General features: G+C 43.6%; 1 protein-coding gene across 1 annotated transcript; it reads right to left on the reverse strand.

Moving 5' to 3' along the window:
• Positions 1–25,819: 25,819 nt before the first annotated feature.
• LOC145411034 (uncharacterized) lies at positions 25,820–59,067 on the reverse strand. Its single transcript, XM_080281096.1, has 7 exons — positions 59,001–59,067; positions 35,728–35,861; positions 34,859–34,945; positions 33,929–34,058; positions 29,809–29,954; positions 28,810–29,065; positions 25,820–25,917 (listed from the first exon to the last, which is right to left on the reverse strand). Exons 1-7 carry the CDS (start codon positions 59,065–59,067, stop codon positions 25,820–25,822), a joined length of 918 nt encoding a protein of 305 aa, XP_080137222.1.
• Positions 59,068–72,089: the final 13,022 nt, after the last annotated feature.

Consider the following 72,089-nt stretch of genomic DNA (forward strand, 5'->3'; position numbering starts at 1 on the left):
ATACCATCCAATATGTGACGATTTATGTGATTCAGAGTTGTAATAATTACCAAGGACAATATTTACATTTATAATTACAGGTTGCCCAATATATCACAATGCTTCATCCATGTTTCAGAATGATACGTGTGCTATGATGGTCAATACTTTTTTAGTGAACTGTACTTAAAAATGTATGGTATCTATGGGACACAGAAGACTGCTGATGTTCTTCGCTTGGTACAACAGGTGTTTACTTCTTAATTGCCTTTTGACTTTCGTGTCTTCTTCTTCTTCTTCTCCTCTTCTGTTGACTTCAGCCTGCAACTCCAAGCCCACCAACTTCAAGTTTTGCCTCTTGGGGAGGGTTGGATCCTTCTTCTTCTCCTCTGTTGACTTTAGCTTGCAACTCCTAGCCCATCATCTACATCTGAAGTATAGCCGGTTGGGGAGGGTTCTTTCCTCTGTTGACTTCAGCCTGTAGCTACAAGCCCACCATCTGAAGTATAGCCAGTTGGGAAGGGTAGGATCTTTCTTCTTCTCTGTTGACTGCGGCCTGCAACTCGGAAGCCCATCATCTACATCTGAAGTTTAGCCTGTTGGGGAGGACAGGATGTGGTAAAAACTTATCAGCACTTGCCTGAACTTGTATGAAAATGATAAAATATCACACATTTCTTAAACCTTCCATTTTCAATGTCTAAAACACAACAGTGCCAAGTTTTGTTCCACCTAGTCTAGATGTACCCAAGGATCAGATGCTTGGCAAAACATAATGCCATATTCAAGGTGACACAGGAAGCTTTGTAGGCCTTGACCATATCCTGAATCAATTCATAATGTACCTTACTATTTATATATTTTAAAAAAAAAAATCCCTTCATTCTTATGACGTAAATAGCATTTCAATCTAACTACTACCAGACCGAAAACTTTAAGCCTACATAATGGTAGCTGGCAGTCCAGTGTGCTCCCCTCAAGCTGGATGAGTCACCCCCTACCAAGAGACGGCTAAGGCTAGTATTTTAAATGACCACCTTTGTTTGCTCAGTTCTATTAATACAGCCATGAGCAGCACACAGGAACTACAATAATTCTCGCCTTCAATACTTTCCATTAAACATCTTAAGAAAAAAAATGACAGCAGGGGTAACCTCCCTCTCTTCAGTGTTTATTGTATGACTTGTTGCAGGTATTGTACTGCCTTAAATACTTATGGTATGACTATGTTGCTGGATTGTATTGCTTTAAGTGTTTATTATATAACTTATGTTGAACAGATTGTACTGCTATTAAGTGTTTATGAGTTACGTTGCAGGTATTTTACTGCTTAAGAGTTTTTTGTATCACTTCTTGGAAGCACTTTGCTGCTTAGGGTGTTTACTCACTACATTCCAGTGTGAAAGACTGGGTAAACTCCCATTAGTAAATCTCAATGACCACTTTCACAAATTCCACAAAACCCATGTCAAAACATCGTTACTGCCCAATAAACTCATTATCTCAATACTTAACTCAACATTACTCCACATAAAGAGGGGTTCCTGTCCTGTATATCAAAGCCTACCTGGATCAGCTCTGGGATTAGCCGTGAAAGAGAGAGATTTGTATCTGTCTGCCTGTAAGTAATTTGGCATTCAGCATTTGGTTACTGGTTCCCAAACCATGATGTCCACCTTAACATTAACATCATTCACTTTTCCATATAATTTTACAGATTCAAGATTAAATATGGTGTCTACAAAGTTTTGCTTAGTTTATAAAGTTTACAGCATGTTCAGGTAAATTGTGTACTATGCTGAGTATTATAATCTCAATCTTTTCACAGCTAATCTTAACAGCGCTGCCAAAAACGACAAAAATCCTGGGGAAATTTCTCCTACTCCTCATCCCATGGGTCCGTCAGTACACACCCAGGCACCTACCACCTCTGTGCTCAAAATTATTTCAATATCCAAAGCTATGCAGTTTTTTAAGCCTGTACCTTCAATCACACAGCTACCAAACACTGCCCTGTCAAATTGGCGTGAACAGTAATGTGATAAAATGGGATAAAATTTATTTCTCATAATGTACAGTTTCAAAGGCTTAAAAAAAATTAGCTATGATCACGTATAAGGCACTTATTCCTTAAATTACCATTTAACCCGCCGCGTCCCAAAGACGTGAATTCACGTCCTCACATGATGTGCACTCACATCCCGGAGACGTGAATTAACACGGCAACATTGCAAGGTCCCTAATTTGCACTATTTTCAATTTACGCGAGTGATTTTTGGCACGTATACACGGGACACCTTCCTCTATTCCTCTACAAGATGCCAAGCAGGGACAATGCCTTACACCGCATAACCTCTCTCCCCCCCCCTGCACACCATTGTCTCGGCAATTCACCTGTTACCAGTGACCTGGCTAATAAAGACATTCAGGGCCAGAGTGATTCCCCAATCGATGACAATGTGGAGGACAAAGTTTACATAGCATTAGAGGAAGAAACAGTCAGAAATGATGATCAGGTAATGTGGGAAAACAAGGTCATGAATGGTGATGAGTTAGTGAGTGAAACAATGCTTATAATGCCTATATTACTGTTTGAAAACCAATATACTCTTGTACTACAAATAAATTCGTACCAAGTAAATAAATACTGTTTATGAGTGGATAAAATAGTTACCCTCCCATAGAACTTGTTTTCTTTGGTGCCAGCCTGTTAGAAAACCCAGTCAGGTAAGGAGGTACTCTAGATCGAGTATTTTAAACCTCAGGTGAGCGATTTCTCTATGAATTTTCGATGTTTCTCACCAAAAGCAGATGTTTGAGCCAAAAAAAAAAAAAAGGTACAAAAATGTCGGGACTGGGGCGTACCACTGCCCAGAAAATGTCGGGATAGGGCGGGTTAAGAATCCAAATGACAATCTGGAAAGATCTTTTTCCCGTGCATGGTAAATAAAAATTCAAAAGCTTTTTGAACCTAAACCATTCTGATTAGGGGTAATGGCCCTGTATCAATCTCAGTAAGTCTTTGTGGACACCTTGTATTTTGGCCTGGCAAGGGTGGCATGTGAATTCAAAATTTTTTCTTTTAATGAAATTTCAAGTTGGGAAGCCACTGCTTTATTAACATACAAATAAATTTTCATACTATAATAAGTCCTCATTTAAAGTCTACACTGTGATGGCAAAATATTAGTGAACTAATGAAGTTTTGTCTTCATGAAGAAAAATTATAAAATTAAATAATCAAGTAACATATCAGGTAAGTAGGCTCCGTAAGATCTCTTTGATAGTTATTTATTCACCTTATTGTATCTCACTGTCCTGTTAACTGTGATTGCAATGTGGAGAGGACAGACAATGGCTGACTTACGGGATGAGTATGTAAAGCAAGGTGGAGGGGGAGGGAAAGGGGGACAATGAGATGGAAGGATAGTGGGGAGATGAGAGGAGGGGAATAAATTGTGAGAGGGCAGTCACACCACAGCGGACAATGACAGGTGATTTGTCTGACCATCCCTTACAGGACTGTAGTTTGTCAATACATGGTACTGCCACTCTTCACAAATATACGAGAGGATGTTAACCAGCTGTAATAAAAAACAAACTGGTAAGGACGAGGTGCTGAGTTGCCCCCTTAACCACTAGAATATGAAGCCAGGTGACATATTTCTACTTTTAAAGAAATATATACAAAAAAAAGATTAAGTTATTAATGTGTAAATTCAACTCACCACTGAAAACTGTGAATCAACTTTAAAAAAGAACTGTGGTACAATGAACTCACTTGCTCATGTGCTGACTTGAGCCGAGTCCTGTTGAGCAGCCAGGCAACTTGGGTTGAGATGAGGAGAATTAAACTGGCTTGTTCACCACCACCAGCCCCTATGTTTGTCAGCTGTGAAAAAAAAAAAATCATTAGTTATTGCCACATACAGAATAATTATATCTACACTACTATTACTGTACTTGTTTTGCTAACAAACTTTATCTTTCTACAGCCACACTAAATCCTAGAAGCTGTGATCACGCACAAATCACCTCCACGTCACCCTGTCCCATCATCTTGCTGCCCTCCCTCCAACTCACACCACCATCACTAGTGTACATCATCCCACCCATTTCACCCAACTCACTCTCCCAGTCTAATTCTTCATTCTCGCCACATTAAGGAGGACAAAACATCAGCTATGCAAATGTGCCTCAACTTCCTCATCTCCCAGAAGGAGGATGGTGAACTAAAGATGTTAACAACTACCTCCAATCCACCACGTTCATGCTCTGCGAAGACTAGAACTACAACGATCACCTAAAAGGAGGAGAGTTTACAGATGTAACAGCAGCCTCCAGTCCACCGGGTTCACACACTGTTGAGCGTGGTGCCACAACAACAAGAACAATCTCCAGGCTAACAAGGGGTTCTGTTACTATCCCCAGCCAGCACTTTGACCTGCATTACGCATTTCTCATTCTTCCCCAAATGCCAAACACTATCCTTTCATGCTCGTGTTTTTTCATTATATTAAAACCACAAAAAAATTTCATGCCGCCTCTTCCACTGCCACTAATGGCAAAAAAATGTCAGCAAACTAAGGATTACAAAAGAACTTCCATGAAAGTGATAAAGTATGTGGCTTTAAACTTCCTAACTACAGTGCCTGCTTCACCTGATGAAATGGGCAACTCCCACAACATACAAAGTTGTGGTAGTTTTAGGCCTACTTTCATCTGGTGGAACTGGACAACTCCCCAATATTAAATATTAAGCTGAGGTTGCATGAAATCTGATTAACGTCAGATATGGAGAGGGAATGAGTCTCCATGGTTACTAGTCAGATTTATCCTCCAGTGAGACTATACCTGGCCATACACTAAAAAGAAAAGGTTAGAAATCTTTGGTAAGCAACTGGACCCTCCAAACTGACATTAGGCCATTATGATTTTAAAGAGATGAGGGATCTTCAAAGCTAGAATCCACTTGACAACACAAACCTGGGGCAACAGAAACTCCCGTACGCTAAAATTATGCATAAGTTCCCTTGTTTGTACTCATGCCTTCACTCACCTACAATACCAAACTTTTAAAAAAATAAAAAAAAGTTTAATGACAATACACACTGATCACAGTTAGCTGCTAAGGAGACAAACTTATCCTACTAACTGGTCAGGATTTTTCAATGTAGCTATTACCTGATCCACAAGTACGGGGCAAGGCAAATCCTTTCAAGAGGCTCTGAATCAGCTGCTGGAGGATCAACCCACCAGGTTGGCTGCCATGCTACCAACTAAGGACAGATAGTTAATCGGTCATCTGATATAATGCATTAAAATTATGCCATGGTTCCCCTTAAGGAATCCCCAGGGTTGGCCAAGGTACTGCATAAGTTTTCTAGGGACTGGAAGCCAAACCATTTGTCAAAACCAACTGGGGTAATTACCCTCCTTCAGCAGCTGGGAAATATATAATTTATGATTTATCAGTAACTGAAATTCTCAACCTGGAATTTTCACTATTTATTTGTGACTGATAGTGGTAGGTGGTGGCAACCGTCATCCACACACCTGATGTAGTGCTGCAAATGACTACCCCTTTCTCATTTATCTGTCCTCACTTCCTAATTCTCCCTTGCCTTCCTGTCATTTTTTATTCTTTTCGCTCCATGTGGCTCTACACTGAGTCAGGAAACCAAGTGCAACACTGGGTGGTAACCATATAACAAGATAATAGGATGATGTGGGGCCTGCTATGGTGCCCCTGTTAACTGGGTGGACATGCAAATGCAGTGTCTATCCAGGAACTACACCACTACAATATCCCCTGCACGGGACAGCCCTATTGGGGCAGTTTCTTGCCTGCAGTTGATGGGTCTGCTCAGTCACACTAGGGTCGATCAACAACTTGTGACTAATGGTGACAGATGGTGGCAACCATCCTACTGATACATACTTGTATAGTGCTGCCTACTTCTTCCTTCACCTTTATCATAGTGTGTCTTCCCTCCTCTACTCCAGTCACTTTTTTCTATAGTTTGCACTTCAGGTGGCTCTGTATTTGATAACAAGCCTAATGGTTTCCTTTAATTATAATGAACCTTTACAACACTGGGTGGTAACCACATAAAATGGGGTAATGTGGAGCCTACTGTAATGCCCCTGTTAACTAGGTGGAGCGAAATGCAGCATCCATCAGGGAACCACACCACACATTTCACCATGTGCAGCACTGTTTACTGCAGGCAAACAATGCTTCGCTGCACAGGCCGGCCCTACAGTTGATGGGTCTGCTTGGCCAGACTAGGGATGCTCAACAACATCCTGTAGATGAATGTCTCCTGCCTAAGAGTGATGGTGAGGCTCAAGGCCAATCCACTCTTTGTTGCATCTCCCAGCCTCGAAGGATGGTAGCCACCCATCTACTATTAATGACATAAACTACCTTTGAACACTTACTGCAAGTGTTGTCACCCTGACCTTTCTCTCACCTAAGCATGGAGTGAGGTAGGATCCAGAAAACTATGCTATTTTATCGCAAAATACTGTGCAAAAACTATTTATATATTGATGTATGTGTACAATACATTGCTACTGAGAAGGTATTAATAGTTCATCCAATAACAAACTGCTATCTATAAGGCAAACCTTCATTAGCTACTCTTCAAATCACAGTAATTCCTTGCTTAACACTACAGACATGTTCCTAAAACCTATCTTATGTGAAAATTGCATAAAAAGAGGGTTTATTCCAGCAAGAAATATGTTTTAAAATAATAAATCACAATCAAGACTGTTTAGTATTAAAATGTATCTGATGTGACAAGGTATATGTTTGTGTATTGATTTTCAAAAGAAATTTAATCTAAAATGAAACTAGGATGTTCTGTCCAAACCATGATATCAATTTTTTTTTTCCAATGTCAATAATAACTCACTTTACTTCCTCAACAAGTAAATATGTTTAGTAAGGGCATGAATAATAGTCGAGCTTTCACTGTTTACTTAATGCATTTATTGTTCAAGAAAATTTTGTCCAATGTTAAAAAAAACATTAAATGTGAAAATCCTGGCATATGTATGTTTTAAAATCTAAGTATGCCAAAATACATACTCATGTCTGTATTCTATCTGCATTAGTGAAGTCAAGGCAGGTTTTTCAATATTCAGTTTTTGGGGTGACAGGATCAGTCAATACATGAAATGGAACGGTAGCTGAGAAAAGTCTCCAAATGCTACCACATGATCAATTTCAAGTCATTAATAACCCCTTCGCGCCAGAGCAAAGCATGGCTATTTATTTTATTTTTTTTTTTAGAATGACTCTGAGTGATGTATGGGCAGGAGATGCATGCTGTCATTGTCAGGTTAAAGAAATAAAGAGATAAGATACAGTCATAAATATTAATGTTATTACAGTGATAAACACTAATGTCCAATCTTTCAACTCATTCTGCATAGCAGTCATGACTTTCGTAATGAACAGTAATGACTTATATGAAAAATATTCCCAAATTAAGTGTTAAAAAAAATTTAGCCTGCAATCCACTAAGTTTACATCCATACGGGCCTGAAGCCACAAGCTTCAAACATTTGTTGAAGAGGGAATTACAGTACCGTAAATACCTACACTACTATGAAAAATATCCCCAAAACAGCCTAAAATTCCCATCTCTCCATTTACAAGGTCAAGACACTAAATTAATATGATGCTAATCCTATGAGCCAAGAAAAAGATGCAGAGTTGTAGGACTGTCTATTTTTGTCACTGATCAATGTGACGCAGGCTGCAAAAAGGTGAAAATCTGGGCTTACAGTAGTTGCAGTGGGAGGTATATTATAATTTATAAATACTGGGTAATTCCATCAAACTAACCCTATGTGCCAAAATCTATTTATATCCTTAAGAGACTGATATATGGTAAGAGCAATATAGCATACCGTTCTGCAGTTTGGTAGGTACTGTATTAGCTTTATTATATGCACCATCCACTCTATGTAGTGCTGCCAACAATGAAAAATGGATGCCTGGTGGTCTGGCGGGGTTAAAGCACTAAAAACATAAGTGGCCCATAATTGGCTACATATGAGGGATGGTTTATTATAGGCACAATCCACTCTACGCAGTGCTGCCAATAATGAAAAATGGATGCCTGGTGGTCTAGTGGAATTAAAGCACTAAAAATAGAAATGGAACATAACTGGTTACATATGAGGGATGGTTGGGTTTATAGCTGCCACAAACTGCCAAGGGAATAAAGACTGATTACTCAAGAAGTGGTGACAGTGAAGACTATTTTCAAATACCTACAGCATGAATAACTTTATACAACACAGGATTAGATTATAAATGCTAAAACTCTTTCACGAAAGTTGGTGCATCATGGTATTTTGTACCAAACAAAAGGTTGAAAAAACCTGGAATCCACTATCTAGTGACAAGTCTGGGTTACTTTATTCAGGCTAATACCAGAATACTGTTAATCAATAATAATATTGAATGGCTTCAAACAATTTCCGGTACAACAGTTTATTCAAGAGATCTGTTGTTTTCAATCTTATTTTCTGTGTAGCTATATGACAATACTACAGCTGGATGTCCTTTACACAGCACTTCAAGACTACCATCATATTCTAGTGGTACGGTAACTTCTTACTAAAGCTCCACACTGAAGATGGAGAGATGACAATTTTACTTGAAAAACAGATTATAATTTTGACCTTTACTTAGCCTGGTGTAGTCTTTGGCCCAATTTCTGGGGTGCCCATAGTGTTGAGAGCAGGGACTGTTTGCCATCTTGTCAACAAATTTCTTCTATCAGCATTCTGGACCCGTGCTCTGTCCACTTCTGCCAAATGTCATGTTGTAGTGGCAACACCTGAAACAATATAGGTTTTCATTATGAGATATGTAGTGGCTTTATATGCACTATCCACACACTGTATACTGTACACTGCTACCTTCACATGAAAACACAAATGGATAGCTCAGGGTCTAACAGGTTATATGGTACCATTCTAAATGGATGTGGTCCATACCAAAAATGTGTATTATTGTCATTATCACAAAAATAGATCATGTAACACCTTCTACTGCCACAGCTGGAAGAGAATTATCTGAATATTGGTCCATATAACATCCAACTATCCAAGTGGAAAATTTTGCCAGCACCTTCCAAGAGTTAAGCACATGTCTAAATGCAGAATTTCATGAGCTTTCTCTTTGTCACTTTAAAATTTAGATCCGACCAGTAAATCTAAAGAATACTGTATTACAGTAATCCCTTTTATCCGGATGTGCAGTACCCGGACCTGTTCATTATCCGGATACTGGACTTTAGCTCTATTAAACCATTATTCAAATTCACTTGCTATTATCTGGACTTAAAAGTACCTGAGAACTTTGGCCAGCCAGCCAACATGTTCAAACATTCAGTACTGCGGCCACTGAGCTCTAGCCGTGAGTGGGAAATAGGCCGTAATCACAAATTGAGCTAAAATGTCCATCTGCCCGTGTACTGAATAGTCAAGGACGCACACTGGTCTTATCACTCCCGATGAACCTGCAGTACCCGAGTAATACCGACTGTAACCCACATGCAGTGTCAAAACGTCCGTACACATTCCCACCAAATGTCCAAAGACGCGCGGCCACGGGGATAAGTCTTTCCCAACTGCCACCATGCGTCAAACACAGACTGCAAGCCACGAGTACATGCTCGGTGACAGCGGCTAACCGCCTCTATCTTTAATGTCCAAAGTTGCAGGGTTACTGGGGGTTGTGTTCTGAATGGCTACCGCGTGTCTACCACAGACCACAAGCCACAAATAAATGTTCGGTAAAAGTGCCTGTCCACCTCTAAACTGAATGGCAGAGTCCTCCGACCACCAGGATTAGTATGAAACCCTCCGCCACACTTGCCTGTCTGCTTCTCTACTGTATGGTCAGAGTTGCCTGGCAGGCCACATTAGCCATACACTGCCTGAGGCAGTGCTGTACTGATCATCCGTTATAGTCATCACGTGATAACCCTTGCCTGGGCAAATGGAAGCGAACCTTGTATGCGGATGTCAGTTCGCCAAATTTTGCGTCCTCTGTGCTCAGAGGCAAGTGTGGGGTGCAATAAGGCAGCACTGTACTGCTTGCCTGCCTACAAGCCCACACCTCAGTTCCAGCCTCTGTCTCCCTCGTGAGAGGTAACACTTCCATGTATGACTGTGAATGCAGTTGCATTTGTGGTGGTCCCTTACCTTCTTCAGGTTGTGGCCCTCCTCAGCTGCATTCTCGTGTGTGTGATGGCGGCCCTACCACCACCTCAGAAGCAGAAGAGGAAGGTTCTGACTCTGAAGAAGCGTGAGATTTCAAGCAAGGTTGACGCAAGCTGGACCACACGACACATATTGTGGGACTATGATCTAGCCCACTGAATACTGTTTGATATCAAGAAGTCAGGGGACAAACTTATGCAGTACGGAGAGGACTATAGCGAAACCACATGTAGGGGCAACAGGAAGGCCATGGCCCAGGCCCAGCATGCCATTATCGACTGGTTGACTTTGTTGTGGTTTTGCCACCAATGTGCTACCAGTGTACAGTACTTGTGCATGGGACCGAGGTGAAGGCTGCAGCTGAAAAGTTTGCACGCCTGCACAGTACACACAACTTCAAGGCTTCCGAAGAATGGTTCTTTCGCTTCAAGCTTCGCCATGGACTTACTGGCAGTAAGGAACATGGCAAGGCCTTGGATGTGGCAGCAGAGGATGTAGACTCGTTTCGCCAGGAAGTGCAGCACCTGGTCAAGGACGAGGGCCTTCCCCTTGGTCAAGTCTATAATGCTGACAAAACTGGTTTATTCTACTGCTCATTGCCCTTGCAAAGGAGAAGACTGTGCCTGGTCACAAGTTATCCAAACAACATGTGTCTGTTTTGTGCTGTGCTAATGCTAATGGGATGCACTGCCTCAAACCCGTTATTGTTGGGCGTGCAAAACAACCACGTTGTCTCCGTGGGTTGATGGATAGCCTGCCTATTGTGTGGTACCATTCTGTGAAGGTCTAGTTTACCACCAAGATTTTCAGAGACTTTTTTTTTTTTATATAAATAACAGAACGAAGGAAGGAAAAACAAATGAGCAAAAAAAAAAAAAATAATCCATACACCAGATTACTGGTGTCCACTGTTCATAAAATACCTGTAACAGACTTGAACAGTTGTGGGTTGAAATTTGGAGGGAAACAACTCTGAGGAAGCGAGTTCCAGAGAGATGCAGTTCGGGGCATGAAAGAATTCTGACAGGCAGAAGTTCTGCAATATGGTTGAGTGACATTCCAGTCATGAGCACTACCAGATGCCCGTGTAGCACGAGGGAAGGTATGGAGAGGTGGCACCATGGACGCAACTTCGTCTGAGCATTTGCCAGAAAAATATCTGTAAAATAATGCAAAGGAGGCAACACTCCTTCTTAATTGCAGGGGAGGTAGTTTATAAGTAATGGCAGGGTTGTTAATGATTCTAACAGCTTTGTTCTGAATTTTGTCTAGTTGTCTTAATGCAACCTCTCCACAACCATTCCACAAGGGTGAGCAAAATTCAAGCTGAGAGCACACATTACTCTTATAAATTATAGCTAACTGCTCATCAGCAAAGAAGTTACGGACTCTGTACAATAATCCAAGTTTCTATGAGGGGGTTTTAGCAAGTGATCTGACATGAGAGGTCCAGCTGAGGGCATTGTTAAGTGAGACTCCAAGAATTTCAATACTTTTGGAGATGGGAATATTAGTAGCACTGAAGGTAATATATGAATCTGGCTATATCTGTCTATCAGTTAACTGTATATACAGTATTTAGTTTTACTAGCATTACAAGAGACAAGGTTGTTTTGTCCACAGACACTTTGTCAAGGAGGTTATCCGTTATCAAACAGAGGTCCTTGGTATCGCTCATGACAAAGTGAAGGCACTCCTGCTCCTGGGCAATGCTCCCGCATCTGTCTGAGAAGGATTTGGTTGCTGGCGACAGGTGTATTAGGTGCATGTTTCTGCCACCTAATACTGTTCGACTGCTCTGATTCAACCAATGGACCAGGGTGTTGACGTGGCTGCCAAGAGACTGTACTGGTGGAGGTCCCTCAACGAAATGATGGTGATGCTGGAGGACGAGGACACACATGGGGAGCAGATCTTGCAGAATCTTCAGCGTTACGACCTCAAGTCTGCAGTGTTCAACTGGGCAAACACGTGGAAGGAAGTCTCCGTGAAAACCCTTGAAAGCGGCTAGTTGTGTCTCTTCCAAGGAATTGAGGCCGAGCACGACTTTGAGGGGTTTGACGTGGATGATTTCCACTGCCATCTTTGAACAGCAGGAGAGCAGGTGGACATCGATGATGTGAGGGACTGGCTGAATGACAATGGCAGTAATCCTCGCTATTAGAACATGTCTAATGAGGAGACTGTTGCTGCTGCCTCTGTGGGTACAAAACAGGACAGTGACACTGACATGGACAAGGATGAGGACCCTGACTCGCAGCCCCCCGCAACTGCGTCACTCTTTCATCTCAGTGCCCTTCATGCCAGTCAGAAGGAAGTGCTGGAGTACGCCAAGCAACCGCACTGACATGGAGTTGGTGCCACTCAGCCTGGCGATGGAGCTGTGAGCAGTAAGGGATGCATCATCAGCTGGCAAATTGTTGGTCCTATCACCAGACCAGGACTGACTCCTTCTTCAAGTCCGCCACCCCCACGAGTGCCAGTCCATTCTCACCAACACCACCACCACCACCTTGTTTCCCATCTTCACTATAGGACCCACAACTAAGCACATCGAAAGCCACTGAGTCTCCATTAGACGTAAGTTTGCGGCTGCCATCAAAGTCTCCTGAGGTGGGTAGGCTACCATCACCAAGCCGCACATCACCACTCATTGCTCAGCTTTAGCAGGTAGAGGAGGAAGAAGAGAAGTTCTTTAACCTTTGCTAAATGCGAAGGTTAGCCACTAGACCACATGGGACAACTGTACACCTGCTGGAGGTGTGTGGGTTACGACACCTGTCTGCTGTGCACTGGGTGGTTGGTATCACAATCGAAAGTTTTTTGGCAGGGAACTTTTTTTTTTTTTATAGTTTCCTTGGTGTTTAAATTTATTTAAGGTTTTCCCATGTGTTTTGATGTCAAAATATGGCAGACTGACCTGAAAACAGTGCCAAAATTAGGAGGGGTACTGTACATAGTGTATAGGTAGGGTGTTCTTTGGTTTTTATTTTTTTTTTGCATGGTTTTCTTGGTTACAAATTTCTTTCGATAATCCTAAGGGTATCTTGATGTCTAAATATGACAATGCCTGGAAAACAGAGCCAAACTTAAGAGGGGTACTGTACATACAGTAATGTATAGGTAGGGTGTTTCTTGGTTTTAAATGTTTCTTTGCATGGTGTCCTTGGTGTTAAAAATTATTTTCGATATTCCTTGATGTGATTTGATGTCTAAATATGGCAGAATGACTGGAATATACTGCCAAAAATAGAAGGGGTGCTATATTTGCGGTTGTGTATAGACGGTGTTTTTATGGTTTTCAATGTTTTTTTTTTTTGCATGGTATTCTTGGTGTTTAAAATTATTTTCGATATTTCTATGTGTGTTTTGATGTCTAAATATGCCTGAATGACTGGAAAACACTGCCAAAGTCAGCAGAGGTACTGTGCAAATAGGTTTGGTATAGGCTGGAGGTTGGGTATAGTAGGAGGAATATTGTTCATTATCCGGACAATGCCACTGTAACCGAGCATGCCTTTGGCTCTAATATGTCGGATAATTGAGGGACTATTGTACCATCATTCGGGGACCTGAAATACACGCAAAGGCCTAGAACTCAGATGCAGCATACAGGAAATCCTGAGGAGATATGACTGAAACTTTAAAAATTGTTAATGGTATATATGACGTGCAAATCTGTAAGCATCTTTGAGAAACAAGTGAACTCAAATACAGGAGGAAACTGCAAAATCTATTAGAAGAGAGCAAGGCAGGTATTAGACAATATTCATTCAGACAGAGAGAAGTGGATGCGTGGAAGTCTACCCGATTATGTAGTCAACTCTGAAAATGTAAAATCTGAGAGGAATCTAGATGCTGGATGAAGACTGCAAGAGAGGAAATATTCTATCTATATACCTAGGCTGCATCCCCCAAGGAAAGGGAGGTAGCCGAGACAGGATGACACACTCCCAATTTACTTATCCACTCACATTCATTTGCATCTTAGCCCCAAAGGGGGGAAGGGACAGATCCTCACCGCACCACACTGCATGAGGGTCAACTGCGCAGTGCAATCAGTGACATCCGCAGCAAGGCCCGACAGCAGAGCTGATTTACCCCTACCACATCATAACAGACCCATCCCCATACCCACACCTGACCTGATCAGCTGATCAGACCAAATGCAGAATATCCCCTCAGGGCTGCGTCATCATTTATTCACAATCTCTCCATTTATTTCTGTCACGCAAAGCCGCTCTTCCTCCTCAACAGACATCCCTCTCACATCCAACGCTCTCTTCACACTGTCCAACATCCTATTCATGGTCTTCCTTTCAGCCTTACGCCTCTCACATCAGATCTACAGTAGTTATCTTTTTCACCACTCGCTCAGTATCCATTCTCCCCATATGCCCAAACCATCGCAACATCCTCTGCTCAACTCGATCAGCCATCTCCCGAACAACTCCAGTTCTCCTTAGCACTTCATCATTTCTCACTCGATCCATACGCGTCACTCCACAGACTCCTCAGACACCTAATCTCCATTACAATCAAACTTTTCCTCTCTGCTACACCCATATTCCATGTTTCAGCCCCATATAACGGTCGGTACCACAACACCCTCATACAGCCTTCTCTTTACATCCATTCTAAGTGAACGACACCTAAACAATTTTATCACTCCTCCCAGCACCATTCCTACTTCATTCATTCTAAACTTCACTTCTGCATCTATTCTTCTATCCACTGCAACATGTGACCCTAAATACTTAAAAACACTCAACCTCCTCATGCAACTCACCATTCAAAACTATATTCATCCTCCTACCATCTACCAACCTCATAACTTTACTTTTAATCTCATTTACTTTCAAATTCTTCCTTTCACACATCCTTCCAAACTCCTCTACCAACTGTCTCAAAATCTCCTCTGAATCAGCCACCAGCGCAGTATCATCTACAAACAGCAGCTGCTTCAGATTCCACTCTCTACCATCAACATTCACCAGACTCAGACCTCCACTTAACACTCTTGCATTCACATACAATTGCATATATTTACAAAGCATTGCATATAATTACAAAGCCAATATACGGTATAAATGCCTCGACCACAGTAAAAGCAATTTAAATTTGGAGATGGAGCCACAGGCTGAACAGCCTCCTCCGGAAGTAATCTGTAAGAATAATATGGGAAATAACATGAATAATAATTAGGGGTAATAGCATGTATATGGATGACAGCATGACTATGAAGGATGACATAACTGTGGAAGACAGCATGACTAAAAACAAAGTTTCCTCACCGGGTCTAACCAGCCCAGGTTAGCCCATACCTGTCAATTTGTGCTACCTACATATCACAGAAGCTTGGATGAGATATGGATATCTAGCTACGTGATATATATATATATATATATATATATATATATATATATATATATATATATATACAGTCTATATATATATATATATATATATATATATATATATATATATATATATATATATTATATATTATATATATATATATATATATATATTATATATATATATATATATATATTATATATTATATATATATATATATATTATATATATATATATATTATATATATATATATATATATATATATATATATATATATATATATACGGTATATGTAAAAGTTTAAGGAGAGATATTTAGTCAATCGACTTCGTGCTTGACCGAAAGCACAAACTGTCCCTATGGTCTTACCAAAGCCCCTATAGTGTCAACAATACCGATTAACTCACGATTTACCACAATGTTTCATTCACCTTATGACTTTTTCGAATTACTGGGGCTTGGAATATCCTGCATTAATCCAGACTGACATGGTACCCTTAAAAGATTAATATCTTTGTCCTTCAGTACAGTAAAAATGGCGACTCAAATTCGTCGAATACCTGGCTGAACAACAAAGCATTTTCGCAATTATTCACTACGCCTTTCCCTCTATTTTAGCTCCGTACAAACTACATGTTCTAATTTAACAACTACACATTAGAATAAATAAAATATATATAGAAAATACTTACCATGGTTAGCGATTCACGGCGCAAGAACCCCCACCACCCAGCGAAGAGAGAATAGTGACGTGGCAAGCTGCCTCTGTCCCGACCGAACGGCCAGACGTATGATTAAATTGCTAAACCCATTTTATTCTTATTTTATGCTACTTCTCCTGCAGTTTCTTTATAAACTAAATAATTACTCCTCATTCAAGAGCACTATGCTGATATTTAAGATACGAATATCGATACCAAATACAAGGTTTCTTCCGGCATCATTCCAACTACCCGACATATGACGAATACTTGCCAGACACACCTTATTCTCATTCTGTTCTATTTGTCGTGCATTTGAAATGTCAGTCTGATAGTTCATGATCACTCAATAGCGTCAGAGGTATATAACAAAGAATAACAAATGGACATATAGCAACGTTGCGCCGTATGAAATTTTTCCGCCATCACATCCTTTTACATTTTTCTTCCATTTCATATCAGCTCAGCTGTGTGTTGCTTGCATCTCATGCAATACTCAACAACAGAAATTTCATAACCTAATTTGGGATGGATTATAGTAACACATACTGACACTGTAAACCATGATAAACTGACTATGAAACATGAAGTAGTGAAATTCTCCAGACAGCACATAGTGTTACATCTGCCACATCTGGGTAACAAGACATAGTGCTACTTAATGTACAGGTTATTATTTTCACTTTCACAACTCCATTCAGCAATCCTACATCTCACTGCCATTGCTCTTTCATTCCTTAATACTCACAGGTTCCTCATTATTTACGTTGCCATACTGCACAATGTTTGCTTATCAGAATTCCCTTATTCCCCGAACTGCTTCTGTTTGGAACTCTCATCCCCTGATCAGTTCCCCCAAAACTTCAACCTACAGCAGTTGTTAGATTTTTTTTTTTTTCCTTAATGAATGGAGGACACCTGTTATCTAATGTATGGATTCTTTTCTTCCATCCTCTGTTCATCTGTTAAAAAAAAAAAAAAAAAAAAAAACGCATTCATGCCACTGTTCTGAACAAGGCAACTAATCCAGTTTGCAGCCTAGAAAACTTCTTATCACTAACAGTCCAAGCTTCGCTCCTGTACTTTTTTCTTTACAATAACAGAACAGAGGAAGGAAAAACTAAAGAATAAAAAAAAAAAAAAAGATAATAATCCATACATCAAATTACAGGTGTCCTGAAGTTAATGAGAGCAATCAGCAGTAAACCGCTTTCACACAAGGCTCTCTAAACCTCCAAACTAACTATCCTCGCTTCATTTCATTTCATTTATAAAGATTCTAACATGCTGACATACGTCGGCCTTGGTCACCTAATGGCAGCTCATCATGCTGCTCAATATCTGGCAACTTCCCTATTCAATCTCTTATACCTGAGGCCAAATTCCATCACCGTCCCAAGCCTTTTTTTGAACAAACCTCTCTCAAACCTCACACCTCTAACCCTTCGCATCCAGTGCTCATCTTCCATCCTCTCCACACGCCTAAACCATCTCAATCTACCCCTTCTTAACACATATTTTCATGTTCCATCCTTCCTCCCAACTCTTCATTTGCAGTCCTAAACCCCCAGGCCTCTCAAACAAGGACCCACTACACATCCATTCAATCAATATTTCTGTACCCTTCAACAATGAACATCCTCTCCCCTTATTCTCACTGTCATACAGCAATATACTCCTAACACAAGCCGCATACAATGATCCCTTAGCCCACTCACTGTCAGGAGAGGCAACAGCTCCTTGAACTTCCTCCAATCACTCGTTACCCTAGCCACAGAGCTAGCTCCAGCTTCACCTCCAGCACATAACATGTCCCCTAAATAACAAAACTCTTCCACACACTCAAAAGACTCCTTTAAGATCAATTAGCAGGGGTACCCGGCGCTGCCCGAGCCAAAAAGACAAACCCTCTAATCCTATTTGTTCTAGTTCAATCTTTCTCTCTACACCAGAATGACAATGTACCTCTTATGCTCTTGAAGAGGGATTATAAGAGGTCCAGGAACTTTCTATTTCAGCAGACTAACGCACAGTATGTGTGCGCACTTGTTTACTATTACCGGTGACTTAAAATGACTTCCGACCAGCCAGCCACCTCAAATGACCTCGGAGGTCAACCTCACATAACCTATGTCCCAAGTGGAGGACACGTGAGTCTCCCTGCCAATAACTGGGCTGCTGGGTCCAGTTGTTCGAGCGTGTATTACCAGTAACCTCAAATGACCTCCGACCGGTGGCCTCAAATGACAACGGAGGTCAACCTCACATAGCCTATGTCCGAACTGGAGGTCATGCGAGTCTCCATGCCAAAAATTGGGCTGCAAGGGTACCTGGCGTTGTCTGGGCCAAAAAGGCAAACATTCTACCGGTGACCTGAAATTTCCCAGTTCTGAATTTTGTCCCCCCCCTAAAACCATCCTTGGGTCACCCTGATTCAGAATATATAAGGGTTTGGGGGTCTCTGGGCCTTGGTTTGGGCGTGATTGAAGGACAAACAAACAACCCGGCTGTTTTATATATGCAGATACTTCCCCGAACCTCAATCAGCCGTGGGGCAAATGGAGGGCGGGGGAGGGGGGTGGCAATGGTGACGGGAGCAGGTGGGGCAGGATGGGCCGAGTGTGGGCTTGGACAGTCCACGTGCCATGCAGTGACGCTCCAACACCCACATCAAGGACACTGGAAGTTCGACGAGTGAAGGTGACGAGGGCAGGCAGTCATGGGGTCTGTAGGTGCATGAGGGGTGGGGACGTGAACAGTGGCGGTGGGTTGAACAGGAAAGGTCTGGGTCATATGGACACCACTGCACAGGCCACACCGTTGTGCAGTGTGACTGGAGGTGAGGAGCAGGTCTGGGTTATATGGGTGCCACTGCCGGCCGCTCCCACACCACAGTGGCACGGCTGAGAGTTCATGGAAGAAGGGTGTGACAGAAATGGTGTGGTTGCATATGCTCGTGATGATGGATGACACTATCATTCCTGCAAATACAAACCAAAACTTGATCAGAAACTTACTAGTATTACTGGATTATTGCACAGGTTACGGCATGAAAATTAGTAAGGGTAAAACAAAACTTCTCATAGTGAACGGGAACAAAGCTGACACAAAGGCGATACATGTAAATGGACTGGTGGTGGTGTGGTGTGAGAGTTATGTATATTTGGGCTAGGTCTTTACTTGCAATAGACATGGGGCACACTCTGTTGAACTTCATGCCATTGCTAAACTGCCACATGTACTCAAATTTGTTTCCTTTCTTAGTAAAAGTAATGATGTACCATTTATAGTTAAGAGTCGCATGCCCGATGCTGCTCTGATGTCCACTTTACGGTTGTGACTCGTGGCCTATAATTAAACTTTATCTCTGGTGTTTAAAGCAACTACTAAGTGTTAGGAAAACTGCATGCAATGACCTGTGTTGCATAGAAGCAAGATATCCGTCACAAATGTCACTGTGAAATATAAGCAACACAAGTTCATGAGAAGCATGTGGCATGAAAGATGTAAAATTCACGCTACAAAATTGTCGTAGCAAGTAACTGTGTCATTGGCCGTAAAGTAAGAGAATACGTAAGTACTAATAAGCAGACGTAAGCACAACTAGACAAGAAATGATCTAGTCAGCATTAGTAGCGTTTCATCAATACGCGGAACATCCTATCGCATCATTTATAAAGGCTCCAGCATGCTTGCCTGCATCGGTCTTCATCACCTAATGACGGCTCTCCATGCTGCTTGATCTCTGGCAATCTCTCTGTTCAGCCCCTTACCCCTGAGATCACACTTTATGTCCTCGTCCCAGGTCTTTGGTCAACCCCTCGCAATTCTACCCTCGAAGTTCACGCCTCTCACTCTCCGGATTCAGTTGTCTTCCTCCATCATCTCCACAAAACCAAGCTATCTCAGTCTACCCCTCTTTGTCACATTAACAACACACGCCAGTCCCATCCTTCCTCCCACCATCTACTCTACCCCTTCCTCATCACAGCACCAATACATTCCATTCCCATCCTTCTCAACTGCTCAATTGCAATCCTAACATCCACAGGCCTTGCACACTGGTGTGGCCATTGCAATGGCGTCCATATAACCAAAGAAATAAATCCCCAGTTCACAGTGTGTGACATACACACAAACATACAATAGGCAAGCATCACATAGTGGCCTTCACGTAGTTTCGTTTGAGCGGTTACCCTCTGTCGTGCGAATGGTTAGTAATACAACGTGCAAGATAGAGTACCGAGTATTTATTGTCACTACAGTACACCAGCGGCCCACGAGGAAATACAATGGAGAAAAATACAATAATATTACAGGTTCGGTTGAGCAATACAGCGGGAGAAATCATTAGTAACCCAGGGAAGCCGATGACGTAATAATGACGTATTAATGTCGTAAGGTATTAATTTGATGTATTAATTTTATGACATTAATTTGATGTACTGATAGGACGACGAATTATATTACCAGTACTGATTTGACGTATTATTTTGATGATGTATTTTGATGTATTAATTTACTGACAGTGACTAAGCATGTATTGATGTGATAACGTATTAATTTGATGACGTATTGATTTATTTTTGCCAACTTTCAGATAATTTTATTCGGCATTTTTCATTTTATTATTGCTGCCTCCAGACGATTTTATTCAGCATTTCAGTCAATTACTTTTGCCTCCAGACGATTCTATTGAGCTTAGGGGAGACTTTCTGATCACGAGGGGGCAGACACAACGCGCACAAACCCCTTCACAGCAAGATAGGCACTGGAGAGGGACGCCTTCATGTGGTGGCACCGATATAGCCGGATGGTGGAGCTGCCTGGTTATACAAACGCCCCTCAGTCCCTCCCTATCCCCTGAAAGGAAACTGCATGAACCCTGGGCAACAACCACCACAACAATTTCCTCCCTGCAGCTGAATAAAACTGTCGTAACACCTCATGGTGATTTATTTTGAACGTTACATCTCAGTATCCTCCTGTATAGTACTGATGGAAATGACTGACATATTACATGAGATGCTAAGATGTATAAATGAATGAATGAATTTAAAAAATAAATCGCTAAGTAACTTGTGCTACGGAGCGTCTACGGATACCGCCCTGAATGCCATAATACAGGGTGGTCCATATGTAACGCTCGTCTTCCACTTCGCCTGGCAATAACTCGTGTGTTGCGGGTAAGGCTCAGTCAGCGTTATCAATGTCCACTCTGCATCACTTATTCCCATTCCCACTGCCAGGCCCACACCAGCAAACTGAGCCGCCCCCACAACACACGATACCATTTGGCGAGGTTCAGGTTGAGCCCTTTTATGGACCAATCTGTATAGTGTGTTATACGTCATCGTTATAACTATACAGGAGAGGGACGCCTTCACGGAGTGGCACTGATACGACTGCACGATGGAGCTGCCCTGTTGCAAGAACGTTCCTCTATCCCCTTCCTATTCCCCCAAGGAAGGATGGTGGGCTGCAGAAAAAGGGTAAGTTCATTCAGATAAGCCAAAACTACTACTATACCCGGGTTGTTTTCATCTGATGGAACCTGGCCACTCTCAGAACTCCAATGTGTAGGTATGGTGGCGTGAAAGCTGAGGAGCCTTAGTTTTTAGGTACGAATGAGTCTCCTTGGTTACTAGTCAAATTTACCCTCCAATCTAACTAGCCTAAATTTGGCCTTGACTACGCTGAAATAGTATCACGATGCAGTACACAACGCCATCGAAGCTCTGTGCGTAGGAATGGGTCTCCTTGGTTACTAGTCGAATTTACCTTCCAATCTAACAACAGTTAACCATCAACTATGCTGGAAGGGGATTACAATACACTATACTACGTCACTGAACCTTGGTAGTGAAGTAGGAATGAGTCTCCATGGTTACTAGTCAAATCTGCCCTGCAATCTAGCAACTCTAGGCATCAACTAAGCTGGCAGGGATTACAACACACTACTACGTCATCGGCTTGAATGGGCTAAATAATGTACTGAATAATGAATAATACAGAAATTACCCATTGACTACAAGAACAGGATCCGCGAAATAGGATCTGCGTAGTACAGGATCCGCAACATACACAATCCATGAAATACAGGATCCACGTAGTACATGACCCATGAAATACAGGATCTGCGTAGTACATGATCCACGAAATACAGGCTCTGCGTAGTACAGGATCCAGGATCCGCATAATACGGAATCCACAAAATGCAATATCCGCGAAATACAGGATCCATTAAATACCGGATCCGTAAAATATGGGATCAACAAAATACAGGATTGCGTAATATGGGATCCGCAAGAGGATCCACAAAAAAGGATCCGCATAATACGGGATCCGCATACTACAGGATCCATGGATACAGTAGCTTAGGATCTATGGGATGTATCTTGGGTGACACAGGAGGCTTCGCAACACCTCCTTCTTAGCAACTTATCCTGCATATTATCACCTTAGCATCGTCATCTTATCAATTATTATTTTCTTATCACCTTCGTCTTCTCCTGTGTGTTATCTGTTATTGTTTTCTTATCACCTTGGCCTCATGTGCATTATCTCTTATCATTTCATTACTAACGTCGTATCAGTAATACACAAGGGGATATCTGAGGTATTAATATGCAGGATACATCGCCGACTTAGTGGTTTTACGAATCCTCCAAAGCCATAGCATACGACCCTATTTCGTACAGTGGGGAGGGGGGGGGTGACACTACACTGGCCTCTTCATTGCGATGGCGTTTATTATTATTATTATTATCATTATTATTATTATTATTACTATTATCAGTTATTGTTGTTGTGGCAGCGATATGGCCGGGCAACTCCCCCGCCTGGTTATACACACGTCCCTCAACCCCCTCGCTGTCACCCAAAAGGAGAATGTGGACTACTGGAGAAGGGCGTTTCCATTCTGCAGTTTACCGGGTTCAAGTCCAGAGAAGCCTGGGGTTGTAACTACTAACTGTACTACTATTACTACAACAACAACAACTACTACTACTACTACTACCACCACCACCACCACTACTGTTACTACAACCACCACCACCACCACTACAACTACTACTACTTAGGAAAAGCCCTCTCGTAGTGAAGGAGTTAAAAACGGCAGTGTGCTCGATCAAGATTTTCGCTAGTTTAGGAAAAGTTTCTAGAATTTCGCTACCTCTGCAGAAAATTTAAATAATACGCCAACGCAGTAAAGAGTCGAGCCCCACAAGATGCTCTGTCCTCAGTAACCTCTTCTCTGATTGGCTGAAGACTATCACGTTTGAATTCCTCCGCCAATCAGAGTCCAACTTTCAAAAAAGAAAAAGAAAAAAAAGAAGCTCCATTCCCAGTAACCTCTTTTATGATTGGCTGAGGACGATGGAGCTTGTACTCCTCTGCCAATCAGAACCGAGCTTTCATGAACCCCCAAGAAGCTCCAACGTCAGTAACCTCTCTGATTGGCTGAAGCTTCAATTTCTGCTCCTGTGCCAATCAGAATCGAGGCACAAGCGCAATCCTCAGTAACATCCTTTGTGATTGGCTGAAGGTTACAGGGCTTGAATTCCTCCGCCAATCAGAATCGAGCTTTTGTGTACTCTCCCCTCCCCCCTCAAAAGCGCTATCGTTGAAGGAAATATTACCTAGAATATTTTAATACATATTTTCTCTTGGCCTACTCTAAAAAGACAACCATGGGAGGAGAATATGGAGTAATACAGTGAGTTATATTAATACAGTGAACTATTTACACTTAGAGGAAGTTAGCAGACTATATGTACGATGGAATAAGTGTTTTGTTTGTGTTTATGTTAGGGGGAACAGGCCTACATTATGGAAGAAAATGGAAGGAAGAGGTAGGGAAGAAGAAAGTGAGAGATGGTGTGGAAGGAGGGAATGAAAGAAGAGAAAGGGGATCAAAGAGAGAAGGGATAAGGAGAGTGAAGAGAGGAATATAGAGGGAAGGCATATGAGAGAACAGAAGGGATGGGAGGGGAGGGGAAAAGGAAGGGAAAAAGAAAGGAAAGGAAGGAAAAGTATAAGGAGCGAATGAATGAGGAAAAGGGAAGGGAAAGGGAGGGGGGGAGTGAAACAGAAAAAAAGAAGGAAGAAGGAATGGAGAGATGAAATGAACAGAAGGCAAAGGAAAGGGAAGGAAGGGAAGGCAAATGAAGGAAGAAATGGGGGGGGGGAGAAAAGGGGCGAGAAATGACAAGGAGAAAGGAATAAAGAAGGAGGGAGGGTAGGAAAGAACGATGAAAGGGAAGGCAAAGGATTAGAGAGAAATGGGAGGGAAGTAAAGGGGAAAAATGGATGAAAAAAGTAAGTTAGGAAAGGGAAAGGAAAAGAAGGAAGTAATACATACGGTAGGAAGGAAGGATGAAGTCAGGGAAAGATAAGAGCCATGAAAGAAGACATACAGATATAACAAAGAAGCATTACTCTATTAAATTCTAACACTCTCAGGTCTATAGGATATCTTTTTAGCGGCATAGAAAATAAAAATAAGAGGCGTATGGCACGGTGAGAAAAAACGCTAGGATGGGCTAGGCAACTTTGACGTCTAAGCACTTCCTTGATACCGGGTGAGGATTTCTTAGTGAACGGCTGGAAAATGACTCTCTCTCTCTCTCTCTCTCTCTCTCTCTCTCTCTCTCTCTCATGATCACCATTGCTACCATGATCACCATCACTACCACCATCTCTACCATCACCACCAGCATTACCACTACCATTAACAGTTTCACTACCACCATTTCCATCGTTACTACCACAACCACCATTACCAATATCATCACCATCGATACCATCATCACCACCATCGCCTACTAACATCATTACCACAGCCTGTACCATTAACAATATTACTACTACCATCACCATCGCTACCACCACAACTACCATCGTTACCACCATCTCTACGATCACAAATAATACTACTACTATTGATAATATTACTACCACCATTCTTCGTGACTAGCATCATATTCTAGCGTTAATCTACTGTTATAACTCAGCATTCAAGATGAAGAGATGGTAATTTTAGGCCAAGTTAGAGTGAAAATGGTATATCATCACTACCACCTTCGTTACCACCATTATCATTCATCACTACCAACATCGCTAGTAACATCAATAACTGCTACCAACATTACCAGCACTGTTACCACCACTACCACCATCACCATTATCAACACTACCACCACTACCATTACATCATCATCATCATCATCACTACCACCACTACCATCATCACTACCACCACAACGATCATCATTAACAATAACAGCACCATCATCATTGTCATCATCATCATCATCACTACCACTGTCATCATCATCATTATTACCACCATCACCACTACCTTCATCATCATCATCATCATCACTCAACATTATGCATCACACAACCCTAAAATCATAACCTTTAAGGGCAAAACAGCCACTGTGTGTGTGTGTGTGTGTGTGTGTGTGTGTGTGTGTGTGTGTGTGTGTGTGTGTGTGTGTGTGTGTGTGTGTACGCTAAGTTAAGCAGGGTGAGGCAGGGCGAGGCAGGAATGTAGCAGAAGGAGAAGCAGCAGCAGGAGCAGGTGATGGTGAGGCAGGCTGGCGTTAGGGCTGCTACCTGAAAAAAATTATTATATTATTATTATTATTATTATTATTATCTTCAGTATTTTTATGATCACCATCTTCATTTTTTATCAACTTTTACTTACCTAAATAATAAACTACCTACCTACCTCTCTATATATCTGTGTCTGTCTGTCTGTTTGTGCCTAGCCATCTGTCTGTCTATTTATCTGTCTGCCTGTCTTTCTATCTATCTAACTGCCCATCTATGAAACGCCTTAATCCTGACGGGTGTGGCTGCAGACAAAGCGCCTCCATGGATCCCTGCCCTCCGAAATCAGGCTTCCCAACCTCCAGCTCACACCCACCTTATTCCTATACCTCTCTAACCCACACCCCCACCTCATCAACTACGGCATTATTACTAACATTACTGGTACGTTTATTATCTTCATCATATTTATCATCACCTTCACCACCAACAACATCAACATCATTATCACTTTATTATCTTCTTCATATTCATCTCCAGCTTCAATCATGATCAACACCCACACAATTGACTTACGAAGTTCTTGCTTAACCCCGGCCTGTATGACCCAGCGCACCTATCGACCACAAGTAAGCAACTGTTTGTGTGGGGCCGTCCTATAGATACACTACAGTACAGACACCGTGTGAGAAACCAGCGTCCCCTTGAAGATGACACTACCTCACCAGGGTCGGATCAGGGTCCTTCCCACGGCGAGGTGGAGGTAGCAGTTGTTTAGCTCCGCCCAGGGTATGTGTGGTGAAATGAAGGCGTGGGTATGGTGATGGTGATAGCTGAAATGTGTATGTGTAGGGGGGGGAGGTGATGTGTGTGGGTGTGTGAAGGGGTGTGTGGAGGGAATGGGAGGAAGGGAACCATGGGGGGTCAGCTCTAGCGGAGAATCGCGTGAGAGTTAAGCCTGAGACACACACACACACACACACACACACACACACACACACACACACACACACACACACACACACACACACACACACACACACACACACACACAAACACTCCCCCCACACACATACCATAACCTACATACAAGAATACATACACACCATCACATTATGATTCACATACATACAAGAATACATACACACCATCACATAAACATTCATATTTTAACACACACACACACACACACACACACACACACACACACACACACACACACACACACACACACACAGAGGCATATGCAAACATACATACAGTGTACATACTCAAACATATATCAACAAACATTTCGTCCCACACACAGACAAGGTAATACAACACATGAAATCACTGATGAATACACACACACACACACACACACACACACACACTAAAAAACTTCCACACGCACACATGTAATCCACACATGCAAGCAGAACCACACGTACACAACCCACACGTCATGAAGGCATTAGTAGTGACTGCTGGAAGAAAAAGTAGATAACATAATACACACACACACACACACACAATCGGTAGAGAGGTGGCCTGCAGTCCCAACGGACCCAGGTTCGAATCCCGGCTGGGGCAGGGAACAGTTTAAGGATTTGAATTTCATTAAATCAGGCTTTCCTGATCTACCAGAAGACCCGCCGACATGTCGTAAAAATACCCCCGCTAATACCAATACACCAGTCCTGTATGAGACAGCCCTAGCATGTATTCAATATGGACGGTGGGTGTTAGCGCCGAAGTGGTGACATGTAGAGGTGTATGGTATGTAGGAGGACTGCTGGACCTTGATAGCAGGCTGTGAAGCCTATCCCCAGAGTCGGACACATAAAACACACACACACACACACACACACACACACACACACTCTCTCTCTCTCTCTCTCTTTCTCTTAGACTCACCAATCCCCCCCATCTCACAAATATAAGCATGGACAGAAATAACAGTAAGAAATATATGCTTTTGAATACAGACAGACAAATGATGATGATAGTGATGGTAATATCCCTCAACAATGATCTGCTTCTTACGTGCTCACTAAATTGTCGACTTTCTTGCACAAATTTGATATCGCTCTCTCTCTCGTAATGTACTCCTTTCCTCTTCTATCTTTCTACCTATTTATATATCCTATTTAACTATCTATTTGTCTGTCGGTCTGTATGTTTCTCCACCTACCTGTCTATCTATTTATCTATCTACCTGTCTGTCTGTCTCTTTATCACCAGACGCCATAATCACGCAAGGGGTAGCCACAAACAAATCTGCCACCCTGTCCTTCGCGATCAAGCTGTCCTAACATCAACTCACAAACTCCACCCTGTATCTCCTTTTCATCCTCGGTTCCCTTCTCCACCTTCCTCCTACAACCACATATTCTAACAAATTCTCTCTCTCTCTCTCTCTCTCTCTCATACATCACCATTTACCTCGACAGCTTCCCGCCCTTCCCCCTCTGCCTGGCGGAGCTCTGAGAAATAGCTCAATTTTACACTATTTTCCCACTTTCTCACGCCCTCACGACCACGTATTTATCTCGTTTTGCCAATTTTGTCTTCATCTCTCTCTCTCTCTCTCAGAATAAGAGTGGTAGTGAGGGTTTGAGATGTAGTGTGGTGCTCCTTTTAGACCTATTTATCTATCTACCAACGTATCTATCTAACTATCTACCACCCTATCTATCTATCTATCCTACTCACCACTAATGATTCCGTCCTACAATGAGGGTAGTGGTGATAGCCCGAGATACAGTTTCTGTACCTCTCTATTATCTATATGTCCATCTATCAATCTATCTATCTACCCATCTATCTACCTTACTTTCTACTAAAGATCCTCTCGAACGTATTTAGCTATAAGTATCTGTTCATCTGTCTTTATGTCTGCTTACCTGCCTATCTATCTATTTATCTATCTACCTATCTATCTGTCTGTCTATCTATCTATTCACTCACCACTAAAGATCCTGTCCCAGAACGAGGGCGGTGGTGTCGGCTTGAGGTGTAGTGTGGCGCTCTGTCTATATCCGGCCAAGTCAGTCTGGTGGGGGAGGGGGGAGGGGGCGCCACCCCCTTGGGAGGCCACGCAGGTCACGGAGAGCGCCCCCGAGGTGACCTGGGGCCGCGAGAAGGTGAAGGTCAGCTGGGAGGTGACCCGGGCCAGGTGGCGTTGGAACACGGGCGAGGAGGAGGTTACCATCGAGGAGTCAACCTGAAACATGGTCGTCTTTAGCACTGATACATGTTGCATTTCGTTTCGTTTCGTTTATCATGGCTTCAACGTGGTTCCATGCGTCGGCCTAAGTCACCTGATGGCGGCTCTCCACTTAGCTCGATCTCTAGCAGCCTCTCTATTCAGTCCCTTATCTTTGAGGTCACACTGCATGACCTCGTCCTAAGTCATTTTTTTGGTCTGCCTCTTGCAACTCTCTCCTCAAAGATCCAATCTCTCATCCTCCGCACCCAGCTGTCATCTTCCATCCTCTCCACATGCCCAAGCCATCCCATCCACCCCTTATCATCATCATCATCGTCATCATCATCATTATTCAACCCAGTTTCCCTCACATAAACAGGAGCGTAGGGACCCTGGGCTACACTACTCATTCGCGATATTTAAGGCAACGGTGACCAGCCTCCCTTTCCCCTGAGTGGCATGGGGTGAGCAAGAAAACCAACCACCCCTCAGATGGAAACCTTACAGGCTCCATCCAGGTGTAGCGCCTTAGCCCACTAAACCACCAGGCGTCATTTGGTTACATGGTTACGACCCAGCGTAGAGAGAGAGGAAGGAATCAGGAAACATAATAAACTTATCAGAAAACTCCTGGCGATTTCCCTAAATATAATAATTCTGGCAAGATTTGTTTCCAACCCATGGGGGGGATGGCTATGCAGGTGAAATGCATGCTCTCTCTCTCTCTCTTTATCTCTCTCTCTCTCTCTCTCTCTCACCCTCCTTCCGTTGATGAACCAGGTAAGTGTGGGCGGTGGGCTGGCTGGGGGCGCTGTGCAGGTGAGGGCCACTCGCTGCCCGACGGAGATGTTGTGTAGGTTGATGCCCGGCGCTGCGTATATGCTGGGGGGGCCTTCAGGTGCGTCTGTGGGAGGCAGGGAGGAGGGTGAGGCATGGGGGGCAGTGGAAGAGTGTATGTATAAATGTATCTCTATTTATCTATCTGCATATCTATATCTATTAATCTATGTATCTGTATATCAATATTTTTTTATAAACATACCTATATTAGTCTGTATAACTGTATATCTGTATCTATCTACGAGTCTGTGTATCTATATCTTTATGTATCTATCTATCTGTCTGTGTAACTATATGTTTACTTATGTAGCTATCTATAAAAAAAAAATACATATAAAATTAGGATGTGAAAGGAGGGGGAAGGGGAAGAAGGTGGAAAAGAGAATGAGGATGAGGATGGAAAGGAAAAAGGAGAAATTGAGGGAGAGGAGAATCAGATGAGAGGAAAGGAGAGTGAGTGAGAGGGGAGGGTGAAGGAAGGTAAGGTGGGAGAGTGGGGGTGAGAGGGTGAGAAAGTGAAGGTAAGGGGAGAGAGAGAGACAGGGGTAAGGTAAGAGAGTGAAAGTGAGGGGTGAGACTGTCAGAGAAGGGGTGTGAGTGAAAGAGAGAGTGGAGTACTAGGAGTGAAAAGTGAGTGGGGGGGATAAGTGAGAAAGTGGGGTGTTGGGGATGACACAGTGAGAGGGAGGAGTGAGAGGGTAGGGTGTTAGGAGGTGAGACAGGGAGAGAGAGGGGTGAGAGAGGGGGGTGTTAGGGGGTGAGACAGTGAGAGAGAGGGGTGAATGAGTGAGACACGGGATGAAAGTGAGTGAGGGGGGTGAGAAAGTGAGAGGAGGGTGAGACACTGAGAGAGAGGGGTGTTAGGGGGTTGGGGGTGAAGGTGTGAATGAGGAGTGATGGTGTGGGGTGGCGGACCAATGGCTGGCCTCCTCCACACACATGCAAAAGACCCCACTGTCACTTAATAAAATTTGGGGTCAACGAGAGACACGGGAACATACTTCAGTCCCCCTCCTCCAACAACCCCCGTTTTCTCTCGCTCCCTCGCCCTCCTCCCGTCTTTTCTCTTTTTTCTCTCTCTTTCCTTCCTTCTCTTCTCTACCTCTTCCCCTCCTTCCTCCACTATTCTTCTTCCTCTTGCACTCCTCTACTTTCCATCTTCCTCTCTCTCTCCTTCTCCTCTCCGTCCATCTTCCCTTCTTTACTCTCTCCCCTACCCTCCCTCCTTCACTCCTCCTTCCTCTCTTTCCATCTTCGTTCATTCCTATCTCCCTCCCCTATTTCCATCTCCCTTGCTTCACCTCCCTGGTTGAGGGGGAGGGAAGGGGAAAAAGGAAGGGGTGAAGGAGAGGGAGAGAGAGGAAAAGGAAAGGAGGAGAGAAAAGAAAATATAAGCAAGGGAAGAAGAGAGGGAAGAAGGAAAAGGAGGGAAGAGAGGGGATAGGAGGGAAGAGATGGAGTGGGAGGTACGGAGGAGAAGAGGAAGGGAAAGAATTATGGGAGAGGAGAGGGAAGGAAGGGAGAAAAAGGAGGGCAGAAGGGGGGAGAGGGGGGAAAGGAGGGATGGAAGAAGAAACACAGACATGAAAACATACTTTGACCCTCTCCTCCTCCCCCTCCCCCTCCACAGGCAAGATGGGAGGGGAGGGGAAGAAATGGAGAAAATATAAATGATTGATGAAAGAGAGAAAAGGGAAAGAAGGAAGAGACTGAGGAAAGGAAGAATGTTGATAAAAATGAGGAAGAGAAGAAAAGAAAGAGGACAGGTGGAATAAAAATGAGAGAGAGAGAGAGAGAGAGAGAGAGAGAGAGAGAGAGAGAGAGAGAGAGAGAGAGAGAGAGAGGGGGGGAAATGGGAAGAGAGGTAGGGAGAGAGTGGGGGAAGACTGAGGGAAAAGGAGGAAACAGGGATGGAATGGAGGGGGGGGGGAAAAGGGAGGAGGGGAGAGAACACAGGGAGGAAGGGAGGGAGGGAGAGAAGTAAAGGATGAGATGATGAGAAGGAAGGGAAGGTGAGGGCAAAGAGAATCAGGGAGGAAGGGAGGAAAAGGAGAGAAGGGACGAAGAAGAATGAAGAGGAGGGAGGGGGGAAGGAGGAAGGGAAGTGAAGGAGGGATGTGAGGAGAAGGAAGATAGGGAGAGATGTGGGGAGAAGAATGGGGAGGGAAGAGGGAAGGGTAAGGGGAGGTGAGAGGAAGGGAGAATACTGAAAAGGAAGCTTACATGTCATCTATCACACTGATCATCACTACCACTATCATCACCATGCATATCACCATCACTACCATCATCATCACTATCGCTACCATCATCAAAATCAACAATACATTCATCACCACTATCATACCATCATCATCACCATTTACATTACCACATCAATACTATCATCACCACTTTCACAACTATCATCACCATTAATATTACCATCATCACCACTATCACAACCATCATCACTATCACTGCCATCATCATCACCATTAATATTACAGCATCAATACCATCATCACCACTATCATTATCATCATCATCACCACTAATATTACAATCATCACCATCAATACCACCATCACCACTATCACTACCATCATCATCACCATTAATATCATCATCACCGCCTCGAACACCAACACCACAACACACCACACCAAATCAAACCTCACCACACCACACCACATCAGACCAAACCACATCACATCAAACCTCACCACACTATACCACACCGCATCACACCGTAACACACCACACCAAACCACACCACACCACTACCCCCAGTTCAAGAAGTGGTCCTCTTACTCTCACGAGGTTCATTCATCACCACAAGACACGCCACATTTCCTCATCTCCATCCCCTCTCCCCCCCCTCATCTCTCTCACTCTATCCCTCTCTCTTATACACACAATTTACTCTTCATTTCCATCTTTAAATCTCTCCTTTTCTAAATCACCTTCACTTATTCGCATGCTTTCTCCTCATTTCTTTCCATTTCCATCTGCATATATCTCCTTTTTAAAATTACCTTCTTCTTATTCACTCTCCATTCTTGTCAGTCTCTGTTTTGCGTTTTAGCTTCCTTATTCTTTTTCAAAGCCCCTCCCTCTCTTTCTCTCTCACTCTCTCTCTCTCTCTCTCTCTCTCTCGACACCTAGCTACCTACCTATTACTTTACCTGTTTTTCCTAACTCTTATCCTACCTGCTAACTTGTCTTATCTACCTCTATTTTCCTCCCGTGCCTACCTACCTACCTATCTCCTAGCCCGCCTACCTTCCCATCTGCCTACTTGTCTGTCTCCCTTTTCCTAGCAACCTACATCCCTATCCTCCAACCTGTCTCTTCCTTCTCTCTCTGTTTACCTACCTACCTCCTACCTACCTACCTACGCACCCTTCGACAAACATACCCTTCTACCAGTATGCTTTTCTACTCCCTTGCTATTATCCTTCTCTCCCTTAATGCCAACTTTCCTACCTACAAACCTGCCTACCTACCCTCTCACTCACATACTTACCTATCCTCCATCCCCACCTGTCCCCACCCACACCCCCTGCCCACGTACCTACCTACCTCCCTACTTATCACTATTCCCATCTCCACATCCATCCCCTCCCCTACCCCTTACCCTGTACTAACATATGTTGATCAAGTGTGCCTACCTCCCCAACAAACCTGTATGTCTCCCCATCTCCCCACATATCTCCTCCTCCTCCCCCACCCCTTTCCCCTTACCCACATATAACGGTCCTGTTTGCCTGCCTTTATACCTACCTACCTGCTTAATCTCCCTCCTTCCCCACCTACCTACCTACCTACCTATCTCGCCACCTCCCTACTTACCTAAATACCTACCCATCTACCCATTTCCACCACCTCGTTCCCCGTTACTCACATATGTCTGTCATGTTCGCCTCTCTGAACTCCCTCTTCAAGCTAGCGTAGGCCATTACCTCACACACCAGACCTACCTACCTACCTACTTACCTGCCTACCTACCTACCTACCTACTTACACGCCTCCCCCAGCCCCTTGCCCAGTACTTACATATAACCGTCATGTTCGCCTCTCTAAACTCGGTCTGGAAGCTCGCGTCGGCCATCACCTCACACTTATACACTCCAGCGGTGTCCAGGCCAACACGTTCCAGCACCACCACCTCCTGCCCACTGTGGCCCTGGAATGCAAGAGAAGGTGAGAATCGGTCTGGAATGTGTGCTGGAATCTGGTTATGGGCTGGAATAGGTGATGGAAGGAGCCTGGAATGTGTGCTGGAATCTGGTTATGGGCTGGAATGTGATGGAATGAGCCTGGAATGTGTGCTGGAATCTGGTTATGGGCTGGAATGAGCCTGGAATATGTGATGGAATGAACCTGGAATGCGTCCTGGAATCTGGTTATGGGCTGGAATATGTGATGGAAGGAGCCTGGAACGTGTGTTGGAATCCGGTTATAGGCTGGAATATGTGATGGAAGGAGCCTGGAATGTACAATGAAATGGGCCTGGAATAGAAGAGGACATGGATTTGGTATAATACAAATAAATAAAAAAATATACATCTATCCATATATAAATACCAATCTGCCTACCTATCTACCTCTATCCATTTATCTATATCTAACTACTTCTATCCATCTATCTATATCTATCTATCTACCTCTATCCATCTATCTATACCTACCTATCTACCTCTATCCATCTATCTATACCTACTTATCTATCTTTCTGCAGTAATAGGAAACAGAAAATGATCTCTAAACAATATCATGAAACTAAAACTTCAATTACTAAAATAAGAATGGAAGTGGTTCTATCTGTCTATCTATCTATTTATCTATCTATCTAACAATTACCAAAATAAGAATGGAAGTGGTTCTATCTGTCTGTCTATTTATTTATTTATCTATCTATCTATCAGCAGCAACAGGATAAGGAAAGAGACCTCTACACGACCACCAGATGAAACGACAACTTACCGAATTGAGATTGGAAGTGGCAGTCCAGTTGACGACCACCCCGGTAACTGGGAAGTGGTTCCTGGTTGGCGGCACGTACTGGTAGAACTGGGGAAGAAATAAGGTAATCATCTCCCTCCCTCCCCCCCTCTCTCTCTCTCTTTCTCCGACAGTTCATTATTTTCATTTTTCATTATTTGTATTCGTATTTTCCAACTAGTTTGATAAAGTGTGCTAATAAACTCTCTAAGGACGCGTCCACGCCAGATGATTGCTGGGACAGGCTGATGCGGGAGGGGACTTCTAAGGGTTACAGTGATGCAGACTCCCGCCCGCATCAGTAAGACTCTGGTGTGCGCGACTTTATAAACTAGCAATCACTCTTTTTCACCCATATAATTCCTATAATTTTGTAGTTAGAAGATCAAAAGTGTAAAATTAGAATCTTGCAGACTCTAACAATCATTTTAATTTGCTTGAAAAGTATTTGGTGATCATATGGGTGAAAATAAAAACACATACATGGATCTTACAGACAACTGGTACTCAATAAAGTTTCTGTGTAAGTTACGATAAAAACACGTACAAGTAGTCGTACACACAACTGGCGTTCAATAAAGTTTCTGTGTACGTTACGATAAAAACACGTACAAGTAATCGTCTACACAACTGGCGCTCAATAAAGTTTGTGTACGTTGACAGATGCACATACAGGCAATCTTACACACTGCTGGCACTCAGTAAAGCTTGCAAATATAGCGTGCAATAAAAATCCCATATACAGTATAGAGTTAAGTAAAGTCAGTATATATAACACACACAGTAAAATTCCCATATATAGCGTCCAATAAAGTTTGTATATCTAGCACTCAGTAAAGCTCGTGTGTTACCTGGTCGTCGCCCCTCCACCACTTGAGGGAGTACAGCTTGTCGCCCTCCTCCCTATACTGACACTCCAGCACCACACGTCGCCCAGCCAGAACCACGGGGGGCACCACCACCCTCTCCACCCGGATGCTCGTCGCTGAGGAGGGATAGTTGGCCGGTTAGTGACAAGTTAATCTCCACACCTCGGCGGGTTTGCTAGAGTAAGAGATTAGTATTTCTCCACAGAGATTTAAAGTGTTCAGAGCAGACAGGATTTTAGACATCAACATAGAGGGAAATATTAAGAGAAATACTTTGAGATGGTGTGGCCATGTAGAAAGAATGAAGAAAGACTGACTAGAAAAGTATGTGAGCGAGGAGAAGGAGGAGACCAAGGGTAAGATGGAGGAAAGGTATGGAGAGATGTATGAGAGGGAGGGGGGGGGATGAGTGGAAGGGAGGGCAACCAAATGGAAGAAGACAGGGCGACGTGAAGGCGATTTGTGTGTCGCCACCTCGTGCGGAATGAAGGTAAACAGTTATGACAGATAGACTGCACGAAAAACTACTCAAAAAATAAACACAAGGCCATAGCCTACCACAGATATAACAGGTACCGTATTTCCTATGCATGGTACACAATTATGGTACAGTGCCTATTACAGCATATTATTTCCTTCGCCAAAAAGGTTATGTTTTTGTCGGCGTTGGTTTGTTTGTCTGTTACCAGGATTACTCAAAAAGTTATGAACGGATTTTGCTGTTATTTTTATTTTATTTATTCACTTATTTATTTATTTTTTGAGGGGTAGGGTTATGGTCAAGGAACAATCCATTAGGTTTTGGTGGTGATCCGGATCACCATCTGGATCCAGGAATTTTTTAAAGGATTCTTTACCATTGTGGAATTGTAACAATTTCATCATTTTTGCTTTTGACTCGATAAGTAATGCCTACAATGCTAGCACTTCACTTCAGCCTTGGCGGAGGTTTGCAGTCTCGGATTGCTCTTGTTATTTCTAATATTTTTGTCTAAACATGGACTCCGCCGGCACTCCCAGGGTCTGTCAGCAGCAAAAGTGTTCATGTAGTTGAGAATTCTACAGAAAGTTTAGAAAGCAAAGGCAGAACAGTACTTATGCTACCTGAGGACTCGAAGATCTTAATATTTCCCTGTCAGACACACACACACACACACACACACACACACACACACACACACACGTATTTCCTAACACGGCGTAGGTCTACATTATATTCAAAGCTTAATCACTGGCTGGATGGAAGAAGGAAAGAGATGGGTGGATGAAAGATACAGGAGGTATGGAAAATAAATGGAACAGAGGAGGTAATTCTCTCTCTCTCTCATTTGGAAGCATTTAAAGACTTCTGTTTGATTGAAAATGCACTACCTTCTCATTTTCTCTCTCTCTCTCTCTCTCAAACTAAGGCTCTGCTGATGACACTGAGACACACATTCACAATTTTAACTCACACACACACACACACACACACACACGTAAGTTTTCTGTTGTTCCCGTCCCTCTTTATTTTAAGGCTTCGTGACGCATCGCTGAGAGAGAGAGAGAGAGAGAGAGAGAGAGAGAGAGAGAGAGAGAGAGAGAGAGGTTGACAAAAGAGTGAAAGGGATGTGTGAGAGGAATGTAAGAGTGAGGAGTGTGAGAGAGGTGTAAGACTGAGGGGTGTGAGGGAGGGATGTGAAAAGGATGTGAATGGAGTGTGGGAAAGAGGTGTGAAATTGTGAGAGAATGGGGTGTGAGAAAGCGGTGTGAATGAGGTGTGAGAAAGGGGTGGAAGAGAGGGGTGAGAGGGATGGATAGGAGGAACAGAAATGGCGGGAAGGAACTCAAAGAGAATGGATGTGAAAGGGGCGGGAGAGGGCGTGAGGCGGCGTAGGGCAGAATGGGGGATGGCAAGATATGGTAGGGTGGAGTAAACAGAGAGGGAGGGAGGGGAGGGAGAGGGTGAGAGAGGGAGGGGGGGAGGGCGTCAGAGAAAGTGGGAGAGGAATATGGGCGGATATGTGGAGGGAAGGAGGGAAGAATAGGAGGAAGAGAAAGAGGGGAGGATTGGGAGGGAATGAGAGGCCTGAGAGAGGGTGGAATGAGGGTGGGAGGGGGAATAGGCAGACGGAGTGGACGAGAGAGAGGATGAGAGAGGAGAGGCAGGAGGGAGAGGAGGGAAGAGAGCGGAGAGGCAGGAGGGAGAGGAAGGAAGAGGGAGGAGCGGTGGGTGGGTGAACAGTAGGGAGAAGGACAGCAGGGAGAAACAGGGGCGAGAAAAGGAAAGCTGGGGGAAGGCAGAGAGACGGGAAAGTGAGATGGAGGGGTGTGAGGGAGGGAGGAAGGGAGAAGGAGGAGGCATGAGAGACGCTGGGTGGGAGAAAGAGGAAGGGGAAGGGGAGGAGGAGAGAGGGTGGTGAGGTGGGGTGTGGCAGGGCGGAGCAGGGCAGGGCGGGGCAGAGTAGGGTGGCAAAGATCAAAGGCCTTAGTATCGGCACTCCTACCACCTGACGCCACCTGCAGTTTCCATTTGCGCCCGTGATTGCGTCCCGCCCCACCCCTGTTTCATGCCAGTTTCAAACACCCCCAGTTTCCCCTTCAACCCCCTCCCCCCATAATTTGAAAGGCATAGTTTGATGTATATAAATTCGACTTCACGAGCCTCACACCGCGAAGATTATGCTGTGTGTTATTACTGGCGCTATCGTACCAAGGGCGGGAAACTGTTTGACACTGTCTGGTAAATACTGTTGCGTATATAGACTAAATTTTCAATACCCGAGCAGCTTTAATTTTCTACCTTTTCATTAACACAGTGGTAAGATGTTTAAATTCAAATTCACGATCCCCGCCGCGAAAATTATTATGTGTTATTACTGGCGTTATTGCATGTACGGCGGGAAATTGTTGATCTCTAAATGGTAAATTCTGGATATATACAACCTTAACTTTATAAATGGTGTCTATAGATAATCTGACAGCGCTGTTTGATGTACATAAAACCGACATAACCCACAACGAAGATATGTGTTGGTACTGCCGCTATCGTAAGTACGGAAACAACCTCGTACAAATCATTATCAAATCATTTACCTCTCACTTATTAAACGCATATAGATATCATTTTACTTCTTGTTAGTCTGATATATATGAATTCAACATTACGCGCCCTACACTGAGATTCTGTTATTACTGGCGCTATGGTATATATAATATGGCGCCTGATCTCGTACAGTCACTACGAAATTGTTTAGCTGGTAACTGGTAAACGCACATACAATAACATTTGTTTTCTATATGTTTGGTTTCTGTGTTTAATTCAGCATTCCAACACACACTACGCACATTCTGGAACGTACAGTATATACATTTCACTTTTCACACATCCATGTTTAGTTTCGAGTTTATAAGACAGACAAGAATTCGACTTTATATTTTGTTGCGCAATCGTCTGTGTGGCGCCCGACCTCGTACAATCACAGCGAAGCACCCTCATCTGTGTGGTCCTCAAACCCACCTCGCCACTGCCGGTCTAAAAGATGGGACCGAAATAGCTTAAATATACTACCACCCACAATGCAATAGGTCGGTGTGTGTGGATCTCATGAAGAGAAAACGTTATAATTACATGACGGCCACACATCTTTTAGACTGGCAGTGGCGAGGTGGGTTCGTGGCCCACACAGATAAGGGTGATTTACGGCACGATGTTATTAAATTCTCCTGTCACTAATATGTATACAATCAAAGTGAAACTGATTACGTGATAACTGTGTAAATAATGTGAAACTCTCGACCCTTTGAACCCGACAACCCCATTTTCTGTTTATTCCTGTTACTATTATATATTTTTTTCCCTTAATGCAAGGAAGAAAGAACCAAAGGCTATCCTATTTTAGTTCGGAAGGATTTTTAGTACTGAACCGGGTATACTGTTTACACTAACCTGACCTAAAACTGCCATCTGTCTTAATTGCTGAGCTGGAGCGGTAGAATAACACTAATATATGTTGCCAGTCACGAGGAAGTGCTACAGAAAGGATGGCCTACGTGAAATAAGCTGCAAAAGGACGAAAATGTGGACCATGGTAGAATATGGTGCCAGTCACGAAGAAGTGCTACGGAAGGGATGTAAAGCCGTAGTCCTGCCTCTCCTCCAACGACCTACGTGAAATAAGCTGCAAAAGTGGCAGAAAAAGACAATACTACCGCTCTACATCCTTGCCATAGCACTTCTTCATGACCAGCATCATATTCTAGTTTTAATCTCTCCTTATAATTCAGGTTTCAAGATGGAGACTGCAATTTCAGGTCCGTAGCACTTCCTCGTGACTAGCACCATATTCTAGTATTAATTTATCCTTACAATTCTGCTTTCAAGGTGGAGAGACTGCAATTTCAGGCCGATAGCACTTCTTCGTGACTAGCATCATATTCTAGTGTTAATCTGTCCTTACAATTCAGTTTTCAAGGTGGAGAGACTGCAATTTCAGGTCCATAGCACTTCTTCGTGACAGTGAAAAGGGTATGGTCTGTCGGAAGCAACAATGAACGGAAAAGACGTCACCAAAGGAAAGGACTTAACTGGTAAATATCTGTGTGATTATCTCTAAAATTATCATCCTATCTCTCTCATTTACTTGCATGGGGTGAGAGGGATCCATAAATCTCTCTCTCTCTCTCTCTTTCCCCTGCCGTCTTCAATTTAGGGACGTCAGTATTGCCACCTCCATATGGCCTACCCAAATAAATAAATAAATAAACAAATAAAAATCTTGACACAAACTTCCCTCCACAACCAATCCACAAGAGACAGACCAAGAGACAGGTACACTCTGTTCACTCTAACTTGGCCTAAAACTACCATCTCTCCATCTTGTATGCTATGCTTTAACAATATACTAACACTTGAATATGGTGCTAGTCACGAATAAGTGCTATGTAAAGGACGCAGAGACGTAACATTGTCTTTTTCTGCCACTGGAGTCGGTGAAATAAGGTAGAAAGTGACGAAAATCTGGGCCAAGTTAAGATGAAGACACTATAGCGAAGCAAGGAGAGTTTATTCTGTTTATGCCCTCTCTCCCTCTTTCTCTCCTGCAATTTATGTGCTAGAGAGATGCCTTCAAGTGATGGCACCGATATGACAGGGTGGTGGAGCTGCCCGGTTACACAAGCGTCCCTCAACTCACTCCCTATCCCCCAAAAGGAGGATGGTGGGTTGCAGGAGGAGGGTGAAAACTTCAGCCTGCAGTCCACCGGGTTCACGATCAGAAGAGCCTGGGGTTACGTTGTTATTAAAGGCATATAAATATCAAGAGAGAGAAAAAAAAAGACTGATGTGCAACTCTCCAGATAAATCGCTAAAAATGAGGCGCTACGTAACCTCAACCTACGAGTGTATGAGCCTGTGTGGTGGGGTACATGAGGGAGGGTGGCGTGTGGTGGGGGGAGGGGGGTCGTCACTGAGTAGGGAAGGGAAATGGCTGGACGTCGTTCTGCATGCGAAGTTGGCCTGATAATTGCCCAGAGAGACATTTCAATCAAGTAAATATATAGACAGGCAGGTGGGGGTGAGGTAAGTGAGGCACGGGGTAAGGCAGGAGGTGAAGCAGGAGGCAGGGGTAAGGTAAACAGACTGGGGGGTGGGGGAGAGGGACGAGGTATGGGGTGGGTGAGGCGGGGGTGAGGTAGGTGAGGCAGGGGGTAGGGCAGGAGGTGAGGCAGGGAGTAGGGCAGGAGGTAGAGGGTAAGGTAGGTTAATTAGAGGGGTGAAGGACGAGGTAGGGGGTGAGCTAAGGTAGGAGGTAGAAGATTAGGTAGGGGGTGAGGCAGGTAAATTAGGGAGGGGGGTGAGGCAGGAAGTGAGGTAGGCGAAGGACGAAGAGATGAGGGAGGTAGGCGGGAGGTGTAGGTATGGCAGGTGAGGGATGGAAGGAAAAATACACTGAGATGGGCTGATGGTAGTAGTAGCAGTAGTAGTAGTAGTAGTAGTTGTTCCCTAGGCAGTCTGGCCGAACAGCCCCGAGTTCCTTAGGAAGGCCATGGCCGAGACCGGGCTTTCCCACAGAGCTCTCAAAGAGTGTATGTTGTGTTGTTGGCGTAGGTGGTTGTGTGCAATGCAGTCTTCCATAATGTGCTTAATAGTATGGGGTGCTGTGTTGCATCCTGGACAGGCATCAGCGACGGAGTCATCCAGCCTCTTATGGTAGCTTAAGAGGGCTGGATGGTGTCCACATCTCAGCCTGGCCAGATGGACCTTGTCCTCACGAGGAAGATAGGATTCAGAAGGGTGGATGTCAGGAGGCTGTGCATGGAGCTGTGTGTTGTCTTTAAGTGACTGAATGGAGCGGCAGTGATCTGAGTGTGGATATGCTTCTGGAAGCTGGTCTGAGGTGGGCGAGGGGGGAGAGATGACAGCATTTGTGTATGGTATCGTGTGCTGGGTGTTGTTTTGATGTTCCTTGGTGTGGGTGGATGTGCTGCCATGTACTGTAGTGGATGTTGTGGGTTTGTGAAGGCTGCAGCAAGAAACTGGGTGCCTCTCATGTCTAGGTGATCCTTGACCTTGAGGACTTTGGTTTCTTGATGTAGGTGTTCTGTGGGTGCAGCAGCTGTGTAGCCTGTGATTATTTTTAGGGCCTTGTTCTGTATGGTCTGTAGAGTGTTGTAGTGTGTTTTGGTGAGGTTAGAAGCCCAGGCAGGGCTTGCATAATTCATCACTGAACGTATGTATTGTTTGTATACTGTGGTGGTGGTTTCTTTGTTGTGTCCGAATGTTGTATGGGCAAGTGACCTCAAAGCACTGAGTCTTGTTGTTATTTTATTTTTAATGTTTGTGATGTGTTGTTTGAATGACATTGATGTATTGTATGTTACATCAAGGATTTTGGGTGTGTGTGTGTGTGGTAGTGGAGTGTTGTTTATGGTGAGGTGTGGGATGTGACTATGTTCTGCTGTCTAGTTTGTGAGAAGAGTAACTGTAGATTTGGCTGGGGCTATTTTGAGCCTGTTTGTGGTGAACCATTCGTGTAGTGTGTTGAGGTAAGGTTGAATGATGTGCGCAGCTGTGTTTGAGTTTTGGTGTGTACATGTAAGTGATATATCATCTGCATAGGAAGCTATGTGTATCTGTGGTGTGTGGGGTGTGGGTATGTCGTGCATGTACAGATTAAAGAGTGTAGGGGACAAAACAGATCCTTGGGGGACGCCGTTTGTGAAGTTTCTGATGTTAGAAGACTGACCGGCAAATGTTACGTGTGCACATCTGCCTGCTAAGTAGTTTGCCAGCCATCTTTTTGTGTTATTGTGCATGTTTGTGTTGAGTATTTTGTTTGTGAGGTTGTGGCGGGGGATGGCATCAAAAGCTTTGCTAAAGTCTAGTGTGACTAGGAGTGTTCTGTGTGGTGGCCTAGCTGAATTCATGCCATCGAAAACTCTCTGTGTAAGGTCTGTAAGAAGGGTGTTTGTGGAGTGTAGTGGCCTGGTCTAAAGCCATGTTGTAACTGGGCTAGGGGAATGTGAGGTGTGACTAGTTGTAGTATCAGTCGTTCAGTGACTTTAGAGGGGGTGCAGAGGAGTGTGATGGGGCGATGTGAGGAGGGTAACGTGGGGTCTTTGTTGGGTTTAGGGATAGTGATGATATTGCCATGCTTCCAGATGTTGGGTATTATGTTGTGTGAGTAGCTGTAGTTTGATATGTTGGTGAGTGCTTGTATGCCTTGTGGTCCTAGGTGTTTAAGGTGAATGAGCTGATGGTGATTATGTGTGCTTGTGTCCGAGTGCTGGATGACGTTCAGGGCATGATCCTTCTGTGGGTGTTGTTACGGAACAGAGAAAGATAATGTACACTTTAAGTGAGAATACGAAGAGTCACTACTGTCCCGTAAAGTTCCAGGTTCAAAACAAAAGAGTTAGGTAAAATTACAAGTTAAAGTTTAATGCTTAAACTAACAACAAAACATTCAGGACTCATAAGGATAATGTAATGGCAAATAAACAGGTTAAATATATGGTTAACTGCAATAGCCTCTATTAACACGAAATTAGCAAGAGTAAATTTATCTAAGTCAGCCCTGATAAAATGAGATACCAGATAATACTCAGTGAATGCCAGATAAATTATTACAGATACAAACTATTATCAAAAATGACTGACAAAGAACCCTACACAAATTACAAAAACTTCATTAGGCCTACAAATTAAACTTATGCTATACAGTACAAGAACAAAATGCAACAGTTATACTCAAATTACACACAGCTGCTAGATGTTTGGAGATTTCTTGAGCACTCACAATAATAATATCTGTACAGGGGAGGACAGAGATGTGAACAAAATGAGGAGCAGATCTAAGTGGCCATGATGCAGAGACTGAGCTCATTATATAGGGGCCGGCAGAGCTTGATACAACTTGCAAGAAGGACGCGCAAATGAAGCCATGGGGACATAGAGTTGACAATCCCGCTCTGGACAACAGAGAGAACGACTTACTCTACTATAACGGTAGAAGGGGGGGACTGAGGCAGAACACGCTCGTGATCAAACATGCAGCAACTGTGCGTTAAAATTACACAAAGGATGATGAAATCATAGGCTATGTAACAGTGTGTTGTAAGTAGATTCGTGGGTCTCATAGACGGGTTTCAGATTTACTTGTATGTTCAGAGCCAGATGCAGTAAACGAAAAAAACTTGCAAATACACACAAGCTAATAAACAAACATATACACACTCACCTCTCTCTCTCTCCACGGTGCACACAAACATACATACTTACATACATACACATAAACTTACCCTATCCACTGCCCCTCTCCCTAACTCCACTCTTTCCCTGTCCACCCACACCTTCAATTAAGGCAATGTGTGTGTGTGTGTGTGTGTGTGTGTGTGTGTGTGTGTGTGTGTGTGTGTGTGTGTGTGTGTGTGTGTGTGTGTGAGAGAGAGAGAGAGAAACACCTGAAGTCCGCTGTCCACTCACACACCTTTAACACCTACCAATTAACACCTCTCTCTCCCTCCCTCCCTCCCTCTCTCTCTCTCTCTCTCTCTCTCTCTCTCTCTCTCTCTCTCTCTCCCTCCCTCTCTGATAACTAAAATCTGCCATCCATCTTGAATGCTTAGCTATAATGGATAAACACTAGACTATGGTGCTAGTCACGAAGAAGTGCCGTGGAAAGGATGTAGAGTCGTAGCAATATCTTAATCTACCACTGAGCTACGCGAAATAGGCTGGAAAGGGACGAAAATAAGAGACTTATAACACGGAAATAAATGGGAACTGATAAGATTCAAAAGTTATCAGTGTGTATGTACGGGTATGTGTGTGTATGTATGTATGTATGGTGTATGTATGTATGGTGTATGTGTATGTATGGTGTATGTATGTATGTATGGTGTATGTATGTGTGTGTATATGTATGTAAAACACGGGTAACGCAGGGCAAATGATTTTACTGGAGAAGTGACCCGCCCCCACCCATTCAAGAGAGAGAGAGAACATAAGAACATAAGAACATAAGAAGAGAGGATAACTGCAGTAGGCCGGTTGGCCCATGCTAGGCAGCTCCTAGAAGAGTAGAGAGAGAGAGAGAAAGGAAGGCTCACTATCAAAGCGTCAGTAAACGTTCCCAGTCAAAACGTTCCAAGTCAAAACGCTCTCATTCCAATCAATACGTTTCTAATTCAAACGTTCCCAATCCCAAAGCATTCCTGTTACAAACCCATTCCATCAAAAGTCCATATCTATAAGAAGAAATCTATCCAAATGTTCCCAGTCAAAACGTTTCAGCTCCAAACGTTCCCAATCCCAAAGCTTTCCTGTTATACACTAACTACAAAAACGTTCCTATATAAAAGTCCAATATGTCTTTGTTATTATTCGCAACGTTCCCGGTGCAAACGTTCCCATTCCCAACGTTCCTGGTGCAAACGTTCCCATTCCCAACGTTCCTGGTACAAACGTTCCCATTCCTAACGTTCCCGGTGTAAACATTCCTTCCAAACGTTCCCGGTATAAATGTTCTTTTCAAATATTCCCATTGAAAATGTTCCTTGTGCAAACATTCTCCATCCAAACGTTCCTTGTGCAAACGTTCCCGGTGCAAACGTTTCACCAATCGGAGTGAAGGCGGGTGCGGTCACGTCACGAGGAACTGACTACCTGGTCCGCCTTTTAACGAACCTGTCTCTCACCTGTCCATCAAAACGTTCCCAGTCCAAAACGTTTATTCTTATGACTCACTCGATCAAAACGCTTTCTGTCCTCAAGTTCCTGTTCAAGGCTTGAAACAGGTGGCGTATTATTATTATTATTATTATTATTATTATTATTATTATTACTATCATCATCACAACCACCACAACATCATTATCATTATTATTATTATTATTATCATCACAACCACCACAACCATCATTATCATCATTATTATTATTACTATCATCATTACAACCACCACAACCATCATTATCATCATTATTATTATTATTATTATTATCATCACAACCACCACAACCATCATCATCATCATCATTATTTTTATTATTATTATTATTATTATTATTATTATCACCACAACCACCACAACCATCATCATCATCATTATTATTATTATTATTATTATTATCATCACCACCACCATCACAACGATCACCATCACCATCATTATCATCATCTTTATTTTTATTATTATTATTATTATTATTATTAATATTATTATTATTATCACCACCACCACCAAAACGATCACCATCACCATCATATCATCATCTTTATTATTATTATTATTATTATTATTATTATTATTATTATTATCACCATCACCACCACAACGATCACCATCATTATCATCATCATCAACTTTATTATTATTATTATTATTATCATTATTACTGAAGGGGTTAGTGAAGGCTGTATCAAACTCCTCCAGGTCGAAAAATCCATCTTAAGGTTAAAAAAAATCGTCTGGAAAATATACGAATATAACACGAAATACGTCAAGGGACTGAAGGGGTGAAAAACGTAACCCATCGAAACGTTTCCATTAAAAACGTTATCTACGTAAACATCATCATCATCACCACCACCACTATCATCATCATCATCGCCACCACCACCACCACCACCACCACCACCACCACCACCACCACCACACCACCACCACCACCACCACCACACCACCACCACCACCACCACCACCATCAAATTCCAATCTCTTCTTCCCAGCCAAAAAATCCCCTAAAAACGTATTCTACCCCCCCAAAAAAAAATCCTCTAAAAAAGTAACCTACCCAAAAAATCCCATAAAAACGTAACCTGCCCAAAAATATCCTGTAAGAACGTAACCTACCCCCAAAAATCCCATAAAACGTAATCTACCCAAAAAATCCCATCAAAACGTAATATACCCAAAAAATCCCATAAAAACGTAATCTACCCCCAAAAAATCCCCTAAAAATGTAATCTGCCCCCAAAAATCCCATAAAAACGTAACCTACCCAAAAAAATCCCATAAAAACGTAATATACCCAAATAATCCCATAAAAACGTTATCTACCCAAATAATCCCATAAAAACGTAATCATAGAAAAAATCCTTACTTAATCGCAATAAATCCTAACGTTTGTAATAAAATGCAATTCAATAAACGTTCCCATTAAAACATCAATCTTTCAAAACGTTTCTGGCGCACATGGCTCGGTTAAAACGTTCCTTCTGATATTTTCAAGAGCAGAAGAATTCCCTCAGCTGAATGAAATCGTCGGGTAGTAGCCATAACACAGGGCGGTCCGTAAACAGCATTTCTACTAAGACCTAGCCTGCATGAATATTTTGCGGGTCGGCTCAATCTGCTGGTGTGGGCGTGGGTGTGGCAGCGGGAGTAGGAAATGAATAAATGATGCAGGAGGGACACTTACAACGCTCAGCCGTCCCCGCAACACCAGAGGAGTAGAAGAGCAGCGCTATATATGGACCACACAGTAAAGTACCTAAGTAAGACTACCCTAAAGACCTTAAAAATACTTAAAAAATATCAGTAACTCAAACTGTTTTTCATATATACAAAACTCGTCAGCCCCAGTGATTTTACGGTGTTGATCATAACGTTCCCAATCCACCCGTTCCCCATGCAAACGTTCCCACTCAAAACGATCCCCTTTGGACATTCCAGGTACAAACGTTCCCATTCCAAACGTTTCGGGTGCCTGGGTCCCCACTCCAAACGTTCCTAATCCAAAGAATCTCATTATAAACTCCATCAAAATTTTATTCCAAACGTTCCTTGTACAATCGTTCCTGGTGAAAACGTTCCCATTCCAAACGTTCCTGGTGAAAACGTTCCCATTCTAAACCTTCCTTGTACAAACGTTCCTATTCTAAACGTTCCTTGTGAAAACGTTCTCATTCTAAACCTTCCTTGTACAAACGTTCCCATTCTAAACCTTCCTTGCACAAACGTTCCCATTCCAAACGTTCCTCGTACAAACGTTCCCATTCTAAACCTTCCTTGCACAAACGTTCCTGGTGAAAACGTTCCCATTCCAAACGTTCTTTGTACAAACGTTCTTTGTGCAAACGTTCCATGTGGCGGTGTGGGGAAGGCGGGTGTGGTCAGTCACGCTATGAGGCGCTGCCAACACGGAACGCATTTTAACGAACCTGTCTCTCACTTGTCCACTTTTTTAGAGAGAGAGAGAGAGAGAGAGAGAGAGAGAGAGAGAGAGAGAGAGAGAGAGAGAGAGAGAATTTTTCTGATGAGTTGAAAAGCTAATGTTTTATACTCTTATTAATGGTGAAATTAGGGTGAGAGAGAGAGAGAGAGAGAGAGAGAGAGAGAGAGAGAGAGAATCGACCCCAAAGAAGACGAATTGGATGATTTCTGTGAGGCATAAAAGGCTGAATATTTCCTTTCTAACTTTTACTGGTGCTGTCAAGGTGAAAAATTGACTTGCTGTTAACAATACATCAGGAGAGAGAATATTTATGAATGGGAAGGTTCTTTTAGTACTACTTCTACTACTACTACTTTTTTGAACTACAGTGTATTGGGAAGAAGAAATTATAAGTTTGACTAAGGGCTACTCCTATATCCCCCTGCCAACAGCGCACTATTATTACTACAGATACTACTACTACTACTACTACTATTTCTACTGCTACTACTACTACTACTGGTGTTGCTGCTTCTACCTCACCTCTACCACCACAAAGAACAACAACAAAAACAACAATACCTACCACCACCACTTGTTAACACCATCACCCCTACGTCCACCCCATCATTACCTTGACACCAAACCCAACCCTACCCAACAACAACAATAGCAATCACTACCACTACTCCCATTGCTAACCACTACTACTACCACCACCAACACGACCATTACCACCACCACTACCACCACCAGCACGACCATTACCACCACCACTACCACCACCATGACCACTACTACCATCAATACCACCACCAACACGACCACTACTACCACCACCTACCACCACCAGCACGACCAATACCACCACCACTACCACCACCATGACCACTACTACCATCAATACCACCACCAACACGACCACTACTACCACCACCTACCACCACCAGCACGACCATTACCACCACCACTACCACCACCATGACCACTACTACCATCAATACCACCACCAACACGACCACCACTACCACCACGACCATCACTACCACCAAACCCACCCTCACCAAAACAACAACAACAACAACAACAAGCCCGACCCTCGTGTAAACATTGTAAATAAAAACAGAATTGCCTGTGATTGACCCCGCCCAGTCACCACCATAATTAGACGTACACATGAACGCCTGTGTGTGTGTGTGTGTGTGTGTGTGTGTGTGTGTGTGTGTGTGTGTGTGTGTGTGTGTGTGTGTGTGTGTGTAAAAGCATCAATGTGTTTGTGTTTCTGTGTATGTGTGCCTGAGTGTATGTTATGTGAATGGTTATGTGTATGTGCAAGTGCATCCGACTGTTTATGTATGTATGTATGTATATGTATGTATGTAAGTATATGTATGCATGTATGTATGTATGTATGTACGTAAGTATGTATGTAATGTACCGTGTATGTTTATGTAGGTGTGTATGTATGTATGTATGCATGTATATACTGCGTATGTTTATGCAAGTGTGTGAGTCTGTATATGTCTGTGTTCATGTGAGTATGTATGTAAGTCGTGTACGTACGTGACCGTCTATGTGAACCTGTGTGCACATGAGTACCTAGGAAATATTTTTAACCCTTTCAGCTCAAGGAGATCTAAGGGTGTATAGGCAAAAATAAATACATAAATAAAAAATGAAAAAAAAAATTAAATCACCCAAATTCTCAACATGTTTCACTGAAGAGATACCACAGTCACATTCGATTCAATAATAACTTTTTAGCTCCTTAAATACGATGACGTCAATTCTTACATCATTCTCGCGACCTCCAGACGATTTTACTCAGCTCACGAGGGGCTTTTCGCACTGGAGAGATCAGTGTGGAGCCTTCATAAACTCCCTCACGATCGGGACAATTCTAATGGTCTATTCCAGCTTAAGACAGACGATTTTATTCAGCAAAGTGAGTCGTAGGAGCCTCTGTGTTTACCCCAAGACGTCCCCTTTACGCTGAATAAAATCGTCTGGAGGAAGCAATAATAAAGCTAATAGAGTGAATAAAGCAAATAAATAGTGAATAAAGCAAATAAGTAGTAAATAAAGCAAATAAACAGACTGAATAAAGCAACAGAGTAAATAAAGCAAATAAACAGAGTGAATAAAGCAAATACATAAAGTGAATAAAGCAAATAAATAGTGAATAAAGCAATAATTACAGTGAATAAAGCAAATAAATAGTGAATAAAGCAATAATTACAGTGAATAAAGCAAATAAATAGTGAATAAAGCAATAATTACAGTGAATAAAGCAAATAGAGTGAATAAACCAAATAAATAGTGTAAATAAAGCAAATAGAGTGAATAGAGTAAATAAAGTGAATAAAGCAATAAATAGAGTGATAAAGCAATAAATAGTGAATAAAGCAATAAATAGAGTGAATAAAGCAAATAAACAGAGTGAATAAAGAGGTCATGTTAGTGCAAGAGTTGGGAATCAATAGGAAAGCTGTCTGATTTCTCTGATTCGTACCATACTTCTCCCCTGCCTTCCCCTCCTTCTCACGCCCCTCTTACCCCATCTCTCTCCCTCCCTCCCTCTTCACACTCCTTCCCTCTCCCCCCCCCTTCCCTTTCCCTCCATCCCCCACACTCCTGACCCCCGCCCCTCTCCCACCCTCTCACCCATGCTCTCACCCTTCCCTGCTCCTCCCTCCCCGACATCCAGGCTGGGAGACAGTGTAAACTGTGTGCCCAGCCCGATGCTCACACACAACACTATGTGCTCCACTGCCCCTCACTGGCACAATTCAGGAACCACCGATTATGTTCTGTTTCTAAGCAAATTGTATGGATGTTAAACAACAAATTATCAGAGTTACTAAGTGCAAGAATTTAAGGAAAATATTGTAACCTTGATATGAATTGAATGAGTTATTGATTTTATTGAAATAACATAAATTAAACAATGTACAACATTTTAAATTAATATGTACAGTATGCTATACACCAAGGGCACAGCGTGGGAGCGGTGTGGTGCGGTTGGTGGTTGGGGACCCAGGGGAGAGGGTAAGGTTTGGTGGTGACCTGCTAATCCCAACCCTTCCCCCATAATCTGGGGACTCCGGTCGCCGCACCCTCCCTCTCCCGCACCCACACTCTGTAGCCTCACACTTGTATTTACAATGCGCTTTTCCTGGATGTATATGTAGATCACTATGTATAAGTTTTATGTGTACAAATGCATTACTGTTTGTGACCTCTGTTTCCTATTCCATTCACCGATCTTGTGTACGTGAATATGAAAAGAACTCACGTACATACATATGGTATATATCAGTATGTTCAAACAAATTCCATGTAACTACATACAACAGCACTCTTTATCCTCACTGTACAGTTTAGTACATTTATTACTATATATAAGGTTACTAATTAGTCCACTTTAAAATTATTGACCAAACACACGTATCTTGTAATCTAATATAATACTTTAATAGGGTTGGGAAGATGACTACCTAAGTATCATCTTCCTTTTGAGATATTGTACAACTACTATTTTTATATGTACTGTATAAGCAACGTTGGGTCTGGTTAGTACTTGGATGGGTGACCGCCTGGGAACACCAGATGCTGTTGGCTCGTTCTCCCTACGTGTCAAGTGGGATTGGTGGAGGATTAGTGCCCCTCCCTGTAAAACAATTAACTCTAAGCCCTTGGCCACCCCGTTTGGGATACATGGCGTCTGGCAATGAATGAATGAATGAATATCTCAATAAATGTTTCAAACTCTAAACTCCCTGACATCCCTCCCCCTCCTCCACTCACCTCTTCCATCTTCTTTCTCCTCTCTGCCCCTTTCCTCCTTCTTCCTATCTCCTCCTCTTTACTCCTTCCCTCCTCCTCCTCCTCCTCATCATCATCATCAACGAAGGGCCAATTTGAGGGTCTGAAAAAACTACTTAAGGAATAAAACAGAACAAGGAGGAGATGAAGAGAGGAAGAAAAGAGAGGAATGCGGAAGAAGATGACGAGATACAGAGGAAGAAAAGAGAGGAAGGAGGAGGAAAAGGATGAGATGAACAGAAAGAAGAGGGGGAGGAGGAAGAAGAGGACGAGACGAAGAGGAAGAAACGGGAAACAGGAGGAAATGGACGAGATGATGAGGAAGAAAAGAGGAGGAGGAGGAGGAGGAGGAGGAGGAGGAGGAGGAGGAGGAGGAGGAGGAGAGAGAGAGAGAGAGAGAGAGAGAGAGAGAGAGAGATTCTACTGAGTACCCTCTTCCCCATTCACCTAAAACCCTCTTCCCCACTCACCCAATACCCTCTAACCCACTCACCCAATACCCTCTTTCCACTCACCCAATACCCTTTTCCCACTCACCCAATACCCTTTTCCCACTCACCCAATACTCTTTTCCCACTCACCCAATACCCTCTTTCCACTCACCCAATACCCTTTTCCCACTCACCCAATACCCTCTTCCCACTCACCCAATACTCTTTTCCCACTCACCCAATACCCTCTTCCCACTCACCCAATACTCTTTTCCCACTCACCCAATACCCTCTTCCCACTCACCCAATACCCTCTTCCCACTCACCCAATACCCTCTTCCCACTCACCCAATACCCTCTTCCCCACTCGCCCAATACCCTCTTCCCACTCACCCAATCCCTATTTTCACCGTAACGGAATCAGTGCACCTTTAAAGGTCATTCCTACATTATAATTGCCGACATTTTCGCCCTAACATCAGTGGCAATGACGGTACTGGAGAGGGACGCCTTCACGTGGTGGCCCCGATGCAACTGGGCGGTGGAGCTTTCCGGTAATAAAAAGCATCCCTGAACTCCTTCCCTATCCCCGAAAAGGAGGATGGTAGAATGCAGGAGGAAGGCAACTTCAGCCTGCAGTGCACCGGGTTCACGTTCAGAGGAGCCTGTGGTTGAGAACACTAAAATCCTTCGGAAAAATGAAATTTTAAGCATCTTAGGGAGTCCGTTTTTGCTAACTGGGGGGCTTCGCACCCCAGACCCCCCACCACTACTATTACTACTACTACTACTACTACCACCACCACTACTATTACTACTACTACTACTACTACTACTACCACCACCAACAAATCCATCATTATCACCACTCCTCTTCCTAATATTATATCTTACTACTACTACTACTACTACTACTGCTATTACTACTACTACTACTAGCTTATTTATCTGATTTTCTAAGATCTTATTTTCTGAAGGTTTTGAGGGGAAGAATGAATACTGAAGAGGGGATCATCAGTCGAGGAGCACTTGAAGGTTTAATGTTAGGTAGGTAGGTAGGTAGGTGGGTACGGGGGAGATGGACATGTACGTATTTATGTATGTTGGTAGGTAGGTAGGTAGGTAGGTGGGTACGGGGGAGATGGACATGTACGTATTTATGTATGCTGGTAGGTAGAAAGGTACATAGATACAAGGCATACTTATATAGTGTAAGTACAGTACATGTGTGTATATATACAGTATATATGTTTGGCCTGTAAGTATAAATGTATGTGTGTAGGTTGGTATGTATGTATGTAGACAGACACTAGACAGACGTGTATGTATGTATGTAACCACTTATGTAGGTAGACAAGTAAGTACCGGTAAGCAGGTAGGAAAGTAAATAGGTAGGTGGACACTGGGCAGATATGTGCATGTACAGGTATATAATTATGTGTCTGTATGTAAGTATGTACGTATGTATGTATGTGTATATGTATGTATGTACGTGGGTAGAGGTACACTTCCTCACACTACTCCCCTATTTTATCCTATTCCACTCTACCTATTTTTAATTTCAATGGAACTTCCCTCTCTAATGAAGGGATCAACACCAGGGGAGGGAAAGAAGGGAGGGAGAGAGGGATGGAGGGAGGGAAGGAGGGGATAATATGGAGGAAAGGGGGAAGAGAAGAGGGAGGGGAGGTGGGCGAGAGAGGATGCCTTCACGTGGTGGCACTGGTCATGCACACGTCCCTCAACTCCCTTCCCCCTGCAGTCCACTGGGTTCACGTTTCAGATGAACCTAGGAGTACTACTACTACTACTACTACTACTACTACTACTACTACTGCTACTACTACTATGCCAATAATCGACCCACCTGAACACACCACCACTGAAATCATGCACCTTTTTATTTTCTGAATCAGTCTTTTGGAACTCGAGACAGACAACGTAACTGATTTTGGTTTCGTCAAATATCATGTTTAAAAATACAAGAGAGTCGTCAGGCCCGAGCGATTATTCTGAAATCCATATTGTGAAGCTGTTGAATTATTTATTTTTAAGTTTTTCATGGATGGATGGAGAGAGGGATGTAAGGAGGGAGGATGGAACGGAGGGATAGAATGGAGGAATGGAAGGAGAAAATGAGGAAGGGAGGAAGAGGATGGAGGAATGGAAGGAGAAAATGAGGAAGGGAGGAAGAGGATGGAGAAATGGAGGGAGAAAATGAGGAAGGGAGGGAGAGGATGGAGAAATGGAGGGAGAAAATGAGGAACGGAGGGAAAGGATGGAGAAATGGAGGGAGAAAATGAGGAACGGAGGGTGGGAAAGAGGAAGGGAGAGAAAGAATCACGGGGAAGGAAGAATGAAGAAAGTAGGAAGAACATACGGGAAGGAAGAAAGAAGAAACTATGGGATGGGGGATTGGTAGGGAGGGAGGATATGGGGACGGGGAAGGAGAAAATATATATAAGAGATATGTAGAATATGAAAATGCAAGAGATGAAAAGGCAGAGAATGAAGGTGGAAGTAATGAAAAGAAGGGAAGAATCTCTGTGTGTGTGTGTATATATATATATATATATATATATATATATATATATATATATATATATATATATAAATAGAGAGAGAGAGAGAGAGAGAGAGAGAGAGAGAGAGAGAGAGAGAGAGAGAGAGCGGAAAGGAAGGAAAGGAGTGAGATAACGGAGGGACCGAAATGGAGAGGGAGGGAGGAGGAGGAGTTGAAGTGAAGAAAGCAGGAGGGAAAGAGGAAAGGGCAAAGAAAGGGAAAGTTGTAGGGGGAAGGGAAAGGAAGGGAGGGCAAAAGAGAGGCTGAAGTGAGGAGGCCAAGAATGAATGAATGAACGAATGATGGAAGGGAGGGAAGGAGGGAGGGAGAGAGATGGAAAAAGGAAGGAAGAGGACGGAAGGACAGTATGAAAGAAAGGAAGGAAGGGAGTCAGAGAGGGAGAGAAGAGGAGGGAAGGGGATGGGAGGGGGGCTGGAGAGAGGGAGATGGGAGAAGAAGTTACACAGGATTACACAGGAAAGCAAACAGCAACAGACCTTATGGTCCTTTCGAGGCTGCTTGTTAGAGAAAACTATGACTACAAGATCTACTCTACATGCTGAAGGATAAGGATAGTAAAGCAAGAAGGCTCCCCCCACCACCAAACCCTCCAGGAAAAAGTGAGAAAAACCACCATGCAGCATGGAAAAACTGACATGGAAATTTTATAGGAAACACTGGAAAGGAAAAGTCACATTCTATAATACTTTATCTATAAGCTACCCGATAGAGTAACCTGAAAGAGAAAGTAAACAAATAAAATAGTAGTTACGGCATGACATTATAAGCCGGTACATTGAGTTAATGGGAAGTCTGTGGACATAACGTGGAAGCTACACACTGCACAGTGTGGATGTTTAAGGGTGGTGCGGCAGCCTTGCCTGGCGCTTTTAAGGTAGGCAGCAGTCAATCAGGCCCTAGCTCCGTTTGCTCCACTGAGACAAGGAACTCCCCCATGTGAGACAGTACACAAGTTTCATCCTGAAGCAGTGACCCCTGGTACATTAAAAAAAATCCCGATGGTGGTCACTTGACTAACACGGACCCTCAGTGATCCACAGCCCATCACAGGTCGAAAGTAAGAGTAGTGACCGTTAACTCAGGGTTATCTGTGCAGATCCTAATCTGTGCTTATATTGCTTTCTTTGCATTGGGGAGATTGAAAAATATGTAAGACGGGTGTCTTAGATAAAAGGGGACTGCACAGTGCACAGTGTGGATGTGCAATGCACAGAGTGGATGTTTAGGGGTGGTGCGGCAACCTTCCCTGGCGCTTTTTAGGTAGGCAGCAGTCAATCAGGCAATAGCTCCGTTCACTCCACTGAGACAAGGAACTCTCCCATGTGGGACAAGTACACAAGTTTCATCCTGAAGCAGTGACCCCTGGTACATTACAAAAATCCCGATGGTGGTCACTTGACTAACAGGGACCCTCAGTGATCCACATCCCATCACAGGTCGAGAGTAAGAGTAGTGACCGTTAACTCAGGGTTGTCTGTGCAGATCCTAATCTGTGCTTACTGTATATTACCTCATTTGCTTTGGGTAAATCGAAAAACGTATAATGACGTGACGTGACGCTATGTTAAGTTTACGGCGTGTCCTGTAGACACGAGGGGACTGCACAGTGTGGATGTTTAGGGGTGGTGCGGCAGCCTTGCCTGGCGCTTTTAAGGTAGGCAGCAGTCAATCAGGCAATAGCTCCGTTCACTCCACTGAGACAAGGAACTCTCCCATGTGGGACAAGTACACAAGTTTCATCCTGAAGCAGTGACCCCTGGTACATTAAAAAAATCCCGATGGTGGTCACTTGACTAACACGGACCCTCAGTGATCCACAGCCCATCACAGGTCGAAAGTAAGAGTAGTGACCGTTAACTCAGGGTTATCTGTGCAGATCCTAAGATAGAGATGGGGGGGGGGAGGAAAGATAGGGAGAAAGTGAGAGGAAAGAGAGAGAAAAGCGAAGAAGAGGATGGATGAAGAAAAGGAGAAGGGAAAAACCGAAGTAAGGAGGGGAAGAAAATGAGGGAGGGAGGAAGGGAGGGAGGGAGGGATGAGTTGAAGTGGGAGGGAGGGAGGGAGAGAGGGAGCAATTAGGATGGATCAGTGGTATACAGAGAAGCAGAGATCTTAGAGAGGAGGGAGAAAAGAGGGACGGAGGGGAAGAAAAAGGAAGATGGACACACACACACACACACACACACACACACACACACACACAAACATTTAGTACATACTAACATGTGAATATATATATATATATATATATATATATATATATATATATATATATATATATATATATATATATATATATATATATATATATATATATATATACACACACACACACACACACACACACACAGAGGATGGTTTAAATATTCAGTCAAGTTCAGATATGGTATTTTTTATATGGTTTCTTCTCCTCTCTCTCTCTCTCAGAGAGAGAGAGAGAGAGAGAGAGAGAGAGAGAGAGAGAGAGAGAGAGAGAGAGAGCTTTCCTCAGCAGTTAAATAATAATAATGATTTTTTTGCATTTTTATTCTTTAATCCTGTGTAATTTAATGGTTAAATGGGTGTAAATTAATGGTTAAATGGGTGTAATTAAGGACTAAATGGGTGTTATTAAGGGCTAAATGGGTCTACTTAAGGGCTAAATGGTGTAATTAAGGACTAAAGGGTGTAATTAAGGGCTAAAGGGTGTAATTATGGGGCTAAATGGGTGTAACTGAGGTGCTAATTGGGTGTAAGTACTGGCTAATGGGTGTATTTAAGGGACTAAACTGGCATAATTAAGGGATAATGGATGTAATTAAAGAACTTAGGTATAATTCAACAGCTAATGGCCCTTACTACAAACTTATCGGATTTACCCTCTTACTAATAACCGTATTTAATTAGCAGGTGAGTGTAATTATAATGGGGGACTAATTAAGAATATAATACATGCGATTTTTGGTCAGAATCACTAACGAAATAATAGACGTCATTTTGAGTCACTAACGAAATAACAGACGTCATTCTGAGTCACTAACGAAATAACATACGTCATTTTGAGTCACTAACGAAATAATAGACGTCATTCTGAGTCACTAACGCAATAATAGACGTAATTTTGAGTCACTAACGAAATAAAAATACGTCATTTTGAGTCACTAACGAAATAAAAATACGTCATTTTGAGTCACTAACGAAATAAAAATACGTCATTTTGAGTCACTAACGGAATAATAGACGTCATTCTGAGTCAATAATGAAATAATAAACGTCATTTTGAGTCACTAACGAAATAACAGACGTCATTTTAATCGCGAAAGAGGCACAAAGGAAATAATGGAAGTGATTCTAATGGGTAATAGTCTAAGAGTGATTAATGGGCGTAATTTTCTTCCTTCCTTCAATCCTTCTTCCTTCCTGCTTTCCTTCCTTCCTCCCTTCATTCATTCATTCATTCATTCCTGCCTTCCGTCCATCCATCTTTTCTCCCTTCCTGCATTCTTTCACTCATTCATTCTTGCCTTCCTTCCATCTTTTCTTCCTTTTTGCCTTCTTTCCTTCCTTCCTTCATTCATGCCTGCCTTTTTTCCTTCATTCATTCATTCCTGCCTTCTTTCCTTCCTTTCCTCACTCCTTCCTTCTTTCGTTCCTTCCTTCCTTCATTCATCCATTCCTGCCTTCCTTCCATCTCTTCTTCCTTCCTTCCTTCACTCATTCCCCCACTCCTTCCTGCCTTCCATCATTCATTCCTGCCTTCCTCCTTTCCTTCCTTCCTTCATCCCTGCCTGACTAACCCGCCTGCAGGAGGATGGCCACCAGCAGGAGGGAGGAGGTGTGTTTTTTCATCCCGCCCTTCACCATTCTCGACGCACGCCACGATCTGTAAGTAGAAATAAGGTGTAAGTAGGCAGGTAGGTAGGTAGGTTTATCGGTAAGTAGGTAGGTAGGTAGGTAGGTTTGTCGGTAAGTAGGTAGGTAGGTAGGTAGGTAGGTTTATCGGTAACTAGGTAGGTAGGTTTGTCGGTAAGTAAGTAGGTAGGTAGGCAGGTAGATCGGTAAGTAGGTAGGTATGAAGGTGGGTAAATAAGTAGGTAGGCAGGTAGGTACGTAGAAAGGCAGAGAAAAGGGGAAGAGGTAGACAGTAGGTAGGCTAGTAGGCAGGTAGATAAGTGGATAGGCAGGTAGGTAGGTTAGGGGATGGGAAGGTACGTAGGTAAGTAGGTGAGATAGTAGGTCGGTAAGTAGGTGGGTAGGTAGGTAGGAAAAGACGCAGAGTAAGTGATATGAGTAAAAAGAGATTGTGTAAGGAATGTATGGTCATGAGAGAGAGAGAGAGAGAGAGAGAGAGAGAGAGAGAGAAGATAGCCACTATGGTATCTAATCTATGAGACTAAATTGGTGATAGCAAAGCAGGTGAGGGAATTTGGCTCTACCTAGTCACTGATAAATCAATACATAAATATAGAAGGAAACAAACACACAAATATTTACACAGCCTCAAACACATACACATACAAATACACACACAAATAAACAGACACGAAATAGACACACAAACCCAAACACGCAGACATACACACACAAAACATAAAGCCAACATACACATACACACACACACACACACACACACACACACACACACACACACACACACACACACACACACACACACACACACACACACTAACAAGCGGCTAATGAGAGTGAGAGATAATCAAGGGATCAGCCTGGGTTGGTAATGACACTGAAAGAAATCACCCCTAATGAGAGATTGGAGGGGGGAGGGAAGGAGGGGAGATGTGGAGAGGGGAGGGAAGAAGAAGGGGAAATGTGGAACGGGAGGGAAGAAAGGAGGGGTGAGGGAGCTGAGGGAGGGAAGGAGGGGTGAGGGAGCTGAGGGAGGGAAGGAGGGGTGAGGGAGCTGAGGGAGGGAAGGAGGGGAGATGTGGAGGGGGAAGGAGGGAGGGGAGATGTGGTGGGGGGAGGTAGGGAGGGAGGGGAGATATGGAGGGGAAAGGGAAGGAGAGGAGATGTGGAGGGGGAAGGGAAGGAGGGGAGATGTGGAGGGGGGAGGGAGGAAAGGAGGGGGGAGGGAGCTGAGGGAGGGAAGGAGGGGAGATGTGGAAGGGGAGGGAGGAAAGGCGGGGTGAGTGAGGGGAGGAGAGAGTTGAGGGAGGGACGGAGAAGGATTGGGAAAAGGATGGAGGGAAAGAAAGACGTGATATGGGAAGGGGGAGGGGAGGGGAGAAGGAAGGAGGGAGGGAGATGCAGGAGTGAGATGGGGATGAGGAGGAGACGGGGAGGGATTGGGAAGAGTGGGAGAGAGGAGGGGGGGTTTAGAGAGGAAAGGAGAGAAAAGCAGATCTGAGAGGAGGAGGAGGAGGAGGAGGAGGAGGAAGAGATAAGGAAAAGGAAAAAATGGGAAGGGAAAAGGGTAGGATCAGGGAGGGGAAGCGGAGGGGAGGGGGGATTAGTGTAAAGGAGGAAAGGAGGGAGGGCAGGGGGGGATACTGAAAGAAATCACCCTTAATGAGACGGGGGGGGGGGTTAAGGGAGGGAAGGAGGGGAAACCTGGAGGGTGGGGAGGAAAGGAAGGGAGATTTGGAGGGTGAGGGAAGGAAGGAGGGAAAGACGGACTTGAGGGGAGGAGGAAGGGGAAGGAAGGGGGATTAAGGGAGGAAATGAGGAGGGATGAATGGTATTGATACTGAAAGAAATTCCTCTTATTTAATAAAAGACATGAGTGGAGGAAGGGGTGAAAGGTAATGTGAGAAAGGGGAGGGGGAGGGAGAGGAGGGGATGGTACAGAGGAAGGAACGGAAAGCAAGGGAAGGGGTAGGGGAAGGGGAAGGGGAAGAAGGAGAAGGAGGAGGAAAAAGGGAAGGAGATGAAGAAAGAGAAGGGGAAGGGAGAAGAAGGGAAGGGAAGGGGCACTGAGAGATCGAAGTCATGGCGTAAATAAATCGTCTGGTGATTGTATTAAAAAAATCAAAATAAAGTTATCTATAATTAATGTCGTGTGGTAAGATCGAAAATAAAACAAAAGACGTTACTATTCTCTAACGTTATTAAAGACATTGGGTGGTCGGGAGAAGATAATAAAGGACGTAAGAGTAATAAAGGAGTGAATGGGAGAAATAATGGTGTGTCTCGTTAACGCTCTATTACCTTACTTTAGTCCCCCCTTTATTCCTTTTCATCCCATTTTCTATTAGTCTAATTTTTCTTCCTTTTCTTTCTCGTTATTAACAAACTTTCATTTTTCTGTATTTTCTTTCTCGTATTTTTTTTAATTCACATCTTACCAATTTCTTTCATTTCATATTTCCCCTCTTACCCTCTCCTCACTCTCCTTCCTATTCTCCTCTCCCTCCCTGTCCCCTCCCTTCCTTCCTACCTTCTCTTTTTACCCTCATCCTTTTCACTTTTTGACCTCTCTATCCACCTCCTTTATTCTGATCATTTTTTTCCATTACTTAACCTTTCTTTCTCTCCCCCCACCTCCTCTCTTTCTCCATCCCCCATTCCCCCCTTTTCTTCATCCTTCTTCTCTCCTCTCCTTCCCCTCTTTCCTACTGTCCCCTTCTCTCCCTCCACATCGCTTTTCTCATTCTCTCCTCCACCCACCCCTTCCCTCCTCTCTCTCTTCTTCCTTCCCCTCCCTCCCTCCCTTCTTTCCTGTTCCCTCATCCCCTCTCTCCCTCCCCTCCCCCCTCCCAACCAGCATGCCTCCCCCTCTTCATTCACTCCTCCTGCCTCATCCATCACCCCAATCACAGTCCTTCACCTCACCCCTCTCCCAATCCCACCCCACCTACTCCCCACCCCACCAACACCCCGTCCCCAACCCACCTACACTCCTCCCCCGCCACACTTACACCCCTCCCCCACCCCACCTACACTTCTCCCCGCTACACTTACACCCCTCCCCCACCCCATAAACTCCCCTCACCCACCCCACCCCACCTCACCCCACCTATACCCCTACCCCACCCCACCCCATCTGCACCCCTCCCCCACCTCACCCCACCCACACCCCTCCCCCATCTGACTATCATCATCTCCCCTCAAGTACTCGTTTCCCCTTCTCCCTCCCCTCCCTTCACCCCCACCCCCTCCCCCTCCCTTCTCTCCCCCAACCCCCGCTCCCTTCCTCTTCTCTTTTGATCCTCTTTAATTCATCCCTCCCATTTGGACCTTTTTATTACTCTCTCTCTCTCTCTCTCTCTCTCTCTCTCTCTCTCTCTCTCTCTCTCATTTTTTCACTATTGCCCCAGATGTACCCATTGACCTTTGTATGTCATTCTTACCATCACACACACACACACACACACACACACACACACACACACACACACACACACACACGAAGTCGGGTGGAATGCAGGCTGAAGTTGCTCCCCTCCCACCTTTCAGTTCACTATCCTCCCTTTGAGCAATAGGGAAGTAGCTGAAGGAAGTTTGTGTATCCAGGCAGTCGAGCCGCCTGGATATGTCTGTGCAACCACGTGAAGGCGTCACTCTCCACCACCACTAACGTAGGTCGCATTGGAAAACTGAATAAATAAACTATAGGATAATAAGATAAATAAAATAACTGAATGCACTAAGGTTGGGTCTTTCTCTTTCTCTCTCTCTCATATTCAACCTCCCCATCTTTATGCATCTTTCTCTTTTTAACATCACCACTGCCATCCTCCCCCTTCTCTCTCTTTCAGCCTATCTTTATATTCTTTTAGCATCTCTCTCTCTCTCTCTCTCTCTCTCTCTCTCCTAAAAGTCCCAGCGTTTCTCCTTCCCTCTCCTCCTTTCTTCTCCACTCGTTCCTCCTCGCTCCTTCTATGCCTCTAACAACCTCCTCCTCCTCCTCCTTCTCACTCTTTGGCTCTTCCCTCCGCCTTCACCCCATCTCTCTCTCTCTCTCTCTCTCTCTCTCTCTCTCTCTCTCTCTCTCTCTCTCATGTCTCTCTTTACCTCCCTTCCCTTTCTTTCTCCCTTCCTCTCTTTTACCACTCTCCACTTCCCTTCCACCCTCCCACCCTCACTCCTTTCTATTCTTTCCTCTCTCCCTCCCTCATTCCTCTCTATCTCCTCTACTCCCTTTCCTTCCTGCTGTCCCCTTTTCTTCCCCGTTCCCTCTTTCCTATTTCTCCCGTTCTCTCTCTCTCTCTCTCTCTCCCCCGCCACTCGAGTCAGCCGCGGGCCCTTATCTCAATAGACGCTTCCTCCCGTGCCTCTACCCTCCCTCCCCCTCCCCCACCCCCACCGAAGCCACAGACAACCCCCCCTGGTCAAAGTGCTCCCCTCCCTCCACGGCAGTCCCCCCATCTGCTTACTCCCTCCCACACCTCACCTGGTTAAAGCCTGGCTCTTCACCCCTGGACAGGTCCCGCTCTCTGTCCCCCGATTCTCCCCCTCCCCATCTTCTTACCTCCCACTTTCACTTTCCTCTACCTCTTTTCAACCTCCCCCTCTTTCCTCCTACCCCTCCGTCCTTCCTCTCACCTGGTTAATGCCTCTACCTGGTCTGGTTAAAGTTTCTTACCTGGTTAAAGCCCCTACCTGGTTTAAAATCCCTACCTGGTTTAAAGCCCCTACCTGGTTTAAAATCCCTACCTGGTTTAAAGCCCCTACCTGGTTTAAAATCCCTACCTGGTTAATGCCCCTACCTGGTTAATGCCCCTACCTGGTTAAAGCTCCTACCTGGTTGATGCCCCTACCTGGTTAAAGACCCTACCTGGTTAAAGACCCTACCTGGTTTAAAATCCCTACCTGGTTTAAAGCCCCTACCTGGTTTAAAGCCCCTACCTGGTTAATGCCCCTACCTGGTTAATGCCCCTACCTGGTTTAAAGCCCCAACCTGGTTTAAAGCCCCTACCTGGTTAATGCCCCTACCTGGTTTAAAATCCCTACCCGAGTAAAGCCTCCCCACCCCTCGCCCCACTACCACTAACCCATCCTCTTCCTTCACCTTACTCCCTCCCTCCCCCTTTCCCCTCCTCCCCCACCTCTCACCTCTATCCTCAGTCTCAAACACTACCCCTCTCCTCTTCTCATCCCAATCAGTAACCCTCCCCTTTCACCCCTCAACCTTTCCTCTTTTCCCCCCTCTCCTACCTCCTTCCCTCTCCCCTTCCCTTTTTCCTCCCTCCCCTCGTTATCCTCTCTAACTCCCCTGTACTCAAGCCCATCTTCCCTCAACCCTCCCGCTTGCCCTTTCCTTCCCTTCGCCTTTCCTCCCACCTCTCTCTTCCCCCCCCCTCTCCCCACCACACACACACACACACACAATGGTCGCCGCCCAAATGAGCTCACACCACCCCAGGCCCTTTCACAAAAGCCCCCTTCCCCCCCTCCCCCTCCCCCACCCCCAAATATTCAAGCCACTCAACATTAAGTGGACGTTTAGGTGAGTCAAAAATTAATGAGCACAACCAAGTCCTTCATCGCCCTAAAATGAGCATATTTTTTTATTATTTATCTCTTTATGATGCTTAAGGAACCATCTTGTGTCATATGTTCCTAAATTAGGTGTTTCTTTCTTTTTTTTTTTTCATTCTTGCTGCATCTATATTTAACAAAATTAATGAGCATAGCCGATTCTTCTACCTCCCTAAAATGAGCATATTCAGAATTCTTCTCCCTGAGGTTTTCTACACTGGATGGTGGTCCTTCACACTTTTTTCTGCCGGCTTCGGTGTTGGGATTGGTGGGTGGGCGAGGGGGGGAGCCTTCCTGCTATTCTATCCTTGTCTTTAACTCATACAATCGTTGGTAGGGGGGGGGGAGCTTTCCTGATATTTCCTTAGTTAAAACCTTCTCTATAGCAAACGGCCACGACAGGATCAACAGGTCCATTGGTGTTAGCTTTCCTCTGTACTCCTTTGAACTCATGTGAACTCTTTTGAACTACTTTGTACTCATTTGAACTCCTTTGAACACATTTATACTCCTTTGAACTCCTTTGTACCTTAATGAGACTCGACTTGCAATGAGACTTAAATCTAACACCCCTAATTCGAAAAAAAAAATCCAACTCTGAATAAAATCGCGTAAAAAAAAAAAAATCACTGAATGGATTAAGTGGGTGTTTAGGTGACCGAATTTTATTGAGGAAAACCAACTCCATCTCACTAAACGGGGCGAATTTTTAAAGGAGGCTTTGGTATTCATCTTGTGAGAGTGGTACGGGAAGAGGGACGCCTTCACGTGGTGGCACTGATATCAAAGGGTGGCTCCATGGCCCGGTAAACGTCCCTCCGCCCCCCTCCCTATCCCTCGTAAGATGGATGGTGGACTGCAGGGGGTAACTTCAGCCTGCAGTCCACTGGGATCACGTTTACAATAACAACAAAATAGAGTAAGTGGAGATTTAAATATGCTAGATTATAGAGACGGGTTTCTAGACGTTATAGAGCGTTTTTCTAACCTGTATTCCTAACGCCTTGTAGCTCATGTGATGGCCAAGTGTAGTCAGAGTGAAAGGTTGATTTGACTAATAACCAAGGAGACTCATTCGTAACTCATAACTAGGGCGCAACATTCCTAACCCCTTCTAGCTCAGGTGATGGCACAGTGTAGTCAGAGTGGAGGGTTGATCTGACTAGTAACCAAGGAGACTCATTCATACCTCATATCTAAGAATTTCAAGCATTCAGGACCAAGTATTCAAGTTGTAGGAGTGGCCCAGTTCCCTCACGTAAAAATAAATCAACCAAAGCAAACTTTCTTAACCCCTCCACACGAAGCTCCCTAACACATTTTCCAACGCGATGTATTTTGCCTATTACACCTTACTGTCCTATCCTGTGTTATATAAATCCGTCTAAGATCGCCTTACTCTGAATAAATAGCGCACAAAAGGATATTAACCGGCCATATCCAAAAATAAACCGCTAGGAAAGAGGTGCTAGGAATACGTGCCGCTGATTTTTTTCGTTATATTCTTGCTATGTCCAGACGATTTTATTCAGCTTAGGAGACTTTAAGACTTGGAGGGGTCTGACAAAGGCTCCACCAATCCCCCTTTTTACCCCAACCTGGCGTAATATTGCCATCCCTCCATCTTGAATACTGAATTAGAACAGTAGCTTAAGAACAGAGTATAATGCTAGTCATGAAGAAGTGCTATGGAAAGGATGCAGAGCCAGAGTGTGGTGGTACGTGATATATAAGCTGAAAGACGGTGAAAATCTAGGCCAAGTTAGAGGGGAAAAAAAAAAAAAAAAAGAGTATAATTTCCTACGTACAAGGTTTTTCATTAGATAAAAATTGTTTGGAAATGGTGAGGATAAATTACAGAGGACGATACGGGTTTCATGGAGTTAATGATTAGTGTGTGTGTGTGTGTGTGTGTGTGTGTGTGTTTTGGTGAGAGAGAGAGAGAGAGAGAGAGAGAGAGAGAGAGAGAGAATCCGAGTGGGAGTGAGTGAGACAGTAGGCAAGTCACGGAAACAGTGAGATGGCCAGAGAGACTGAATTTGTGAGCGAGTGAGCGAATCCGTGAGCGAGAGAGTGAATGAATGACAAAGTGGGGGAGTGAGTGAATGAATGACGACGAGAGCAAGCGAGTGAAACAATGACACAGTGAGAGAGTAAAACAATGACAGTGGGCGAGCGAATGAATCAATGACACAGTGAGCGAGTAAGTGAATGAATGACACAATGAACGAGTGAAGCAAAGACAAAGTGAGCGAGTGAAGCAATGACACAGTGAGCGAGTGAATGAATGACAAGGTGAGCGAGTGAATGAATGAATGACACAATGAGCGAGTGAGTGAGGCAATGACGCGGTGAGAGAGTGAAGCAATGACACAGAGAGCGAGTGAGTGAATCGGAAAGCGAGTGAGACAGTAAGGTGAGGTAAGGCAGCGGGGATGGGGCGATGGCGGGCACCTAATTACGGGTTACAGTGTGGCGTGAGACGGGGCCATCAGGTGCACGGGATTACAGAAACTCGACCCCACACTGGCATTACCACAACACCACTGGGCACAGAGAGAGAAAAAGAGAGGAGAGGCAGAAAAAAGAGGATAAAGAGAGAAAAAGAGAGGAGAAAGGGACAAAAAGAGCTAAAAGAGACAATGATTAAAAGAAAAAATGAGAGGAAAAATATTTTAAACAATCGGAAAAACTGAGAGAGAGAGAGAGAGAGAGAGAGAGAGAGAGAGAGAGAGAGAGAGAAGGCCTCCCTCAGCCTTACCAAAGCATCAATGGGCGACAAGAAAAAGATAAGTGACAAAAGACAGACAGATCTGACAAATACAAAATATGAAACAAAAAATACAAAAAATAAAACAATCACAAAATAAGACAAAGATACACAAAAACAAAGAAAAGATAAACAAACAAAAAAAGAGAGGATACACAAAAATGAAGAAAAAAGATACACAAAAACAAAGAAAAAAGATACACAAAAAAAGATATACAAAAACAAAGAAAAAAAGACACAAAAACAAAAAAATATATACACAAAAAACAAAGAAAAAAGATACACAAAAAACACAGAAAAAAGATACACAAAAACAAAGAAAATGATACACAAAAAACAAAGAAAAAGATACACAAAAAAGACAAAAGATACAAAAAAATAGATACCAAATATAAGACAATAGATAAAAAGAAAAAAATACAAAATATAATAAAAAATACAAGATCAGAAGGCAAAAAAAAAAAAAAATAGGGAGCAAAAAGAAAGAAAACGTAAGTAAAATACAGATATAAGAAAAAACTGATAGAAAAAAAAAATAGATGCAAAAAAAAACAAACAAAGAAGCTATGAGAAAGAAAACAAACAAGGAAACCGCACCAAGACAAAAAAAATAATAATAAATACTAAGAGATAAGAAAAACAGACAAAATTAAAGAAAGGAAAGAGTAAGAACATGAAAAGTAAGAAAATGAAGTCCAAATGATAATACCTGACCAACATATCACTGGAAACAAGAGACAGCCTAATTAAAGAAAAAAAGAAAATAAAGGAAAACAGCAGAGTAAGAGAGAAAATGAGAAAAAAGTGAGTAAGGCGAAAATGTACATAAACTGACGTGACGGTGGAGGTTTTGGCAGACATGCATTTCGTTACGGTGGTTTGCTGATGGTTATAATGGAAAAAACGAGAGAGAGAGAGAGAGAGAGAGAGAGAGAGAGAAATCTTACTCCTCTCACCGTCACCTCAAGTCTATAGCTAATTATCTCTTCACACCTGGCGAATCTATGTAGCTACAGGTGAATTATGGTAGCCTAGGAATGTTAATTCTCGTAGGTTAAGGAGGCTCCCTAGCACCTACTCCTTAGTGATTTATTTTTGGATATGACTGGTGAATATCCTTTTGTACGTTATCTATGCAGAGTATGGGGATAGTGGAATGATTTAACACGAAGAAGGGGAGTAAGGTGTAATAAGCAAAATAAATCGCTTAGGAAAAGGTGTTTGGGAGCTTCCTTAACCGACGAGAATACGAACGCAATGTTTTTCTAGTCAGCTGAGAATAACACTGCCAATATAGCGTTTTTTTTTTTTTTTCGTTAGATCTAGAGACGCGAACATCTATCTGGCGCCATTTTTTTTTTACGTTTAGCAGTAAAAAACGTCGCTATAATCTGGCGACTTCTACTGAGATTTAGTGATATTCGTGATTTGATTTTATTTTTTATTTTTTTTGCAATTTCCTTGAGATTTTTGTATTCAGCGACATTTTAGCGTCTCTCTCTCTCTCTCTCTCTCTCTCTCTCTCTCTCACTCACTCTCTCTCTCTCTCTCTCTCTCTCTCTCCCTCTCTCTCACTCACTCACTCACTCACTCACTCACTCTCTCTCTCTCTCTCTCTCTCTCTCTCTCTCTCTCTCTCTTCCTCTTTCTCTCTCTCGTAAGTTCAGCGGTAGTGGTGGCTTCAGATTTGGCAACTCGAGCTGAAAGTGGGTCATAGGAGCCTGGGATTCTTTAAGTCTTTTCTAACCCGGAACTGGAGGGGGTTGCCTTCACGTGGTGGCACCGATATAGCATGCCCTTCCACTACCTGGTTATACAAACGTCCCTCAACTCCCTCCCTATCCCCCAAAAGGAAGATGGTGGGCTGTAGAGGAAGGGCAGCTTTGGTCTATAATTCACCAGGTACACATTCAGGTGCGTCTGGGCTTACTACTACTACTATTATTACCGGCACTGCTGTTACCACCACTGCTTCTACTATTACTACTACCAATACTACCATCACCATCACCATGCTACCACCACTACTACTACTACTACTGCCTCTACTATTACTATCGGTACTACTGTTACCACCACTACTACTACTATTACTACCACTAATACTACAATCACCACCACAATCACTACTACTACTACTGCTACTACTGCAACTAATACTACTATGACTACAATTTCGATCCATCACCAGCAGAATAAAAAGTAAGTTTGGAGGCAGCCAGAATAAAACTCGAATACAGTAGTGGACATAAATACTAATCCACTCCATAGCAAAGAAGAGGAGGAGGAGGAGGAGGAGGAGGAAGAAGAAAAAACAAGAAGCAGTGAGTATCAATCCTGTAATGCCTTTTTCGTAACCCACCAAAATTTTCAAAACATTTATTTAAGACTTTCACAATTTTTCGTTCATAAAGTGGATTCAAATTTTTGTCCACTACTGTAGGTCTCAAGATTTTAAGGTATGACTTTTGCAATCGTAAAATAAAGAGTGGATCGAAGTTTTTGTCCATTACTGTACGTCGTTGAGGTGAAGGGATTATTGTTTTTTTTTTAAATTATTATTTCGCTTCCTAAGGTAAAAAAAAAAAAAAAGGTGGCTTTATATAAGTGAACTCTCTCTCTCTCTCTCTCTCTCTCTCTCTCACATGTACACAGGTTATTCACATTTAACCCCCTGTACTGTTAATGAAGGAAGGAATGTAAATTGGGTCGTAAAACCGAAAGGTGGACAGAAAAGGCGTAAGTGTGTGAAATGACAGGTGTTGCATGCCCGCCGTAAAGGGGTACCACGTAGGTAATGGTTAGTGTTCCTGCAGATTAAGAGAAATTGAAACGTTGTGTGTGTGTGTGTGTGTGTGTGTGTGTGTGTGTGTGTGTGTGTGTGTGTGTGTGTGTGTAGAGAGAGAGAGAGAGAGAGAGAGAGAGAGAGAGAGAGAGAGAGAGAGAGAGCAACGATGTATGACTGACTGACCAACGACGTGCACGACTAACTGACTGACCGATAACGTGCGTGACTGACTGACCAACGACGTGCACGACTGACTGACTGACCGATAACGTGCACGACTGACTGACTGTGGGGACTTGCAAGAAAATATATCTGCGCTCTGGCCAATTCCATGAGACTTAGAACAGTTGAGACTCACGCAAGGCCCCCTCCCCCGTGACCCCCTCCCCCCTTCTCTCTCTCTCTCTCTCTCTCTCTCTCCTTCAGTGTCATGGTATTTTCTTCTATGGTGCCCAACTCTCCCACGTCGTCCTCCTCTTCCCTCCTACCATGATTTCTCCCCCATATTCCTCCCTCAGTGCTTCGGTACCCTCTCCCTTCCATAGTGTCTCCCACCATGACTCCCTTCTTACATATTACTCCCATCCCTCCCTCCCTCCCATGGTTCTCTTCCTCTACCTTGGCACCTCCTACGCCGCTCCCTTCTCTCCTGCTTTCTTCCTTTCCCATTGCTCCCCTTCCCTCCCATGCTCTCTTCCTTCCTATGGCATTTCCCTCCCTCCCACAGCTCTTACTTTTCTTGTATACTCTCTCCCTCCCATGCTATTCCTTTTTCCTCCCATGATATCCCTCCTTCCTCCCATGGTGCCATTCTCCCTTCTATAGTCCTCCCTCCCATACTATACTCTCTCATGCCCTTTACGTCTACCACCATAACTATGCCCTCCCATGCCCCTCTTCCCTTATCATTATGTGTCCCTTCCCATGGTAATTCTCTCCCATTCGTCTCTCCCATCCCTCCCTCCCACATACTCTGCCATGCCCAATCTCACATATATACACCAGTCCGTGCCTCCCACCCACACGTACACATCTGTTCACGTTACTACCATTTTTTCTCCTCCCACACACACCCTGCTGTTCCTCCGTACAGAGAGAGAGAGAGAGAGAGAGAGAGAGAGAGAGAGTCATATACCCAACCAACACAACCCATACCCCTTCCCACGAACACCATCCTCCCCCACCCCCATCCCCCCACCTATAAAGCAGCGAGCAGAGCATTCCAACGCTGCACGCATAAACTGGGGTGGCGTGGTGTGTGTTGCGTGCGCTTGTGTTGCGTGCGCTTACGACATTTGACGCGTGGAAAAGACGTAAATATGTGAGGCTTGCTACCGGGTTAGGGCTGATGGAGTGGGGTTGGGGTGGGTGGGTTGGGGAATGAGGGGCTTAAGCTGGGGAATGATGGGGGTTTGAGGTGGAGTGAAAGGGTCTGGAATGATGGAATGTGGTGTAGAATGAAGGGGTAAGAGAGGGCGTCAGGTGGAATGATGTAATGTGTGGGATATGTGGAATGATGTGTGGAATGAAAGGGTCTGGAATGATTGGGTGTGGTGTAGAATGAAGGGGTAAAATAGGGCGTCAGATGGAATGATTGGGTGTGGTGTAGAATGAAGGGGTAAAATAGGGCGTCAGATGGAATGATGTGGTGTGGGATGGGTGGAATGATGTGTGGAATGACAAGGCTTGATGTGGAATGAGGGAAAAAGACAGGGCTTCAGGTGGAATTATATGCTTGAAATGTGTGGAATGATGGATGTGGTATGGAACGAAGGGGTGACAGGCATAGGTGGAATGGAATGGTATGTGGTGGGTGGAATGATGTATGGTGTGGTGTGGAATGAGGTGGTATTATGGTGGAGAGATGACAGGGGAAAAGGGGTA

The sequence above is a fragment of the Coenobita brevimanus genome, chromosome 87, assembly GCF_032717465.1.
Source record: "Coenobita brevimanus isolate Jiangsu-jjx chromosome 87, ASM3271746v2, whole genome shotgun sequence".
In the NCBI taxonomy this organism is placed as follows: Eukaryota; Metazoa; Arthropoda; class Malacostraca; order Decapoda; family Coenobitidae; genus Coenobita; species Coenobita brevimanus.

Coding starts and splice junctions, on each gene's coding strand:
- LOC145411034 (XM_080281096.1), bottom strand. CDS start 59,067: ATGGTGAAGGGCGGGATGAAAAAACACACCTCCTCCCTCCTGCTGGTG. Junction 35,862..59,000: donor GGCCATCCTCCTGCAGGCGG/GTTAGTCAGGCA, acceptor ATCCCTCCTCAG/CGACGAGCATCCGGGTGGAG. Junction 29,955..33,928: donor GGCGAACATGACGGTTATAT/GTAAGTACTGGG, acceptor TGCCTCCCACAG/ACGCACCTGAAGGCCCCCCC.